Below are 72089 nucleotides of genomic sequence, written 5' to 3' on the forward strand. Positions count from 1 at the left end.
TTTGCAGAGGGGATGGGGTTTCAGGAGGCCAAAAATGCTGTATTCGGTGTATAAGATGCACCCAGATTTTCACACTCTTTTTTGAGGGAAAAAGGTGTGTCTTGTACTCTGAAAAATAAGGTAATTCCTCCTGTCCTATATTGTGCATTCCAATTACACATTTGTAAGTAATTCTATTAGGGCATAAATCCATACTTGACACTATGCAGTGTGTGCATGTTTACTTTGGAGGAGATGAATTCCTTATTAGGGACGTGGGGCCAATGATATATTGATAATTACAAGAAGTGCTATTCCAATGACTTTAAAATCATGTTTGCGGATTTAGGAGTTGATGTAACATTTTATATCTTCTGGCTCCAAGATATAATTGTATACCTTGGAGCGAGAAGATATAAAATAAGAGTTCTTGGCTTTTGTCATCTGATGGGAACATTAGGAATTTTGAGAAAATATCGATATTTACACAGAATAATTGCTTTGAAGGGTGTGGTTACTTATATCCCCCAATTGATCAAAAGGCAAATTGTTGAGATTATTTTCCAACACATTCATCCTGTTATCTACCAGTTCAGCTTACCTTTGGTTTTTTTTTCTAGGTGAAGGCATTAACTACAGTCATCCATAATTTGTACCTCCATAGTTCTCCCACCATGCCCCGGAGTTCATTTAAGCTCGACTGCTTCAGTGACTCCATCCAGCCATCTCATTCTCTGTCGTCCCCTTCTTCTTTTGCCCTCAATCATTCCCAGCATTAGGCTCTTCTCCAGTGAGTCAAAATATATAATGACAATTAAAAACGTAAAGAGATACAATTAAAATAATGGTGTTGTGAATTAAAATGAATAATCTGGTGAAAGGGGTGTGCATTGTTGCTTCTCCAAGGGCAACAAAGGTAGCAGCTTTCCTAAGGAATGGCATTCTACACAAGGACACAAAGAAGCTCTCATTTTAGTCAGATAAACTAAATTTGAATTTGCGGGAGCACATTCAGGAGGGGCTCTCTTCCAGTTCTTAAAAGCTGGGCAGTTTCCTAATGGTAGGAACAGGTCCTCAGATAGTCAGGGCAGAGGCTGTTTAGAGTTTTAAAGATTAATACTGCCAACCTCTTAAATAGTATCTGGGAAGCTATTGATGAGCAGCATAGATCTTTCAATAAAAGCCTGGCTGCTGTACTTTGTACCAACTAAAACATCTCAACATTTGTTAAGGGTAGCCTTCCATAAAGATATTGCAGTTGTTGGACTATAATAAAGATGTGTATAATGTTGCCAAATGCAACCTCAGAGATACAATACAATAGTAGAGTTGGAAGGGACCTTGGAGGTCTTCTAGTCCAACCCCCTGCCTAGGCAGGAAACCCTATACCGTTTCAGACAAATGGCTATCCAACATCTTCTTAAAGACTTCCAGTGTTGGGGCATTCAGAACTTCTGGAGGCAAGCTGTTCCACTGATTAATTGTTCTAACTGTCAGGAAATTTCTCCTCAGTTCTAAGTTGCTTCTCTCCTTGATTAGTTTCCACCCATTGCTTCTTCTTTTTTTAACAAAGTTTTATTGGTTTTTTTAAAAAAATAGCAAGGAAAAGGGTGGTGGAAAGGTTACAAATTTTGGCAGTTGCGATATGCGGTAGGTGCCCCCTCCCTCCATACTCATAGTATACATTTACACAAAATTCATTACAAAATAGCAATATATAGTCAGCATATGAGTTCAATTAATAATTTCGATCAATTTATGTCAAGCAAATTTTCTTATTCATTTTTGAGATCTGAGTTTTCTTGGTATTGCCCCATCTCCCCCCGCCAGCAGAGCTCCGGCCCCTCCCGTGTCCTGTATGTCTGTTGTAGGGTCATCTGGTTTATCTAGGAGTGCTTTATTTTTTTCCATAAAGGCCTGCGCCTCTATGGGTGTATTAATTCTAACTCTTGTGTCATCAGAATATTAACATACCTTCAGGCATCAACCATCTGAACCACACCCCCTTCTGGTATAGTTTCTTCGCTAATTGCGAATAGCTTTTTCTTTTCTCCCTCACTTTCTTGGGGATCTGTTTCAGAATGGTTATTTCCTTATCTTGATATTTCAAAACTTGCCCCCTTTGTGCACTCAGAATTTCATCTCTTGTAGCTTTTCTAAGAAATTTAATGTGAACCTCCCTGGGTACATTGTGTGTTCTGGCATATGCTGAGTTCACCCTATAAACCAAATCTAGTTCCCACCCCATCTGTTGTTTCTCTTTCTGGATATATTCGGCCAAAATGTTTGTCATGATGTCCCTTATATCTTCATCATCTGTCTCTACCACATTTTGAAATCTAAGGTAAAAGGACATTCTCTCAAATTCTATTTTCATCTGTTGGGTCTCAAGTTCTTTGTTCCCCTTCTGCACCCCTTCCATCCCCTCCCTCATCTCAGCCGTTCCCCCCTCCAAAAGATCCAGTCTCTGTGAGTTCTTGTTAATTTGGGCCTGGTTCTCTTTAATTTCTTCTTTCATCTCATTTAATTGTCTTTTTATTTCCTCTTGTCCCTGTAGAAGTTGCTGAAACATTTGTTGAAATTCAGTCTCCGTGGTTCTAGGTTGCATCAAAGCTGTTATCGTTGATTGTGTACTGGGACTGGCTGTTGTAGATGTCGGGGCAGAGGCAGCAAAGCCAGGCTTCCCAGGAGGTGGTTTTTTACGTGACATTGTTTGTGAAATAAAGAGTTCAGTCAATGCAGAGAATGATTAGTCAGAGAGGCAGAGCAGCCAGGAGAGTCCAGGAGATTAAAGGTCCAGGCAGAAGGTGGTTTTTCTAGTTGCACTGGCAGTAAGGTAAAGTTTTTCACACCAGGGAGTCCAAAGAATAACAATCCACAAGAGATTTGTCTGAGTAGCACGGAGACAAAGACCTGAAACCTGAAGTTTTAAAGGTGGAGTCAATTTTCACAGTTCATAAAGACAACGGAAGTGTGCCATCTTGCCCTGCCAGCTTCGGGTTTAGAGGCATAACAAAGTTTTCAAAGTTTCCAGATCCTCATTGGATTATAAGGTTAAATCCAAAATTCGCTTTTAGTAAGAGCGTGACATCATTAATTGGCTCTCTCCCTCCTCCTCCCCCTAGGGCTGAGAGCAAAATTGTTTCCAGCCGCCTGTCCGAGGGGGGGGAAATCCCCCTCCCTCCAGCCGCGCTTCTCCAATCCAAGCCGAAAGAAAGTTTTTAAACTGCTGGCAATTTCTCCAAGTTAGGAAAGGGAATGGAAGGGAGTTTTCGCCTCACCGCACTGCAGCCGTGTCCTTCTGCTCGTTTATTCTCCCAACAGCCTCGCAGCGAAGACGCCGGAGCGTCTCCCCATCATGCTCCCCAGTGCCTGGAGCGAGGCAGGGGCCCCCCCACCGGCCGCTGCCGATCCTGGGGATCCCCCGTGGTGCCGCCCCTCCGGCAGGAGCCTCTACAGGGCGTCCTGTGTCCCCCCAAGGAGTGGGGAGCCCACCGGGAAAGCGCGGGGCGAGTAAAGCTTGCCCGTCGCCATCAGCCGCCAGAACCGGAAGCCCCACCCACAAGTTGCTTCTCTCCTTGATTAGTTTCCACCCATTGCTTCTTGTTCTACCCTCAGGTGCCTTGGAGAATAGTTTGACTCCCTCTTCTTTGTGGCAACCCCTGAGATATTGGAACACTGCTATCATGTCTCTCCTAGTCCTTCTTTCTCTTAAGCTAAACATACCCAGTCCATGCAACCGTTCTTCATATGTTTTAGTCTCCATCCCCTAATCATCTTTGTTGCTCTTCTCTGCACTCTTCTCTGCACTCTTTCTAGAGTCTCTAGATGGTCTCAGTTGATACACAGCCTTTAGTTATGCATATACAATCTGCACCACAGTTATTAAATACAGATCCAATTACAACTGACTATCAAGAAACACATCTACACAGTGGAGTATTCTTTCAAAGGAAGTGAAACTCCACCCCAAAGTAGGGAAACACTGTTCTTTGTTTGAAAACTTGATTTTAAGTTCTTCCTGACCTGCATCATGCTTGGACTGAAATTTCAGCTTGTTCTCATTCAGTTCATTTTTGAACGTACGCAACATCCAAGGTTATCAACAGTTCTTTGGACTTAGTTACTGTATCAATGAGAAATAAAGCTCTGAATTATTTCTCCAACAATTTCCTATAAAGATTCAACAGGATGGAGAAGCATATTGAACAATGTTGACATGGTTGGAATGTCTTGTATCTATAAGTACTCAGGAGCGTAATTAGAATTATTTATCTTTTAAGGTAGTGCATGGCTTTGTAGCATGTTAAGCCTTTTTTTAAAATATCCAAGTACAACAGATACTGTATCTTTAAGATTATCTTCTGAACTGACAATATTTTTCCATAGTTATCTATTTCCTGTTAATTTTCTTACACCAGAATAAATAGCCTTGCAGAGATTGAACTGGAAATATAAACTCGTATGTAAATCTTTTTTCCCCCTGTGCCTAAGGCAAATTCTATACATTTGTTTCCCTCAACTGGTTGCCATGTAAAAGCTGCAAAGCAAATGCCAAACTTGCTTACAAAGTGAAAACTGTCAAATGTTTAGTCTTTGTGTAACGTGTGATTTTAAAATATGTATGGTGGAATGAAGAAAGCTTGGATAATCAGGAAGGATTGTAAGTTCTATCCTGATATTCAAAATAGATTATTGGACTGGTAATGCTTTACATCCAAGTGCACTTTGGGTTTGTTTAGCAGTTTCCAGTTGATTTGTGCTACATCTGTGCTAGATGGTTTGGACTGATTGCAGTAAGGTGTCTTGCTCACTAAGGGAAATATACTTCTCATCTAGTTGAAAAGACCCAGTTTGCGTACACAAGGGACTTTGCAATATCCCCCAAAGGCCTCTACCTATGCACTGAGCATGTGAAGAAATATCTTCTAGTTCTTTCATAACTACCTAAAAACATATCCTCTAGTAGATTTTGGTGTTCCATAATCTGCACAAAATAATTGCTGGGGGAGGCTTCCAAAAAAAGGTAAAATAGTTTTGCTATACTTTCATCTTAGAAGCTTCATGTAGCAGCTTCAAAGGGCTGCTTTTCTATCAAAGAGGGACACACTTTTTACTCACTGCCTGAGTTATTAGTAAAAATGTAGTCTACACAACTCTGAAATATCAGGTGCCCAACTGTCAGGTACTCCAAGACATAAAGTTAGTTAACTAATGCTGCCCATTGCTTTGGATAAGGAACTAAATTTTTATGGTAATTAAAGAGAAGCAGCCATTATAGACAGTCTGTGAATTGGCAGAATTTATACTCCTTTCTACTTCAATTAAGGCTTGAACTTCACATAGCAGATTAGTGTAACTGTTGTTTGCTTTTTTTCTAGAGAAAAATATTTTGGGATTAAGATATTTGAAGAGGAGAATTAAAGGGAAAGGGATTTAATCATTTACCTCCACTTTTACTACTTGTTTTCTCTTAGTGGTACCGCTCCAGACAAAAGATGAAGCATTCAAATGAAAAAAATATATCATACAAATAAAAAAGAAAAATATGGGAGGTTTAAGCTCCCTCTCTTCAAATTACTTTTTCCAAGAAGAAACTGCGGGTGAAGTTTTATCACATGAGTTTATTTGTAGCTTGCAATTCCGCTTTATGAAAGAAGAGTAGAGTTTAACTGTGGATATATCTAAGTGAAGACAGTTTTATAAGGAGATCCTTGGGGAGAAAGAGTTAAAGGGAAATTAACATTTTATCTTTTGCAATTGGTCATTTCCATTTTGAAGCTGAAAATGAAAGATCATCTATTGGGTGCTGAATATTCAACACTCTGTTGGAGTTCATTATAAAGCTTCATAAATGTGCATTACAGTTTATTAGCAGAAATTTTCCATGAAAAGTTGCAAGCCCAAATCATTTTGTTGCCTTGTTTATATAAGCAGAACAATAGATTAACTTATGCATATTTCTGCTCCAGTAACTCCCAGGAATATATTTACTTTCTTAAAATACCTATTTCCTATAATTTATTGAATTATTGTTCTCCTTGCTTTGATAAGCTTTCATTCATTCCAGTCAGATTGTATATAAAGTCTTCATAATAAATTAATTATTATAATAAAAACAAAATAAAGCTGTTGACAATCTTGGAAATATTCAGAATACATACACTCAAGATTAAATATACTGCTGATAAGCTTGAACAATTTATAGATTATCTATAGACCAAACAAAAAATAAAATAAAATGAAAATCACTTGGGAATAAACTGCATTGAAGTCAGAGGAAATTTCTTCTTAGTAACAATTTCATAAAGACCCCAGTCTTTAGTAGAGTGTTTGGAACATAGGTTCATGCAGCAGCACTCATGTAATTTTAATCATATTTTAATATTTAAGCTTATATTTTCATTTTATTATATTAGCTGCATGGTGTCGTGGAAACTGAGAGGGTATAAATTTTAATAAATAATCAAGCAACATGCAGAAGCTTATCCTATGTTGCATAGGAGAAGAACAATTTTCAGTTGTTCAACAAAAACAACTAGCAGTCATTTATTTTACGGTAATATATTCATAGAAATAATGAAACTTACATGAAAAAAGACATGTAAAATTGCAACATACTGAAAATGTTGCCATAAGAGGAAGTTACATGGAGATGTAGAGAATTCCTATCCTAGAGGTTTTAAAGTAATATTTTGAAAGACATATTTTGGAACATTTGTAGTGAAAAGGACAGGACGGAAGACTAGATCTACTGTCACTTTTGTTTTGTGATTTAACCTGTTTTCCCCAAAATAAGACCTCCCCAGATAATAAGCCCAATTGGGCTTTTGAGTGCATGTGCTAAAATTAGCCCTCCCCGAAAATATTGCAGCATAGCAGCAGCCATGAGGTAACCACGCTTGCCGCCTCCTGCACCTCAAGAATGAAAAGACCTCCCTAAAAATAAGGCCAAACACTTATTTCAAGGGTCAACGGGGAAACATGGTAGATCATCATTTAATTAAGAATTATTTTAAACTATTACAATAGGTATTTCTTTTGTAAGGTAAGAGAGGTATTTTTGCCTGCTAACATGACCTTATCCAGAATGATGTATGAGCACAGATGTGCAAATGGTGTCGGCAAAATGTTTTATTATAACTTTTACAGAATGTGTGTGTATGTGTGATACAGTATGTATAACATACATGATTTATATGAATGTTCAACTTGGTGAGTATTTGCTATATATGGGAGGGAGGGAGATGGAGAGGGAGAGGGAGAGAGAGGGAGAGGGAGGAAAGGAGAAGGAGAGAGATAAGACTGTAGAAATATTATTATTTAGTGCCTTTAATGTTTTCTCTATATATTCTCTTGATAGAATCAAGATCATGTGAAGTGTTAATACCACTTTATAATGCCTTTGTAAGGCCACACTTGGAATACTGCATTCAGTTTTGGTCACCATGATGTAGAAAAGATGTGGAGACTCTAGAAAGAGTGCAGAGAAGAGCAACAAAGATGATTAGGGGACTGGAGACTAAAACATATGAAGAACGGTTGCAGGAACTGGGTATGTCTAGTTTAAGAGAAAGAAGGACTAGGGGAGACATGATAGCAGTGTTCCAATATCTCAAGGGTTGCCACAGAGAAGAGGGAGTCAAACTATTTTCCAAGGCACCTGAGGGTAGAACAAGAAGCAATGGGTGGAAACTAACCAAGGAGAGAAGCAACTTAGAACTGAGGAGAAACTTCCTGACAGTTAGAACAATTAATCAGTGGAACAGCTTGCCTCCAGAAGTTGTGAATGCCCCAACACTGGAAGTCTTTAAGAAGATGTTGGACAGCCATTTGTCTGGAACGGTATAGGGTTTCCTGCCTAGGCAGGGGGTTGGACTAGAAGACCTCCAAGGTCCCTTCCAACTCTGCTATTGGATTGGATTGTATAGTGTATGACAATGGTACATTAGCCAGGAGACTGCAGCATTAATACAGAGTAGTTGTTCGGCTGTCCAAAACTGCTAGTCTGCTTAGTTCATGCCCGCCCATGAACCAAATGCACTTCAGAAGTGCATCACAGAGGATGAACTAGCTCTGCACTCTGAATGGCTGATAGCAGTCTGCAGCATAATCTGTGGCTTTCCCCCTCCATCTATGTCATCTCAACATTAGGCATTGCATTTGGGCAGGTTTGGCACCAGCTGGATTCATACGTATGCACAAAGCACCATTTTCCTCCCCCACTGAATGATACCTATTTATCTACTTGTATCTAGTACTGCGAGATTGGCAGGAGCTGAGGCAAGTGACTTGAACTCACTCTGTCACGCGGTGCTAGGACCTGAGCCACCAGACTACAGACCTTCTCCAGAGGGTTTAAGCCACTAAGGCAACATGCATCTTATGGAAATAAAATGAATATATTCTGTTCAGTTTACATTTTTTAATTTCTCTTAAATCAGCCATTTATTCAATTACTTCCTTATCAATAGAATGTAAAAATGTTAAGCCATGTCCTAAGATATATTACTATATGTATAAATATGAAAAGATTCAGAATTACTTACCTGGTGAATATGATAGAATTTGCAGAATTTGCGAATTGATTTGTTCGATTAAATAAAAGACAAGTACATTTATTAGTGACTGAAACACCAGTGAGATATTTATGGACATTTTGTTGAAAATTGGGAGGAGGGGGGGGGGGGAAAACTGGTGATTTTTGAATTTGATGATTAGAAGTAGAGGAACAAGAGTAATATTCTTCCAATTGTCAGGCATCGCAGAAAGATGGTGATTGAGGAAATGATCATTTGATTATAAATCTAAAATTCGTAGAATGTCTCAAATTGATCAAGAATGTAAAAGCATTGTTATAAATAGCTACCAGATATAAGGTCCTAAAGATGTCCCTAACAAAGCAGGTTCTTACAGCAAAAATTAAATTGAAGACCAATTATTATTAAATTACTGCAGAACCACATGCAATTCAGGAGATAAAAGGTCCCTAAATGACAATAAAACTATCAGAGACATTGATCACAAAACCCAACTTGATAGGCATCATATTTAGGCTTAAATTTCTTGTGAAACACTGAGAAAGAAATCTCCCTTATCCCATTTATGGGAGCAGGATTTTATTCAACTAACACTTATGAAGTTGTTAACACTTCGTTTCAAATGAACATGATAAATGGATCGTTTTACTCATCGGACAGACATAGATTTAGCCTTGATACAGATTTAAAAAGTCTTCCAGCCACTCCATAAATAAATATTTGTCCATTTTATAATGCTTATTGATTTATAGAATCTATACCAATAACCTTACAATTTTTCTCGAGTCTCTCAGCATGACTTTTATTTATTTATTTATTTATTTATTTATTTATTTATTTATTTATTTATTTATTTATTTATTTATTTATTTATTTTATTTTATTTTATTTTATTTTATTTATTTATAAAATTTATTAGCTGCCCATTTTACCACAGGGTAAGTGTGGTACTTACCACACTTTTACTTGGGAACTTGGATAGCATTTATACCACAGAGTTCAATTCCATTCTTAAAACACATCACCATCATTTCTATACAAATATATAAAATGTTCCTTTCAGCATTTTATCATTTCAGTTTCATCCCAAATAACCTCATCACTTTTATTTTTAATTTTATTGAGCTGTTACTAGAAATGATGTAATTTTAGGAGAAGCCCTCCTGCACTACCACCACTCACAATGCTAGACAACACAGTAGCAACAGTAGAGACCTTCAGGTTTCTAGTTTCTATAATATCTCAAGACTTAAAATGGACAACTAACATCAAATACATCATCTGAAAAGCACAACAAAGAATGTTCTTCTTGAGCCAAGTCAGAAAGCTCAGGCTGCTCAAGAAGCTGCTGATAACAGTTCTACAGAGGAATTATTGAGTCTGTCAACTGCACCTCTATAACTGTTTGGTTTGGCTCTGCAACCAAACAAGACAGACACAGATTTCAATGGATAATTAGAACTGCAGAAAAAACAATTGCTACTAATCTGCCTTCTACTGAATGGATCTGTATACTGCACAAACCAGAAAGAGGGCTGTGAAGACCCCTTGCATCCTGGACATAAACTGTTTCAACTTCTACCCTAAAAAAATGCTACACATCAGAACAAGACACGAGGACAGTTTTTCCTCCATGCCATCACTCTGCTAAACAACCAATTCCCACAACACTGTCAAACTATCTAGAAAGGCAGCATTACCATCATTATTCTCATCTTCCCTATTACCCATCTCCTTATTTTCTTACGACTATAACTTCGTTGCTTGTATCTTATGATTTATATTATTTACTTAGTATCCTAGTCTGATTTATGTTGAATACTTATTTAGTATCCATGACTATCAGTAAGTGTTGCACTTAGCATTTTATGATGAATGTATCTTTACAATAACTATGATAATGATTTAACACTATTGTTGTATGTTACACTGAGAGCTTATGCACCAGAGACAAATGCCTTGTGTGTCTCATCACACTTGGCCAATCTATTCTATTCTGTTCTGTTCTGTTTTCTATTCTATTCAATTCCATTCTGTGCACCTTTGTATCGTCCAGTAAATCTCTTCGTTTTGTTGTTTTTCCAAGTGTCCAATCAATTCTATGAAGCTTTTAGATTTATCTTCATTCCTTTTCCATGTGAAGAATGAAAAGGTACACAATAAGTATCAATTCAAAAAAAGCATAGTTTTTAAAGCAAATAAATCACATTCTTTATTCAGTATTGGGTCTACAAATGGGCCAGTTTTCTCTCCCATTCATCCATTTATAGCTGTCTCAGAAGAACTTTTATCTTCACCATGCACCCCAATTACATTCATTTTAAATATTGCAGTTTTTACCAGAACTGATATTTAATTCTACTATCCCATTCGTTTGTATAATAAACAACCATCACCAATTTATGGATTCCTAGTTTAATTTACACTTACAAGCATCAGCTGACTCCAATGAATGTCCTTCATTTCTTGGAACAGTTCCACCAGAGGTCAGATCTGCTGGTGTGCAATGCACTCAGGGGAGAAAATATACAATTTTCTGATATAAGTTTAGCTATTTCATTCATATTTAATAGCATATTTCACTCAACTCCATTCCATGCAACTTTTATTCAGCTGTTTTACATTATTTCCCTTTCTCTTAATTTTACAGACACAGACTGTATCTGTATTTCTTTTTCATTTCATTTTTAGATTCCTCCTCTTTGACATTTACTCCGCTTATATTCCAAGCTGCAATTTTTCATACGCTATAGTCATCAATCTGCTGTTCATCAATCTGCCATGATCAATGAATGCATACATGATTTCTAGAAAAATAGAGAGGGTCTAGGCTAGGTTCCCAACTTAGCTACTATATATCTGTAGTATATGCAGCATTCCTTGCTAATAGTAAGAGTAGTATTGTTCAGTATATCACAAGCACAACCAGTTTTACACCAAGCATGCTCATGTTTTCCATTCCAAGATGCAATATGTAAAAACTACCTTGCAAGCCTTCACCACCAATTAAGAGATACAGTATGTGCAATATATCAATTCACATTCAGAATGCTTCAATTCAGGTAAAAGGAAAAAAGGTCTCTCAATCAGTCATCAGTTTTCTATGCAGGCAGACTTATCCAATTCCATCATGACTGCCAAGTCCATACTCTGCTTAATCCAGTATGGGCTAATATTTAGAATTAGGGAAAGGTGCATTTGTACAGGTACACAGTATCTCAGTACCCATCAATCCCTATTAGGCAGAAATTGGATTTGACTTAATTGTACAATACAGTCTCAAACTTTGCCATTATTTTGGTCCAGAAATGATTACTCATGCCCTTAATTTTTCAAAGCAATCTGGAAGACATTTACAATCTGTGCTAAACCCAATAACAAACGCAACTAAGCTTTCAGTAATATATGGCACTTAAAGAGGGCAGCCCTGCTGGAATGTGATTGCCCTTATGTCCTGCTTGAAGCTTTTCATCAGCCTCTGATCACCCCTCATAGGAAAAAAGAGACTGAAACGGATGTAGCTTAAGAGGAAACAGAAGAGAATGTAGTTAGTGATAAGCTTGTCTTTTCTTCCTTATTCCACAGGTCATTGCCTTTCTGAGTTTCTAGGCTCAGCTACATTTTCAAGGAAGGCTGCCTGGAAGGGTTCCAGGTAGAGGTGCACCTCTTCCGGATTTTCACAGACTGTTGTTTATACCCCCGCCTCTCCAGCGAGGGAGCGAGAGTGCGGCTGTTGGGGGTGCTGAAGGGACAGCTCCCTGTGGTGCTCCTCAAGTGAACGCACATCAGGGCGCTGAAGAGGAGGACAGCTCCCCTGTTAAGACAAAGCAGGAACCTGTGGGGGGGGGTGCAGAGGGAGGACCCCCACTGAGCCCTGTGCATTGGAGAGCTGATGGCAGCGGCGATGCTTCTAACGGGAGCTCTCTGAGTCCTTCCGCTCTTCACATTGCTGCTGCTGCTGCTGCTGACAGAAAAGCAGCCACTGGCCTGGGGCGCCACGACATCTAAGGAGGACGGTGCTGAATGGACAGCACCTATTGCTTGGCTTCAAGCATCTAGGTAAGTCTGTGTAAATGTGCGAGGATGCTTGTGTGTGTGTGTGTGTGTGTGTGTGTGTGTGTGTGTATCTGTACGTTAGGGTGGGGGGATCCATAAAGGCTACTAGCAAGGGGATTCCAAGGTTACTTAATAATCCTGGCAGACAGGTAACCAGACGAATCTGAGTTCAGAAGTGGAGAAGGAAGTCACTTGGCATCAGGATCAAAGTGCTGGCCCAGAAAAGTTCTTTGCTGTCTTAAGCTACGTGAAATAAAGCCATAAGAACCTTTTCTTGGAGAAATACAGTTCCTAAGTTTGCATTTCACTAGAGACAGTGAACGGGTGGCATGTGTCTGTTTGTGCATGTGAGTGTGTAAAAACCAGGACTGCTGCTAGGGAACAGAATGCTTTGTGTATTGGTTTCTTTACTGCAGTCATTCTTTTTCTTTTCTTTAAAAAAAAGAACCCTGTCTTTTAAAGAATTGTATGTATGTGTCATACATTGATTTGTTTTGGAACAGAGAACAAAGCCTAGAGACACTGTAAGAAAGGCGGGGTGGGGAAGAGGTGAGAAGTAGTCATAGGAAAGCATCCATGTTTGGGTGTCTGGAAGTGAATGTTTGGTAGCTTCATTTTATAATGTGAACTGACTGCACAGTCACACCAGCAAGACAGAAAGAAGAAAGCAAGAGCTTGTGGCTGCATGGTGGAATTCCTTCTCCATGCACTGCTGGAGGCTGGGCAGCACTTCAGCAGCTGTTTGCAGCATTTCCTAATTATGTGTATGTCCAGGCAGCAGCTGAGAAGATTGGTGGCTTTCAATGCTAAATTAGAGCATTGTTCGTGATCTCTATTGCAGCAGATTAGAATAGTCCTCAGCTCCCCACTATTATTCAATAATATTGCTACAATCATTAGTAATAGTAAGAAGGACAACCCGCATAGAAGAGGGGCTCTGGAATGGCAGACTTTGAAATGAATTCCCCACGTCTCTACTTAAAGTAAGCTCAATAGTCAATGGAATACAGTTCCAGGCAATTGTGGAGAGAACTCAAGCCAGGAAGTCTAGGGGCTGCCAGGAACATAGGCAGGGACAGAGGGAGAGCCGGCCTTACCCATCAAACTCTGGAATCATACCCGAGGCTCCAGTGGGTGTCTCTGAAGTACAGCAGAGATATTCCTCTTTCCTTGGAGAGAATCTCTTTGCACCCCAGCTGAGCAGGAATTGAAGAGGACAAGGAGGAGAGGGGATTGCCTCCAGGCAGAGGGGAAGGAGAATAGGGGGCTGCGGGAGGGGTTTGCCTTCCCAACAATGAACTGGCAAAGAAGGTGTGGAGCCTGACATGACTGGGAAAGAGCAAGTGGAGGGATGAGGTTGCTGGTGGTAATGCATGTTCTCTTCTTGCTCTCCCCTGCAGGAATGTAATCCACAATGCTAGTGCTCAGGTTTCTCAATGTGGTCGCTCCAGCCTACTTCCTCTGTATCTCCTTAGTGACCTTCGTCCTCCAGCTCTTCCTCTTCATTCCAAGCATGTTCAAAGACCCTTCCACCACCCCACTTTTCTCCTCTGCTCTGCTGCATGGGGCTCTCTTTCTGTACCTCTCAGCTAATGCTTTGGGCAACTACATCCTGGTAATACAGAACTCCCCCGAGGAGGACCTGGGGAAGGGCCCAGATTTGGCTAGAGGAGCCAAAGGGGTGGCTGAGTGGCCAGATGGAAACAGGTCCCCTGCTTCAGCCCTGCCTGGCACTCACTTCTGTAGACTGTGTGCCCGAACCACCCAGAGGCATGACCACCACTGTTTCTTCACAGGGAACTGCATTGGGAATAGTAACATGCGGAACTTCATCATGTTCTGTCTGTATACCTCCTTGGCTTGCCTTGATTCCCTGGTGGCTGGGGTGGCTTATATTTCTGCTGCACTCTCAACTTCCTTTGCCAGCCCACTGGCTTTCCTAACTCTTCTGCCTCACTCCATTAGCCAGTTCTTCTCAGGTGAGTATCATCGCTCCTTTTTCTCCTCTTGCAACAATTCCTTGGTTAGGTGTTTGGTGGTTTTTTTTTTAACAATATATGGAAATTTGTCATGGTTCCCTTGTTTATGAAATCTAGGATTTAAAAAAGGGGGAGCACGTCTGTAGTATTCACATTGGGATGATAAGGGAATAGGACAATGTTGGGTTTTTTTCTCCCATCAATGTCTCTCGCAGTGATAACATTCAGAGTCACATAAGTCAAGCTGAATGGCAGGAGATGCCGGATGGAGAAAAGAAGACATAATTCAGATGTGGTTGCAGTCAGAAACTATAGCAAGGGTCAGCATTTTGGATGGCTAAAAAGGGAAGGACACATTCGTGAAGAATAAGACTGTTAGTAGCTTCTCCTGATGGTCGATATGGCGGATTGCTATTTGCTACCTTCAGTTTCAGAGGAGTAAACTCCTGATACCAGTTGGTTGGGAATATGAGTAGGAGGTGATATTGTACTCATGTTCTGCTGTGAGTTTCCCATAGACACTGGTTGTCCTGTATGGCAACAGAATGCTGGATGGGATGAGGTTGATCCCTCAGAGATGATCTTATGCTTTTGATAATACTATCTTGTAACAAAGTTTAGCCAACACTAAAAATTCCTAGATTTCATGAAATTCCTTGAAGTGAATGCATGAGTACTTGTTCAATTGTTCCTGTGAAAGCTTTGAAAAGTGGTGAAAGATGGCCACACAGCATTCAAACGTTGACAAGATGATTAACAATATAATAGCTTTCAAGGAGAACTTGTTCCTCAGAGTGTTATTGAGAGAATTATTCTACAAGTAGGCAACATGCAGCTGCCACTTTGTGGCAACACGTTTTTATTTTATTATTATATTTTTGTTGCAAAGGAATAAGAGGTTTTTTTAAAAAAAACTTCAGATACCAATACAAGTTGGAGAATACGTATTTGAGGAGTTGTGAAGACTAAATGCATTGTATTACCTCAAAGAGCAAAAAGTCTAGCAATATCCTGTTCATACATACCCATTACACATGACTGGAATTAAATGTATTAAAAAAATAAGAATGAAAAGCATAAACCTGTGTGACCCATTTAAAACCCATTAACTAAAGAATAATTTTTTCCCAACTTGGTAAGACTTATTTCTGAGGAGGTACATGTAGAATGACATTATTTCGTTCCTCTTCTCAAAACATTTGTTAGGATTAAATGTTTTGGAGAGTGAGACTTCTGAATAAACATGCACAGGATTGAGGTGCATAACACAATATATATCAATTGGAGTGTTCAGCTATTTTAACATGAAAGAAATGTTGATTTTGAACTTCATGGCCAGCACCAGATTTTGTTCTAAAATTCCTCCAAACATTTCTCTTAGTAGAAAATTCCAAGAATCAAAGCATAGAAAATAATTAAGAATAAGGGATACTTTGCAAATACATTATGGTTCAGTTCTGAAAATAACTGGGTAAAAAAAAATATTTGCTCTTTTGATGGACTTGTTGTCTCTATAATCTTTCTATATTTTATTAAAGCTTACGGAGGGATGGAAAAAGGAAAGGCTTACAAAGAATTGCAGGAAATAACATGATTATACATGATATCCATTGGCTGACTGACCTAGACTGTGTTCATGAACATTCTTTATTGTTTTATCATGAGTAAATGGTCCCAATCTGGTTGTTAGATATCATGATACATTTGAATCATATGATCTAGGGCTGGAAGGAACCTCAGAGGTCTTCTAGTCTAACCCATGTTCAAGGTAGGAACCTTATACTATCCCACATAACATTGATAAGCATGCCGACTCATGTCATTCTGTAAAGTCTGGAATTCATTATGATTAATTTCTCAAAGAAGATCAGAAAGCTTTTTTTAATTTAAAAAAAAGTAGGAAGATGGATCACTTTCTTAAATTAACATTTTGCCAAGTTTTCCTGCAGTTTCCCCTCTACTCACAGTTACACAGTGAAAGAAAAAAAGAAACAGAAGATTTACTATGATATGATCCATTGCATTTTCAAGGCAAATTAATAATACATTTGCTTTAAAAATTATGCAACTTGTATATTCCTGCAAATTTAGAAATTATGACTATTATGTAAATACTGTATATCTTATCATAATGGCCAGATGGTTTGCATGCATGCTCAATTTACCTCCATGGCTCATAGCTAATGGACAACTGCAAGACCTCTAGTTCTCCCTTTAAGAGTTTATAAACTGGAGCTGGTCTGGACATCTTTTCTGAATATCTTCCAAAATGGGGCGTGTGGCTACTCTGTAATTGCCTGATGCAGTGCTTGCGATTCTCCATTCTTCATCAGACCTCTCTTGAGGGTAGAACAGTATAGCACTATCGTTGCCTCTGCTTGCATTAGTCATATTATGGGCTACAGCATGCTTTCTGACACTTGCAAGATTATAGGATCTGCTTTAATTAAAATAATGATGTAGCTTCCCCGAGGATCTAATGACAGGAAGAGCCTTGACAGGGAAAGAGAACCAAATTATGCTGTCACTAGAAAGTTTCTTCTTTCTTTCACAGCGCCTTCTCTCAGATATTTGAGATGTGAATTATTCTGATGCAGAAATATATGTAATTGTGTCATCATTTATTACAGTATTTGTATAGCATTAGTTCCAATTGGGCTCTTGGTTGTTTATATACTTATAAAAATCTGGAAAGCGTGTAATTTTATCTTCAGTTGAAATAAAACACAATTGCTCCAATTCTCCACTGTAAGTGACATCACAGACTGAATGTTGATTGAAACAATTATGTTTTGAGTACCTTTCAAAAGGCAGAGAAGGTGCCATTCATATTCCATGGAACAGCGATCCCACAGAGATTGAGGACATACAGAAAAATAGTTCTAGTTCTTTTTCCTGATATCTAATATCCCTAGAAAGGAAGCAAGCCCCTACTAGATGGTTGACCCTGCATGACTCATGCAATCCTGAAGATACTAAGATACCAACCATATAGTTCTTTATAAGAGAAAACCAACATTTCAATTTACTCTTGGAAGTCTATTGGCTATTGTAGCACCCACAACGTTGGTTTCGTATCATTCTAGTGACTCTCGGTCATCAAAGAATAAGCTGTTGCACTCTTAACCGATTGCCAATTCTAGGTGGTCTTCAAGATACATTGCTGCAATCTAACCAACAGTTGATAAGGAAACGAGTAATTGCTACCCATGCCTCCTGTTTTAGGTTGGGCTACAATTGATGCAGAACATCCTAACCATGGCCTTCAGTTGCCTATTCAGAAGTAGCTAAATAGCTTAAGTAACTAAGGGACACGGTGGCTCAGTGGCTAAGACACTGAGCTTGTCGATCAGAAAGGTCAGCAGTTTGGCAGTTTGAATCTCTAGTGCCGCATAACGGAGTGAGCTCCCATTACTTGTCCCCACTTCTGCCAACCTAGCAGTTTGAAAGCACATAAAATGCAAGTAGAAAAATAGGAACCACATTGGCAGGAAGGTAACAGCATTTTGGGCACCTTCGGCATTTAGTCGTGCAGGCCACATGACCATGGAGACATCTTTGGACAAGGCTGGCTCTTCGGCTTTGAAACAGAGATGAGAATCGCCCCCTAGAGTCGGGAACGACTAGCACTTATGTGAAAGGGGAACCTTTATCTTTAGAAAGACCCAGAAACCATGAACCTGCTCTTTCAGGGAATGATAACGCAACCAGGTTATAATAGAACCAAATGAGAATGCTATGGTTTCTGGGCAAACAGCATCTCTTGTCTGTTGCTGTTGTAGAATCATTATTATTGCTATTAACACAATAATATGTTAATAATGTATTAATCTGGCCATCCACCTTACTAACTGAGATTCCACTCCACTATCCAATCTAGCATGTGACTTCATGTTGTTCACCTTCAGCCATAGATCCATATAAATTGCTGCCTTGTCAGTACATACTAGGTACTTTTCACAAGTCCTAGCTCCAAGCTTGACTTGATCAGAAAAATGTCTTGAAAAGAGCCAACACTTTTCAAGATTTTCTCCCTATATAGACAAATCCCAGGAACAGTAAGACAGATCGTTTTCATAGTAATAACAGCAACATCTCGAGAAGCTGCTACCTAGATCCAATGAAAGAAATAATAGTCCTCTTATGTTTATTCATTTATTGTATAATAACCCAGCTGAAACAATAAGTGAAAATTAAAATTAGAAAAATATCAGCAGCTTTTTCCAACTGAATGCCTACACCCCTTATGTGCTAAAATCCATGTTTGCAGATTGCAGTAGTAGGAGTTGAAGTCCAGCTCAACTGCAGAGCATAAAACCGAGGAAAGCTGAGTTAGAAATTGGGTAGCCAAGAATGGATTTCAAAGCTAGAATGGAATACAAAGGCATCGTCATGAGTTGGCATTTCTAACACCATTGTTAGCAACACTTGCTATGATCATCATGTAATCGCCCTGTATCTATCTGGAAGAAAATTATATTCAGGTATTAGAGTGTAGGGAAGCTTTGCAGACCATGCCATACCAAGCTTTTATAAACTTTACTCAGAATGAGTCATCAGTTTAAAAATTAATCTGTTTATTTGCTTACTTCAACAAGATTAAATAGCTGCATGTATTTTTCAGTAAATGGAGTAGAGAAGATTTATACTGTACTTGGAGGAGGTAGAAAGCAAATGACTCCCCCCCCCGCTGAAGATTAGAAATCATGACCCCATATGAAGATTGCAGCTTTTGGGAAGAACGTCTTCCTGCACATCCTCCAACAGAACCTGAGCATGAAAGTGGATAGCACAGGGATCCAATTAATATTTTTCTTCAAATTCCTTATGTGCTACTGCAAATTCATCTTTCAGGAGACTAATTATATACGACGGTGCTTTGCTTTTTAAAAAAGACTGGTCTGTTTTTTCTTAGCTGCCCATGATGCAATGTGACAAGGCTGTATTTTTTTTTTAAAAAATGTTAAATTAATGTCATGTTTATAGAAGTTTTTGGAAGGAGCCAGCTGCCACCGTTGCAGCTGTCACAGTTAATGAAAGCTATTTGCTACCATGAAAAGTGTGACTCTCCTGTCCCCCATGAGGACACTGGAACTAAAGGGCTTGATGAAACTTGATAAGCATCAGTAAGAGGACAGAAAGATGTGCTTTTCCACACTGGTGGAAATTGGTGAATTCATTCTTACCTAATTCCATCAATGACTGATAGAAATGCTTGCTAAATAGACACTTAATGTCCAGAGGCATTTCATCCCAGAATACTAAACCCAGAGCACAAATAACAGGTCAAGATCTTCATGTCAAGTGTCAATGTTTTTGCTGTGTGCAGGGTTTCCTCTGTGTGTAGGATGGACTATAATCCGATGCATCAAAACAAGATGAAAAACTGTAATACACCTCTATCTATACTAAGAAGTTCTCTATATGTAGTCACATCTTGTTTTTGTTCTATACTTATATTCTCTATTGTGTGTCTGGGCACCCCCCACATAGGTATCTTGTTAAGTGTCAATGTTTTTTCTGTGTGCAGGGTTTCCTCTGTGTGTAGGCTGGACTATAATCTGATGCATCAAAACAAGATGGAAAACTGAAAATGCTTTAACTTTGATCTCATCCACCATAACTCTTCTCTTTCTGTTCCTTTATCAGATCAATCTGATAAATAATAGAAATTGGTGATATCATATTGAAGGAATAGCTTTATGGGTAGATCATGGCGATTGAAATGCCACTGGTTGCCACTTGTACCCAAAATGATATTAAGTAAAAAGGTAGTCTCAAAGGTCCTTTTTTTCAAGAAGCAACTGGACTTTCTGGTTTTTCTTTGAATATGTTTTGCTTTTCATCCAAGAAGCTTCTTCGGTCCTGAAGAAAAAGCTGAAGAAGCTTCTTGGGTGAGAAGCGAAATGCCTTCAAAGAAAAACCAGAAAGTCCGGTTGCCCCTTGAAAAAAAGCACCTTTGGGACAACCATGACCTGGATGGCTGAGAATCTCCATAGGCAAGTAAAAAGGTCGTATGCACATCCATTTCTAGAGTGTCTTCTGCCTATAGAGGAAAGTGGGACTGTTTATTCTTTAACCTTTATAGATAGGAATTTAAATTAGCCTGATTCTGACCTTTCTCACTGACATTCTCTTGACAATCTCTTGCTAGGTTGAGATGATAATATTGCAAAGGACCTTTTAGAAACCCCTGAAGGAATTGCAGGTACTCTACTTGATCGTTATAAGTTTCATGAGGAATATAGGGATCTTTTAACATTGCTATTTACTATTCAGTAAAACAAAAATCTCTGTTATCTTATGGATGCTTAAAGCACATACATTTACACTAAAATATGTTCAAGGTAAAAGTCCAAGTAATGATAATTTTCCACTTATTTCAGCCTGGCAGAAGTGGAAATCAAAGCCTAACACACTTGCCTGCCAGGCCTCCCTCTTTTTATACCACCATGGTGCCATTTAATAGAGAAAGTCATCAGGGATCCTATTCCATGGTTATTTAATAATTTATTTATTAGATTCATATCCAGTTGTTCCTTCAGTAATTCAAGGCAGCTATAATTAAATTTATCTAAATTTCACCCTGGCTTACATTCTTAAATATCACATACTTATCTAATCCATATTATAAGGTATCACAAATAAGGAAAAACACCTGGAATTGCTTTTTGATTTGCTTGCTGTATATTACCAAGATTTTCAGAAAACTTATTTCTTGGAGGGGTAGATATTAATGAGAAAGAAGGGGGGTATATTGAGCTTGACTTTAGGGTTTAAAAGAAAAGACACAAAAGGGAAGTGGGACAAAGGGAAGGAGAGAATGAAAACTTCATGGGAACAGCAGAGTAATGATCTGGAAACTGTTGTGATCAATACTGATCATATTTTGTTTGAGTGGCCAAGGTGTGCTACCCTCTGGACTCAGGAAAACTATCAATAGGAGGCAGAGCTGAGTATTTATTTGACTTGGTAGGCAAAATAGGCTCCTTGATGTTGCTTTTCCCATGGCTGTTTGAGACAAGATTGCTCTCTGCCCTGCTGCCATGATATTCTTAATGGACAGCAGGTGGCATGGAATGCCACTTTCCCCAGGTTGATGGATGAGTACATGCTGCTCTTCTAACCAGGAGGATTAAGAGAAAGGAAAGGGATAAAGGGTATGTGTGTGTGATCGCTCAGCGGTTAAAGATGCTGAGTTTGTCAGCTGGAAAGTTGATAGTTCAGGTTCGAGATCCAAGCACTGTGCGATAGTGTGAGCTCCTGTTACTTGCCCCAGCTCCTGCCCACCTATCAGTTCGAAAGCATGAAAATACAAATTAATAGGTACTAATTTGGTGGGAAGGTAACAATGTTCTGTGCACCTTGGCATATAGTTATGCTGGCCACGTGACGACAGAACTGTCTTTGGACAATGCTGGCTCCCTAAGTTAAGAAACGGAGATGACCATTGCCCCCTAGAGTGGGACTGTCAGGGGAAAAACGCCCTGGGGAAATCTGAGATCAATGGACCGTGCTGATTCCCTTCCGCATATCTTTTGAGATATTAAGAAAAATAAAAGTCTTTAAGAAGTATTCTAATTAATAAACAAACTTTAATACGAAAATAATAAAAGTAAATGAAACAGAAATAACTAATGGTTACATTTTGATAATGAAAGCTTCGGTTGCCAAGTTGGCAGCCGAACAAAGAAGAAAGGAATTCTGGAATGTGTAACGCATGCGCAATAAATCACTTTCAGATAAGAACTTTTATGACCTGCGCAATAACTCTTTCTTAGTTTAACTCTTGAATGTCAGTTCATGCCTAGCAAACTTTTTAACATCGTGACAGAGGAAGACTGGACAGAGGAAACGTTTACCTTTACTTTTAAGTGACAACGTATTATCTTTAGTCAGTGTGAGCTTTGTAAATAACTCACTTCATTCCATTGATCCCTGTACATCCAGGTTTTTTAAATAAGACTTTTACTGGATTCATATAATCAAGAACAAAAATATCAAATTAGAATCCTACTTAACCAAAGATACACAGTCTTTATAAATGGTGTACTTGCCAGAATGAAAGAATATGGGGCTTTGATATTCATAAGTTAGCAAGAATACTTCATCAAGCTTCATGCCAGTGAACATATATTCAAGAGAGGGTGTACCTTGTATTTTTAAGAGCCCAAGTTTCAAATCACTTTTGTTAATTTTTAGGTCTTTATTGGCTGAGTGCATTTCTTTATTATATGAACAAGTGATAATCACAGGAGGATAGAGGTTGAGGTTTGAAGTAAATGCCCATTAAACTATGGAACTACACTGGACCACTATATCTCAATTACTATTCCCCTGTACAACCTGTCTCATAGATTATTGTGGAAATTAAACAGAAAAAATATACTTGGTTCCATGGGATCTTGGAAGAACAGTAAGATATAAACTAAATACCGTAATTAATATAGCCCCAAATAGCAAAATAAAAAAGATCCATTAAATAACAAGGACAAAGCCCCAGAGGATCCAATCATGCAGGGACTATGGCAAAGTGGCAGAGTCTAGTTTGCTGGAGGATGCTCTCTGGACCCAACTGGGGAGAAGGCAGTGTGGTAGTGTGGGCAGTGGTTGAATTGGCAGCTGTCATCTTTGCCTGGGAAGCTAGTGTCCATACCTCTTCCTTGCCTCCTCTGACAGCTCCATCCTGCTACCTCCTCCATAGTTGGACCTGTTGACCTCCCTTCAGCAGTTGACGCTCCACTGCCCTGCCAACCTCACCATGGACATCTTGGGGCCACACCAGTGGTGGGTTTCAATTTTTTTTAGAACCTCTTCTGTAGGTGTGGCCTGCTTTGTGGGAGTGGCTTGCCAGCCCTGTGATCAGGTGGGCGTGGCCAACTTGTAAAATGTGGTGAAACTCACTTAACAATGCTCTTGCTTAGCAACCAAAATGTTGGCTCAGGAACTCTGGCATTTGAAGCATGCAAGTCTTAAAGCTATCAAGTTACAAGACCCTTGCACCCCTAACCCTTTAGAGAAAAAACCCCAGGGGTGTTCAAACTTGACAGCTTTAAGACTTGTGGACTTCAACTCCCAGAATTGCTCCTCTTGCTCTTCATCTTGATGCTGTGTGGAAGGGGAGGGGGGAGGGAGCTGGAACCGGTTCTAAATGGCACTGTAGCTTTGTGGAACCTCTTCTATAGAAGAGATTAGAACTGGCAAGTACCCACCCCTGGGCCACACCCCCACCCAATTCCTGATTCCTGGGCCAGAGGTGTGAAGAAGATGGTACAGGCCAACTGGGTGGAAGGGATAGGCAACAGTAATAGAGTACCAGTCAGCTAAAAGGGCAGGTATGGAGGGACAGATAGGTGAGTGGGAGGAATTAAAGTGTACTCTGTGGTCATAAAGGCAGGCCAGTTGCCAAGTACCCAATTTTTAATCATCTGACATAGGCATTTTGCAGCAACTGTAACTTGGAGGACTGGCCATCGCTACCATTTGTTCAGTGCTGCCATAACTTCATCATTCATATGGTTGCTCAGTGAATGGCCACTAAGCAAGAACGACCTGTATGTTAATTTTTAAAAAACATATTATTCTAGTTAAATAGCCATTCTGGTTGCACAGATTTTAACCCAGTCTTTGCTTTAAATTGATATGGAAGCTTCCATGTGCAAAGAGATTTCCTGTTGTATAGTGCTTGCCCTTTTTACTGTAATAGAAGTATCAGATCTGTTGCCTACATGCCTTTCAGAAAGATGCATATGTTCCTTGATCAAAGCAAATATATTCAGGACCTGATGAGGTTTCGAAAAGAGACATTTTGATTATGTCTGTTCTGTTAGTACCCAACCACAACATGTTTCCCTATCAGCAGTGTTAGTTCAGAACAGCAAAAATCAAAGATACAAAAAAGACCATTTGAGTTATAGGCAGATTAGGTCATCTTTAATGACTTTATCACATGGCAGAAGCAAGATTTTGTGAAAAGATTTTTGGAGCATAATTTGGAGAAACTCATGGCAAGGAAGGAGGATTTAAATGACTGTAACATATAAAGTACAATCGTTACAATTTAGATAAAATTATAGTATAATGTTTGGATTTCCAGACTTGGACAGAATGGGTGAGATTCCACAACATGAGACTAAAGATATGTGTGTAAAGAACTGTATTCTTGGTCTCTCTTTTTTTTTTTAGGAATAGAATAGAATTCTTTATTGGCCAAGTGTGATTGGACACACAAGGAATTTGTCTTTGGTGTATATGCTCTCAGTGTACATAAGGAGAATAAAATACATTTATCAAGCATAAATAAAGATACAACGCTTAGGGATAGTCAAGGTTACTAATAAGCTATCAAATCGTACTAGTAAACAAATAAAACAATATAAATTGAAAGATGCAAGCAACATGGTTATAGAAATGGGAAGATATAGATACTAGGAAGGAAGAGAAGAACAGTAATACAGTCTTAGTAAATTATTTCACAGTGTTGTGGGAATTAGTTTTTAAGCAGAGTGATGGCATTCCGGGGGGGGGGGACTGTCCTTGTGTCTAGGGACCTAAGGGACCTTGGAGGTCTTCTAGTCCAACCCCCTGCCCAAACAGGAGACCCTATATACCATTTCAGATAGGTGGCTGTCCAGTCTTTTCTTAAAAACCTTCAGTGATAATAATAATAATAATAATAATAATAATAATAATAATAATAATAATAATAATAATAATAATAAATAATTTAATTTGTTAGCCGCTCCCTCTCCACAAGGGACTCGGGGCGGCGTACAACAAAAGCATATATATATATATATACATAAACACATACACATACACACATACACATATGATGAAGAACCCACAATTTCTAGGTGAAAGTTATTCCACTGGTCCTCACTGTGAGGAAGTTTCTCATTAATTCCAGGTTGCTTCTGTTGGAAGAAATGTCCTTCTGGGTTCGGCTCCAAGTGGGGAAAAAGACACTGGAGACATGGAGGCTGCTTGGAAAGATGGTTGGTGTTAGATATTAGCATATATCGAGATAAGTCTCCCCTCTGGTCCGCTGCTACAGCGGGAAACAGGTATCCCTCTGATTGGTCGAGGGGCGTACCCGATCCCTATAAAAGGGGAACCCTCCGACCACAGAGCAAGCTGGATCACTACTACTACTAATAAAGAGCTGTTAAGTCACTTCGTGTCCGCAGTCTGTCTCTCGTTGCCCAGATCTAACATTGGCGACGAAGGTGGGATTGAGAGACAGATAGGACGAAGAACGCTACCTCCAGAATCTCCGGATTTGATCCAGCCCAGGAATTCGGCAGTAATTCCGACAGCCATCTCAGATCACCGCAGCGCGGCAAATTCAAACTGAGAAGATGGCGATGCATGCTCCCCCCGCTCCTTTCGACCCAGCAAACGACGAATGGGAAGCTTTCATGATTCGTTTCGAGTGTTTCCTCGAAGCGAACGAATACACGGGGATCACCGATGCGAGGAAGAAAAACATCTTCCTCGGCTACTGCGGAAAGGAAGTCTTCAATACGGCCAGAGACCTCACCGCGCCTACTCCAATACAGGCAGTACCGTGGACGACGTTGCAACAGACTCTGCAAACTCATTACGCGCCAAAACCTTCCTGCCATGTCTGCCGCAAGGAATTCAACATGAGGACCCAGAAGGCGGGAGAATCCATCAATCAATATGTTGCAGCCCTACGAAAAGCAGCAACTCACTGCGAATACAGGGATCTGGAAGAGCACATCTTAGAGCAGCTCATCTGTGGGTTAAGAGACATTTCGTTGCAAAAGAAGCTGTTGGCAAACCCGAATTTAACCCTACAGACAGCGTTAAACGAAGCAAGAGCGTCAGAGTCAGCGGAGAAATCATCAGTGACCATACAACGAGGGGCCAACGTAAACCAGCCAGCACCAAGACAAACCAGAGTTCACTACGAGGACACAAGCCCCGACTTCGAGAATCCCGAGTTCGAGGACAGTCACCTGATGCAGAGCAGTCACTTGAGGCCTGGGGGGAGACCCGGATCCCGTTTGCCGCCCTGCGCAAGCTGCGGAGGGAATCACCCCAGGTCTACTTGTAGGTTCAGGAACGTTGTTTGTTCGCACTGCAACAAACTTGGGCACATCGCACGAGTGTGCCGGAGCGGAGTCCCTGCCTCACGGCAGCCACCCATGTACCGCCAACAGAAGCCCAACCCAGGGGCTTGGCGAAATCAAAAAGGGCGCCCAGAGAGAAATCCACAAGTGTTTACCCAGAGAGAATATTTCCAAAGAGCTGAACGAGCGTATCCCCAGAGAGATTACTCACAAGGAGTTGAGCGAGCGTATCCCCAGAGAGAATACACACAAAGAGCTGAAAGAGCGTTCTATCAAGACGCTCAACGAGAGTATTTTCAGGATGTTGACGATGAGATAGAGTTGACCCAGAGAGAGGAGTTGCGAACGTATCTCACCACAATACATCAGGTCCGCCCTAAGCGGCCAAAAAGGCTGAAAGTCACAGTCCTCTTGGAGGACTCACCCTGCGAGCTAGAAGTTGACACAGGATCGACCCTGACGATCATTTCATGGGCATCCATGAAACAGGCTATACCTAGCCTCAGAAAGAGCCAACTACGCGCTCCAGACGTCCTGCTACGTGACTACCAGGGGAACCAAGTCCCCATCGTGGGCCAAGGCACATTCCACATCCGTTTCAAGGACATCGAAGCCCAGCTGCCCGTGACCATCGCCAGCGCGCCATTGCAGAACCTTCTGGGGCTTGATTGGTTTGAAGCCCTGGGGTTAGAAGTCACCGGAATCAACGCCGTGAGAAACAGCAGCGCTGAACAGATTTTTAAGGAATTCGAGGATGTGTTCAGCCCCGGTCTTGGTAAGTATGTGGGTAAACCAATATCATTCAATTTAGACCCCAAAGTGGCGCCAATCCGACTTAAACCGAGACGAGTGCCTTTTGCACTCCGCCCAAAAATAGATAAGGAAATAGATAAGTTAGTGGAGCAAGGAATCCTTGAGCCGGTAGATCACGCGCGCTGGGAAACGCCCATCGTGACCCCAGTCAAACCAGACGGATCAGTCCGCATCTGCGCGGACTATAAATGCACAATTAATGTCGCGCTACAACAGAGCGCATATCCTGTGCCTGTAGTACAGCACTTATTGCACTCGTTGGGGCCAGGAAAGGTATTTGCAAAATTAGACATGGCACAAGCTTACCAGCAACTGCCAGTTGATAGCGCCACAGCGGAGGCCCAAACTATAGTGACGCATAGAGGAGCATTCAAATGCAACCGGCTACAATTCGGCGTAAGCATTGCCCCAGGATTGTTCCAGAGCGTCATGGAACGACTTTTGCAAGGGATACCAGGAGTCGTCCCCTATTTTGACGACATCTTGGTGTCCGCTGCAAATGAGGAGCAATTAAACAAAAGAGTCAGATCTGTTTTGGCCAGAATCAGAGAAAAGGGTCTCCGCCTTAAAAAAGAAAAATGCCAAATTAACGTGCCTAGCGTAGAATTCCTGGGTTATAGAATCGATGGTCAGGGAATACACCCCACTTCAAAGAAAATTAAGGCGATCCAGGACGCCCCCACACCACGAAATCAGACCGAGTTGCAGGCCTTCCTCGGATTACTGAACTTCTACAGCGTTTTTCTGAGGCAGAAGGCGACCGTTGCTGAGCCACTACACCGTCTACTCCAGAGGAACGCACCATGGAAATGGGGACGATCCGAAGCTGCAGCTTTCGCCGGGGTAAAGCGCCTGCTCACCACTGACTCACTGCTTGTTCAATACAGCCAGACCCTACCGCTGGTATTGACCTGCGACGCATCACCTTTCGGAGTTGGAGCAGTCCTCAGCCACAGGATGCCCGACGGAAAAGAAGCACCCATCGCGTTCTACTCCAGAACTCTTTCATCGGCCGAGAGGAATTACAGCCAAATGGACAGGGAAGCGCTGGCTGCCGTAGCAGGAGTAAAGCGTTTCCACGAATACCTCTACGGCCGCGATTTTGAACTGATCACAGATCACAAACCGCTGTTGGGACTTCTGGCGGGAAACCGCCCCACTCCGGTCTCCCTTTCTCCTCGCATGACCAGGTGGACTGTTTTCCTGGCTGCGTATTCATACAAATTGATTCATCGACCGGGCTCCACCCTTGGACACGCAGACGCACTCAGCCGTTGCCCGTTACCTGACATTCTGCCAGACCCCACTCCAGAAGTACCGGTATTGCTCATTGACTGTTTGGATTCGGGACCGGTTTCTTCCTACGATGTTGCAAGGTTCTCCTCTAAAGACAATTTAATAAAACAAGTTCAAACTTGGGTTTGGAGGGGGTGGCCGAAGGGAAATGTGGGCCCGGAATTCAAAATGTTTTGGTCAAAACGGGACGATCTCTCAGTGCTACAGGGATGTTTGTTGTGGGGGGATCGAGTTGTTATTCCGTATGCTTTACGTAAAAATGTATTAGATGCTTTACATATGGGTCATCCGGGAATTGTTAGAATGAAGGCGTTAGCAAGAAGTTACGTGTGGTGGCCAAACATGGACAAAGAAATAGAGGAGTGGGTGGCCACTTGCGACCCATGCCAGGAATCGAGACCAGCACCCCCGGAAGCGCCCGCCACAGAATGGGAGAAACCCAAAGCACCCTGGTCGCGAATACACATCGACTTCGCAGGGCCATTCCAAGGTCAGACTTTCCTTATAGTTGTGGATGCATACTCAAAGTGGCTAGATGTAGTCCTAATGACTTCAACCACGGCAGAGGCAGTCATTAAGGTTCTACGGCGACTTTTCGCCACCCATGGCCTGCCAGATCTCCTTGTATCCGATAACGGGCCCCAATTCACGGCCATGCAGTTTGAAACATTTTTAGCAGGTTTGGGAATTCGGCATGCCCTCGTCGCGCCATTCCATCCAGCATCAAACGGACAGGCGGAGAGAATGGTGCGATTCGCAAAAGAGGCCCTCGCTAGGATGGGTCCAGGTGATTGGCAAACACGCATTGACCATTACCTCCTAATTCAGCACATTACCCCAAGCGCAACAACGGGTAGGAGCCCCGCTGAACTACTCATGGGTCGCCGCCTACGGTCTCACCTGGACCGGCTTCACCCGAATTACTCTGCCACGGCTCCCCCAGACTCTACAAGCAAAATCCGGTCTTTCAGAGTAGGGGATTCAGTTTACGCCCACAACTACGCAGGGGGAACATTATGGATGCCGGCAAAGGTCATTGGCATCACGGGTCCTCGATCGTATCTGCTGGAACTAGAAGATGGGCGGAACTGGAAAAGGCACATCGATCAACTTCGGGGTCGCCTAGCACACTCCGACCTTCGAAACGAAGACGAGAGTTTCCTGTCTACAGAAAGTCAGCCACGCGAAAGCCCCATCATAGGAAACGACGACGCCAGCGAGCCAAGCGTGGGACAAGACAACACGCACGAAGCAGAGAAACCCCCAGACAACGCAGCCGAACAGACTCCTGAACGCCCGAGCAACGAAGGCACAAGACCTCCAGAACGGGAAATAGGAAAAGCACCCAATCCTGCAACTACTTCGAACCAACCCGCACCCGGTCCTGCAACCACTTCAAATCAACCCGAACTACGACGTTCCTCCCGAGCAAGACAAACACCCACATACCTAAAAGACTATGTTACCTACCGCAACGTTCCATCTAGGAGGGGAGGGGTGTTAGATATTAGCATATATCGAGATAAGTCTCCCCTCTGGTCCGCTGCTACAGCGGGAAACAGGTATCCCTCTGATTGGTCGAGGGGCGTACCCGATCCCTATAAAAGGGGAACCCTCCGACCACAGAGCAAGCTGGATCACTACTACTACTAATAAAGAGCTGTTAAGTCACTTCGTGTCCGCAGTCTGTCTCTCGTTGCCCAGATCTAACAGTTTTAATGGTGGACAGGACCACATGGCTTGAGTCCTGAACAGGACATGCTTCAAAGTTGGTGGAGAAGAGAAGGGAGGAAGAGAAGCTGAGTCCCTGGTTTTATGCCCTCTCTGGCCTTTGATCTTGAACTTGTCTTCTGATTGGTTGTCAGACTCCTATGGGGCCATGCAGGGACAACTCTCTAGGCTGCGTTTTGAATCCAGGTTTGGTTGAGTTCTCAGATGCCATGTGGGGAGTTGGGTAAAGGGCCAATATTATCATGCCTTAATCCCATCACACTGGAGCTGAAGGGGAGAACTCTTTATTATGTAAAGTGGGCTAGCTCAGGCTTTAATGGCACATTGACAAAGGGGGATGGGCAGGAAGCTACAGGGAGCTATTCTGTCTTTATAATATGTTTCTTCCTTTTCACACCCAGAGAAATATTCTGCCTTTTCAATATTTCCTAGGATATTTCATTTTTCTGGGAGAGGGCTGGGTGGATAACTTCCTACAATAGTAAAGCCTTTATTGTCATTGTACATCATGTATACAATGAAATTGGTTCGTTGAATAAAATAAATGACCATTCACAAAACAATACTCCAAATGCTGCTAAATTAACGAAGAGCTATAGTGGTACAAGAAACTTTGATCACCGCTCAGACCTAGGCGGAATGAATGAAACTTCTTAATTAAAACTTTCACTTCGAAATTTCCCTTTTATATCTCTGTGCAAGAGAATGGTCCACAGGACAGTTCTCCAGAAGACCTGAAAGCTGAAAGAAGAGCTAATTCATTATGGAAGGGAGAAAAAGAGCATACATATATTAAATGAGGCACAGCAACAAGAAACTATGGTGCATCAGCATGTGATAGAATTGGCTGTAATAGTGCCTTGGTAAGGCCTTGGTAAGGCCACACTTGGAATACTGCATTCAGTTCCAGTCGCCATGATGTAGAAAAGATGTGGAGACTCTAGAAAGAGTGCAGAGAAGAGCAACAAAGATGATTAGGGGACTGGAGACTAAAACATATGAAGAACGGTTGCAGGAACTAGGTATGTCTAGCTTAAGAGAAGGAAGGACTAGGGGAGACATGATAGCAGTGTTCCAATATCTCAGGGGTTGCCACAAAGAAGAGGGAGTCAAGCTATTCTCCAAGGCACCTGAGGGTAGAACAAGAAGCAATGGGTGGAAACTAATCAAGGAGAGAAGCAACTTAGAACTGAGGAGAAACTTCCTGACAGTTAGAACAATTAATCAGTGGAACAGCTTGCCTCCAGAAGTTGTGAATGCCCCAACACTGGAAGTCTTTAAGAAGATGTTGGATAGCCATTTGTCTGGAACGGTATAGGGTTTCCTGCCTAGGCAGGGGGTTGGACTAGAAGACCTCCAAGGTCCCTTCCAACTCTACTATTGTATTATTGTATTATAGTGGTAGTAGTAATTAGATGTGCAGCTATTACCATAGAAAGGATGCTGAAGTACAGGTTTTCATGGCGAAAGCAAGCAGAAAAGGTCTATTTCTGTTGTACCTTTGTTGCTCCTTACATATAATTCAGTGTTAATGTGCAAAATGTCTCCAGGCCCAAATGTTTGTGCTCTCCATTCTAGCTCACATGTCTCTATAGCAGAATTAATATCTCAACCTCAAACTGTCAAAGCTTAGCATATCTGGCAACCTAGCTGAATCCAAAAATGAGGAATTAAACGCAGCAGCAACATTGAAAATCTCCTGATTGCTTCAAAGGGGATAATGCTGCTTCCAACAAGTCATATGCCACACGTTTCTACTTAATTCTTTCTAGAGATTACAGGGTTTGTGTAGAAAATCTGTATATCTGGTATTCTCCCCTTTATTTACCCAATCAAATGATCCTTTGGAGAAGGAGGAAAGAAAGAAGTGCAAAAAAAGAAGGAAACCTATCACTTTAAAAAAGTCAGGATATTAAGACATGTGAATTTTATTATATATGTAAATGTAGAAATCATTACTATAAGACAAACTAAATAGGTATAAATATTAAATTATGATCAAAGAATCTTTTTTGCTGAATCTGCTGTTCAGCTGCTAACCCCGGATAAAACAGTTACAGGATTCCTGATTCTCTTTCTTGTGATTCTTTTTTTTTAAATGCCCATTTAGATCAGTCACTTGTTTTAAAAGAAGACAAAGTTAAATACAGGACTGTCCACAATGAAATATGATATATAGGTAGCCTATAGTAGCCAAGTGTGAAGAAAAAAATATTCTACATATGAAGTTTTAGGTGCTCTCAGAGCATGATTGTTTATTTGCCAACATTTCATTGCCTGATTAGGTAATATTATCAGTGCTGGTAAGTGTGAGTGTGGGTTTCTCCTTGGTATTTCCTTGATTAGAATATTGTTTTCTGCTTGATTGTTTATTAGGTGCTAATCCCTGTTTATCTGGGTTTAACCACATGTACACAGCATTCAAAAGAGGCAATAAAAAAGCTAAGTAGGAAATGAAGGGACCAAAACACATCCTATCCAACAGACAACACCCAGATGAGTAGGGATTATGTACGCACCATTCAAAAGAGACAATCAAAAAAAGCAAAGAAGGAAACAAAAAGACCAGGCAACACCAAGATTAGCAGGGATTAACACCAGGCAAACAATCAAGCAGAAAACAATATCCTAATCAAGGAAGAACCACCAAAGAGAAAACCGTACTCCCACCAACACTGGCAGGTCAAACTATTGTATATAAACAGAGAGCAAACACAACAATCACTTGCACTGATGATATTGCGTAGTCCAATATGTAAGCAAATAACCAAGCTCAGTGACTACCAAGAATTTCTTCTACTAGATTTCTACACCTTTAATAATTGTACAGAAAAGAGAAATTCAGCAGATAGAATTATGATAGATTCAAGAATCCTCTCCTTTTTTTTTACACTAGTTGTGATTGAAAATGAATTATATTTACCTGAAATGAGTGGTTATGTTGAAAATTACTCTAATTAAATTGTAATCAAGATGATGCTGGAAAATAAAATATTTATAGTTCAATCATATGCAAATATATCTTTAAGTTAGCTCCCTTGAGGTTAAAATGTGTATTTATGAGTTATGTTCTGTAGGGCTATTTCCTTGCAGGGTGCTAATATCATTACAACAACCTTGTTTTATTCTATTCAATTGTATCCAGTTGTCAGGGATTTTACCCGAAAGTTTTCTTGACAAGGTTTTTCAGAAGTGGTGTTTGCCATTACCTTCTTCGTAGGGCTAACTCAAAGTCATCCAGGTGGTTTTGTGCCTAAGGTGGGACTAGCACTCACATCTCCCAGTGTCTAGCCTGATGCCTAAACTCGCTCTCATTACAGCTTTCATTTTACACTTTTCTCCCCTCCTAGCTATCTGGGAAGAAGATGATGAATATAATACATTTTAAACTCTGCTCACTGCAACGGGATAACTAGCTATCAGTAGCTTACATCTGTTTCTGAGTCTACTACTGTCAAGCTCTGCTCTGCAAACCAGCAGTGACTGAGTGCCTCTGAAAATCCCTGCATAGTCTGTTGTGCTAAGGTTGTTCAACAGCTTGCCCGTTTCTATTAGACCATGAAGGAGAGGGCAAAATAAGTGCTGATCTTTCCTCTCAGCACTTAACATTGGGGATATGAAGAAGAGACATAATACAGCACGAAGAGAAGCAGAGTACACTGGGGCATATACAGGTAGTCCTCATCTTATGACCACAGTTGAGCCCAAAATTTCGGTTGTTAAGAGAGACATTTGTTAAGTGCTTTTGTCCCAATGTCTGACTTTTCTTGTCCCATTTACTAAGTCAATCACTGCAGTTGTTAAGTGAGTAACGTGCTTGTTAAGTGACTCTTGGCTTCTGCATTGACTTTGCTTGTCAGAAAGTCGTAAAATGTAACACACACACACACACACACCCCGGGGACACTGCAATGGTGATAAATATGAGCCAGTTGCCAAGCGCCTGAATTTTGATCACGTGGCCATGGGGATGCTGCAAAAGGTGTAACTGTGAAAAACGGTCCTCGGTCACTTTTTTCAGGGCTGTTGTAACTTTGAATGGTGACCAAATGAACTGTTGTAAGTCGAGGACTATCTGTACTTTGACAGTGTTGGTTAATTATATGTATGATACTGTATGATAGTGGTGAACTCTGGTGCTGACCCTGCAAAAACCAGCATTTTCTGGGGGATCTCGCTGTTTTCTTTTAATCTAAGGGGGAACCGGCTATAGTTCTTAACCTAATTTCACCAGCAAGCGATTTAAATGCTGAGAAGCGTGATCTGTCCCTTCTGTTGCAGGTGCATAGAGAGAGAGAAAGCAAGTGAATGGATGGCATCATTCACTTAGGGTTCTGGCACTGGTTGGTGGCCCTTAAGATTACCTCAGGGAATGTGTTGTGGCCCGCCAGCGGAGCTGGCAGGAGATTTGGACAGTGAGGAGGTTGGGGAGGAACACGGGCCAGCCCTGGAGTCTGGGGAAGGCTCTGATGAGGGCTCTCTGTCGGAGGCAGAGATGGGGCCAGAGCCATATGCCAGTTATCAGCTGCCTTCAGAGTCAGACTTCAGTGAGGCAGATGAACGGCTAGAGCCTGTTCCCAGTGTGCGCATGTGCAGAGTTGCCAGACAAAGGAAACACCTAAAGAACAAGGGTTGACTTGGGAGTAAGGCCACAGGTGGACGATGAATGTCCCCTCCCAGAGGAAATAAAAGAGGAGCAAAAGAGGAGTGGAGTTTGCAAGAAAAAATTAGTTTGCTTAATTGGTTCATGACTCTCTGAGGCTCCTTACCAAGTTTTGCAGATATTGGCCTGGCAGCTCTCCAAGCCAGATAAGGTCTGTGACTGTAAATCCTCCCTTGAAAGACTTTGCCGGATGTGAGTGAGCAGAATTCACAGTAAATTAATAAAAGGGTTTTTTGTTGGGGCAAGGAGTTTGCTTCATGCTCTTGGGAAGCCGGGATCAGAACAGAATGTCAGCCTGGACAGGAAAGTAGCAAACCTGTAGCAACTGTAATAAGTGGATCTTTCTCAATTACTCTTTACTGATGTCATCAAAGGAACTTCCAGAGAACACTTATTGTATTTGTATTATCTTTCATTCCTTTCAGTTAAATACATCCAGCATTTCAGACAATATCAATATGAGCACTCTGTCCATATAGTCAACTAACATTTTGGGATGTTCACTGTTTTAATAAAACTGGCAGCCAAATAGATTTGGCTTTCCATTCTTCCATTTATTGGTTTAGGACTGTGGGCTCCTACAAAGATGAGATTGTGTGTGTGTGTGTTTGTGTCAAACTATATTCCAAAGCATCAAAAGGCAAGACAAGAAACAATGGTTGGAAACTAACCAAGGAGAGAAGCAACCTAGAGCTAAGAAATTTCCTAACAGTGAGAGCAATTAATCAATGGAATAGCTTGCGTTCAGAAGTTGTGGGTCGTCCATTACTGGAGGCTTTTAAGAAGAGACTGGAGAACTATTTGTATGAAATGGCATAGGGTCTCCTGCTTGAGCAAGGGGGTGGACTAGAAGATCTCTAAGGTCCCTTCCAACTATTATTCTATCTTCTATGTTCTTGTAGTTCCACTCCTGTTTTTAATCTGATTCTCATTCACGTGCTTTTATTTGGTCTCTGACCACTAATAAACAAACCTAAGGCTAAGGTGTTGGGTTAAAATTGCCATCCGCCTTCACACAGAATGTCAGAGGAAAATATTTCACCCTGAACTAGATGAGGTCTCAGACTGCGGCTTTTCCAAACAGCATTAACTTTAAGGTGCGAAAAAAATAAAATAAAGTCCCGGAAACATATTCTAATTAAAAACAAGCTTTAATACAAAAATAAGAAATAAAGAAATAAAACAAATCTATCTAATTGTTACATTTTGGCAGAAACAATTTGTCTACCAGTTTCCTGGCAGACGGACAAAGATCAAAAGGGAAGAGAAGTCTCTGGAATGTGTGAAGAGCAGGCGCAGTACATCATTGTCAGATAAGACCTTATGACCTGCGCAGTAACTCTTTCAGTAACTCTTTTAGTTTCAGTTTGGCTAGCAAACATTTAACGCAGTGACACAGAATGACTAATAGCAATGCTGACTGGAAGTTATGATCCAGTGGTGGGTTCCAAATCCCATTCCAACCGGTACAGTTGGAACGGGCCCGGCGTCTTCCACATGGACGTGCGCAGTGCGCGTGCACATACGCATGGCACTCGCATGCTTTGTACCTGCCAGCGACACCTCCGTGATGCTCCAGCTGCTCAGCAGGGCATTGCGCATGCGCTGTACGCACCATGCGCATACCCGGGAGCACAGAAGGCTTTAAAGGTAAGGAGCTTGGGCGGGCGGTTGGGCCCTCCGGAGCACCGTACTGGAATGGTACCCGGTGCTCCGGGCAGGCTCCGGTACGCCCGTCCTGGGGCGTACCGCCTGCAACCCACCACTGTTGTGACCCAACGCGTTTTGTGAAGAGTAGATAAGAAAATGTTGATATACAATACAAACACATATAGTTAGGCATCACCAACTTGACAATTTCTGGCTGAATGTCTGCAGTGCCAAAGAATGCATAACATAACCTCTGTCTTTCTTTCTTTCTTTCTTTCTTTTCTCATTGGCATTTGCAGGAGCTCTTCTAAGCTCAGAAATGTTTGTCATTCTCATGCTATACCTGTGGCTGGGGATTGGACTTGCCTGCGCCGGCTTCTGTTGCCACCAAATGCTGCTGATCTTGCGAGGGCAAACACGGTACCAGATGCGGAAGGGGATGGCAGCCAAAAGCCAGCCCTGGAAGAAGAATCTGGAGGAGGTCTTTGGGAAGAGATGGCTGCTTGGATTGCTTATTCCTGTGCTCAGTGTGGGACGTGACTATCACCAGCAGAAGGAGAAGTGACAGCTCCCTTAACACTTAGCAACGTGCAGAGGTGCACGCACATATGTGTATGTACACACATTTGCTGTAGGGGAATGCAGCTCTTGGATATACTTGTCCTTTCCCCACCTTGTAGCCTTGCAATGTATCAGAAAGGAAGAAAAAAGGCCATGGGGCTAATTCTATGGTTTAAAGGAAGCAGGACTGACCACCTCTAGCACAATTGAAGCTATGGGCAGTCATCTCTGAGTTGCTAAAAATCTTAAGCAATCCCTCCCTGGAGAAGCCAGTTCTCTCCTCCACCTCACCCCGATGGCTGAGTTTCCTCCCACCTTGACTTTCGGGCTTAATTAGGGGAGGAGGAAGAGGAGCGACCTCCTCCTTCAGCTTCTCCAAAGTAGCCTGTATTGTCACGAACAGGCTGTAAGCACAAGCGTAGGTTCCTAGGAGATTTGCCCAATGTGTTAACTGAAGGTTTTGGTAGCTTAAAATGACCCCAATTAAGAAAGAAGCTGCTTTTTTTTTTTTTTTTTGCAAACAGTGGGCAACAGGGCTGGTTAAACTCTTAAAAGCAGAAGGAAACACACACACACACACACACACACACACACACACACACACAAACAAACACGATCTGGGAAAACAAGTAGAATTTGCTTATGTTCTGAAATGGAAAGCACTTACCGTATTTTGGACTATAAGATGCACCATAGTATAAGGCATACCATGATTTTGAAGAGGTAATTCTTTTAAAAAGGTTTTTGCACTCTGCGGGCCTCCCAAACCCTCTGCATGCCTTGTTTTTTGCAGGGGGAAAAAAGGGCATGCAGAGCTTTGGGAGGTTGGTAGAGTGCTCCTGGGAGCTAAGGACCCCCCCAAATGAGCAAAAATGGCCTGTTTTTACCTCATTTTTTGCCCTCCCCAGTCCCCAGGAGCACTTTGCAAGACCCCCAAACCCTCTGCACATCCATTTTTGCAAAGGGGGCAGGGTTTCAGTGGGTCAAAAATGCTGTATTCAGTGTATAAGACGCACCCAGACTTCCCCCCTCTTTTTTGGAGGAAAAAGGTGCATCTTATACTCTGAAAAATACGGTATTTCTCCCTCTAACTACCTCTGCTCCAATACGCAGGAATGGCATTTAATAGCCTTATCATATGCCCTCCCGGGAGAGGAGATACATTCCCACCCTTCCTTTCGAATCTCTACAGCAGGGGTGTCAAGCTGAAGGCCCGTGGATCAGATCTGGCATGTGGGGTGCTTAGATCTGGCCCGTGGGGCTGCACTGGAAATAGCGAAGGACCAGTCCGCGGTGCCTCTGCCAGTGAAAAGGGGCACCCAATCTCCATGGTCAATCTGGCCACACCCACTCTGTCCCCCCCAGGTCAAACACAACCCTGATGCGGCCCTCAATGAAATCGAGTTTGATACCCCTGCTCTACAGAATGAGGCTTGTTTTTTTCAACCACTCTGTCTCCCTGCTCTGCTTGAAATGAATCTAGCTCAAAGTATCACAAGCAGGTATTCTTTGGGGTGGGGTGGGGGATACAGAGGAAAAAATAGATGGGGATATGTAAAGGGAAGGAATGACTCTCTCCCGATGCTTTCAACTTGGAAAAATCGCCACTGAATTCTAGCAAGCCAAGAGATCAGCAAGAGAAAGCAGAACCCGTCATTCTGCATCTGTCATAGAAGAAGTCAAGTGAAACACTCAATTGAATTATGGAGGAGAGAGTAGCAGCCCTCAAAGTAGAACTTGGCAATCAGTCCGTATGTCATAATTAATAGGATGAAGACTTTGACCTGTGCCTGGGAAAGAAGAACATATTAGGGACAAACTCAGTCTCACTATCTCATTTCTGCTCTGCATGTCCTCTTAAGCCAGGGGTGTCCAAACTTGGCAACTTTAAGACTTGTGGACTTCAACTCCCAGAATTCCCCAGCCAGCTGGCTGGGGAATTCTGGGAGTTGAAGTCCACAAGTCTTAAAGTTGCCAAGTTTGGACACCCCTGGCTTAAGCTAAGGTTTATTTCATGGCCTGTTCATAGCCCAGTGATGGCTTTTTGGATGCACCCATTTCCACTCTTCACTAACCAGCAGAAAGGGGACAGAGGCAAATCTTTCAGCTCCGAGAAGCCAGTTCCTGGGTTTAAACAAGAAATCAAATCAACCTGCTGATTTTTAGCTCATTACACACTCCCATGTTCTCTTTGCTAGGATTCTATAATGGAAAGTGCCTGATTTGTGGTTGTTGTTTTTAAAAAGAAGAACGATCTTCCATATCGTGAAATTTGCAGAAACTTAAAATCTATCACTATTTCAAAAATCGGAACTTTTCCCCCCAAAATCTTTTTAGTGTGTGTCTGTGTGTACAGAGAGCCCTGTAACATGTGCAGAGAACATAATTCTTATGAGAAAACACACACAACACACAAATATAAATGCAGTTGCACTCTCCTATTTATTACAACAAAATACTTTGTCATTTTTAGGCTTGGGAACAAAAGTGTTACAGAAGTATTACAAAACGATGATAATTGAACAAGTCACAAAATGTACAATACAGGCAATATTGGATGTGGGTTTAAAATACAAACCTATTTAAAAACTTTGTGAAAAAGATTTTTATGATATCAGAAAGATACAACTGCATGTGGTGAGAACAGAGCATGTCACCAAGAGAGAGCACCAATGAGGAGCACCAATTTTTTTATATATCTTGGATGATGAAGATAGCTGGAGAATAATATGTAGGCACAGGTTGATTTATTTCTGAATTAAGTTTCTTTTTTTTAGCTGCCCTTCTTCTGTGGGTCCTGGAGTTCTATGCGGGGAATGCAAAATCCAAAATATGTCCCAAAGTAGTAAAATAAAAGGTTAATATGAAAGTAAAAATCCTACCCTCAATATCCAAGTCTATGTCATCTGGATTCAAAATATTCCCAGATTCAATCTATTCTTTTCCAAACAAATGACCGTTATTCAAAGTTAATATTAATCAGCACAAATAACTTCACTGTCTTCTTGAAGTATCTGGAAAAATTCTGGGGAGGCAGTAGATGCTGGAGATCTTTTTTTTTTAATGACATTTTTAATCCAAATGTATTTTTTGGTGGTACCAATACATTAAGAGGAAACAAAGAAGATAACATAGTCTGAAGAATTGCTTTGATTATAAGAAATCTTAGGAGAAAAAAAATAGCTAGTAAGCTAGTAATAGATAGATAATAGCACATTTAGGAAAAAAAGGCCTTCTAGTAAGACATGCACTTGCATGAAAATATATCTATCTAACTACCTACTTAATAATATGCTGCATTTGCACAACAATAAAGTATTTGGGTTTTTTTGTGCGTTGTATGTTGTCATCTTTCTATGTTGTATTCTATCAAAATGAAATTCAATGTAGAGAAAAGTAAAGTCTTACACTTATGCAAGAAAAACCAAAAGTACATATATAGATTGGGTGAAAACAGGCTTAATAGCAGTAACTCTGAGAGGGATCTTGGAGTCTCAGTGGACAACCAATTAAATATGAGCCAGCAGTGTGCAGCAGCTGCCAAAAAAGCCAACACAGTTCTAGGCTGCATCAACAGAGGGATAGAATCAAGATCACGTGAAGTGTTAATACCACTTTATAATGCCTTGGTAAGGCCACACTTGGAATACTGCATTCAGTTCTGGTCACCACGATGTAAAAAAGATGTGGAGACTCTAGAAAGAGTGCAGAGAAGAGCAACAAAGATGATTAGGGGACTGGAGACTAAAACATATGAAGAACGGTTGCAGGAACTGGGTATGTCTAGTTTAATAGAAAGAAGGACTAGGGGAGACATGATAGCAGTGTTCCAATGTCTCAGGGGCTGCCACAAAGAAGAGGGAGTCAAACTATTCTCCAAGGAACCTGAGGGTAGAACAAGAAGCAATGGGTAGAAACTAACCAAGGAGAGAAGCAATTTAGAACTGAGGAGAAATTTCCTGACAGTTAGAACAATTAATCAGTGGAACAGCTTGCCTCCAGAAGTTGTGAATGCCCCAACACTGGAAGTCTTTAAGAAGATGTTGGATAGCTATTTGTCTGAAATGGTATCGGGTTTCCTGCCTAGGCAGGGGGTTGGACTAGAAGACCTCCAAGGTCCCTTCCAACTCTGCTATTGTATAAATATGAGTTAACAGTTTGCGGCGGCAGCCAAGATAGCCAATGCAATCCTAAACTACATTAACAGAGGGATACAATCAAGATCAAATGAGGTACTAATGCCACTTTATAAAGCCTTGGTAAGGCCACATTTGGAATACTGAATCCAATTTTTGTCATCACACTATACAAAAGATGCTGAAACTCTAAAAACAGTACAAAGAGCAACCAAGATGATTAGGGGACCAGTGACTAAAACATAAAATGAACGGTTGCGGGAAGTGGGGCCGAAGTCGTGACAGCACGACATGTGATCTCAATGCTCTGAGATCGCAGTCGACACTTTTGCCACTGGGGGGGGGGTCCAAATGGACCTAAACTGTCCCAAAGAGACAGTGAAAAGGAAGAATACGTCTTGCTGATCTCGGGGATATCGCAAAATCCCCGAAAGAAGCAAGAGAAATTTCTTCAAGCCAGTGACAAAAAATCCAGCCAAGGCTGATGAAGTTGGGGCAGCCCCAAAATGGAAGGAATGGAAAGTGAAAGTGTTTCCAGCTGGTAAGGAATCTTTATTGTTTTAAAAGAGAGATTGCCTATAAAAACTTAAAAATTGATTTAAGTTGAAGAATAGAAGAATCAAGCGGCGAAATTAAACCTGTAACGGTTCTGGACAGTGGTTATCCCATTTCTTTATATGCTATCTTCATGGATGGAATCTTTACAAGCTTTTTAAAATGGATGGATCAAGTCTTCTTTTTCTACTTTTTTTCTCTCTCTGACTCTCTGTGATTTATAGACTAAAGCTTTCCTCTTTCATCGTTGTATTTTTTTAAATTCATTTAAAGACTGGACCTCTTTTTCTAATTTGAAATACAAAATAGATATTAAAAAAAGAAATTTCTTAAAAGCACTACGTGCTGGGAGGTTTTGTTGATTGGAGCTTTGTGTATTCAAGCAGAACTTTTCCCTTTCTTCGCCATTTGTTTTGACGGCTCGTTACAGAGTGATAGGGGTAAGCCAAATGTCCTTTTGAAGCATGTTTTCAACCAGAGAATAGGGGGAAAAACGGCTTTTGTGAATCCATGTTTTAACTTTAAAAAATCTTCCAAGTGAGAGCACTTTTGTTTAAGATGGCAGAATGTCAAGAAAATATAGAGATTGTAAGCTTGCAGACAATATTTTCGGAATTACTAAAACTAACAAATATAAATGAGAGAATTGAACAAAAACTGGAATATTTGGAACAGCTAACAGAAAAATGTGATGAAAAATTTGATGATGTTCACCAAATGCAAAATGAGGGGATTAAAATCCAAATAATTGAAGTGGAAAATGAATATAAAGCGATTAAACTTGCTGATATTTATGGCAATTGGTTTGTTTTTGAAAATGCAAAGAATGGAATATTGAAAGAGGAAATAAATGGAGAGGAAATCTACTTCAAAGGACAAGATATAGAAGAAGAAGAAAAAAGTAAAGAATTTATGGACTATGAAACTTTATCAGCAAAAATATGGATAACACTGCTGACAATTAAAGATAAGCGGAATAAAGAAACAGAAAGAGGGCATCAGGATTATATGAGAGATCTTACAAGCAAGGAGTTGCTAGGAGTAGTCCATACAAAGCTGATGAAGCTCAGAAGATTGATACCACAAATGGCAGAGGACATAGGATTGTTTTGTTATTGGAAAGATACAGGTTGATAGATGGAAGAGTATAATTTAAAATTACTAGCTAAACCTAGTGAAATTTAGTGATAATAGGTATAGTTAAATAAAAAATTGATAATGATAATACTGCAGTGACGTGCGGTGAGGTTTATGACTGGTGAGGCACTGACACAGTGCTGGGTTTCAAATATTTTTAGACTTGTGGACTTCAGCTCCCAGAATTCCACAGCCAGGCATGCTCAGTTCCAATTTAAAGGGACATCATTTGTTTTTCTCCTTTGCTCCTTCTTTCTTTTTCTTTTTCTTCTCCTTCCCCTCCTTCCTCCCTCTCTCCCTTCCTCCCCCTCTCTCAAACACACACACACACACACACACACACACACACACACACACACACACACACACAGAAGTTGGATTGGACTATCTCTCCTACCCCTTCCCTCTCTCACTCACTCTCAAACAAACCCCCCCACACAGAAAAGTTGGATTGGATATCTTTTCCAGTGGCTTGAAAGCAGCTCCTCTGCCATCCCCCCCCCATTCCCCTGCTGCCTTTCCCAAACACCTCCACCATTGCAAATGCAGCCTGCTGTCTGGGTGGGAAATGCCTGGAACACAATAAAGCCCACCCACCACCTCCTGCTGGCAGGCTGGGATGAGAGGAGAGGCAGAGAAGCCGGAGGGGAGCCGATCTGAGCCTTCCAAAAGAAAGAGGCTGGGGGGAAGTGTGTGTACTACAGCATGGCTCTTTGCCTGGCTTCCTGCCTCCTCCTGTGGTCTCCTCAGTGCTCGCTTGTGCTCTCCCTCCCCAAGTGTAGTTTGATTGCAGGCGGAGCCACGTTGCCTTTTCAAACTTGTAATTAGTGAAGCTGGGCTAGATTTTTATATAGTTTTATCCAGCTGTGTGTGTGTGAGAGAGAAATGAATGGGGGCCTGGGGAGGAAGTCACTACACTTGGGGAGGGAGAGCACCAGTGAGGAGACCACAGGAGGAGGCAGGAAGCCAGGCAAAGAGCCATGCTGTAGCACACACACCGGCCCCACAACGTGGCTCTGCCTGCAATCAAACTACTCTTGGGGAGGGAGAGCACAAGCGAGCCAGGGTCCTTCCCTCCAGCCTTTGCCCAAAGCCCTGCACAGCACCAGGAGGATGAAGTTTGAATTCCTCCCCCTCCCTCCAACCCACACATACCTTTTCCAGCTTTTTTTAACAGTTAAGCAGAGTCATCCACGGTGAGGCAGTAACTAGCTCAGCTTTTTCCTTTTACTTTTTTTTTTCATGATGAGAGTGGTGAGGCTGTGCCTCACTTGCCTCACCTGACTGCACGTCACTGTAATACTGTATACAATGTGTAGCATTATGATAAGCAATAATTGGATATGAATATTGAATGATACCCGTGAAGGGAAGACTACAAATCCTTTTGGATTCTATATAAAGGTCAATAATAATAATAACAATAAAAAAATAAGAACTAAATTAGACACAGTTAAGTTTTGATCATTAGAGGGGAATGTTATGATATAGGATATAGCCAAATAAAGAAAGGATAATAATAATAATCTATGTATATGTATGGGTATAATACAAGGGAACTGGATGTAAATTGTAAACAGTGATTTGGAAAGGAGGATTAGAAAACTTTGTTATTAAATATTATGGATGTTTAGCTAGAATAGGATATAAGGATTTAATATTAATGGAGGATTTTATAAATAAGTAAATGAAATGCCAGTATGTGGTTATGTACTAAATTTTGCTATATTTTATGATGAAGGTTGTTTAAACAATTATAGTCAAATAAAAGTAGGGGTATGATGATGGTAATATGTATAAACATTTGAGTTAAGATCTAGAGTTAATATGAATTATACTTGATGACGGTAGAAGAGATGCACAAAAACCTTTTGTAACCAACTGATACACTTTCTACAGTATGTAAAGAAGGAGGATTTTTGTGTTTGTTTTGAAAATTAAAAATACATAAAAAAGTTTTTCAAAAAAATAAAAATAAAATGAACGGTTGCAAGTACTTGGCATGGCTGCTCTAGTGAAGAGAAGGACCAGGAGAAACATGATAGCAGTGTTCCAATATTTGAGGAGCTACCACAGAGAGGAAGGGGTCAAGCTATTTTCCAAACCACCCGAAGGCCAGGCAAGGAATAATAGTTGGAAACTGTCCAAGGAGAGATTCAACCTAGAAATAAGGAGAAATTTTCTGACAGTGAGAAAAATCAACCAATGGAACAGCTTGCTTTCAGAAGTTGTGGGAGCTTCATCATTGGAAGCTTTCAAGAAGAAACTGGACTGCCATCTCTCAGAAATGGTGTAGGGGCTCCTGCTTGGGCGGGGGGGGGGGTTGTACTAGAAGACCTATAAGGTCCCTTCCAACTCTGTTAATCTGTCATCTTTAATGCTGGAAAATGGGAATGAGGACAGAGTGTTCAGCAATTTTAAATTCTACAAATAGTTGAAAGGTGGTGGCCACCTACAAGGCAGTAGACCTTCTCAATTATAGGCTTTGCATGCCTTTCTCTCCCGACATAAGACATCCCTGTTATTCCTAGCATCCATTTCATGCCCTTCTGTAATCAGCTTAATTTTTAGTGCCAACACTGTGATAGTGGGTTTTATATTTTTTCTGGTGAAATTCTATGGAAGCAAAAGGTGGAATTTGAAGAAGCAGGATAGGAAGAGTTAATGGTTCTTTTGAACTTTCGTGTTGGAGAAGACTCCTGAGAAAATCAAAACAGTCAAGAAAACAAACCCATGGACCATTGAACAAATCAATCCAGAGTTGTCTCTTGAGCATCAAATGAGTAGGCTCAAAACCTTTCCGACTTCAGACACATATTTTGAGGACCTATCTCTCTGGAGAAGTTCCTAATGCTGGGAATGCTGGAAGGAAATAAAAGAGAACAATTACGGTAACAGTGGTTGGTGGCACAGTGGTTAGAGTGCAGTACTGCAGGTTACTTCTGCTGACTGCCTGCAATTTGGCAGTTTGAGTCTCACTGGGTCAAGGTTGACTCAGCCTTCCATCCTTCTGAGATGGGTAAAATCAGGACCCAGATTGTTGGGGGCAATATGCTGACTCTGTAAACTGCTTAGAGAGGGCTGTAAAGCACTGTGAAGTGGTATATAAGTCTAAATACTATTACTATTACTAACAACCAAGGTAGACTCAGTTGTAGTGGCGAAGATTGCACCATTGGAAGACCTGAAAGATTAAGTTAGGGATAGATAGTTACAGAGAAAATACACTGTATGTGATCACCAAGAGTCAACAATGACTTGATGCCATAGAAAGAATAATCATTTATTAATTATTCCATTTATTTTTTAAAAATAAATGTTTTATTGAAGTGTTTCAGTTTCTGATCCGAATGTACAACGAAATGTACAGGTACAGTATAGGTGGTACCTTGCTCAATAGTAGTAACTGTGAAAGGGATCTTGGAGTGGACAACCATTTAAATATGAGCCAGCAGTGTGCAGCAGCTGCCAAAAAAGCCAACACAGTTCTAGGCTGCATCAACAGAGGGATAGAATCAAGATCATGTGAAGTGTTAATACCACTTTATAATGCCTTGGTAAGGCCACACTTGGAATACTGCATTCAATTTGGGTCACCACGATGTAGAAAAGATGTGGAGACTCTAGAAAGAGTGCAGAGAAGAGCAACAAGGATGATTAGGGGACTGGAGGCTAAAACATATGAAGAACGGTTGCAGGAACTGGGTATGTCTAGTTTAATAGAAAGAAGGATTAGGGGAGACATGATAGCATTGTTCCAATATTTCAGAGGTTGCCACAAAGAAGAGGGAGTCAACCTATTCTCCAAGGCACCTGAGGGTAGAACAAGAAGCAATGGGTGGAAATTAATCAAGAAGAGAAGCAACTTAGAACTGAGGAGAAATTTCCTGACAGTTAGAACAATTAATCAGTGGAACAACTTGCCTCCAGAAGATGTGAATGCCCCAACACTGGAAGTCTTTAAGAAGATGTTGGATAGCCATCTGTCTGAAACGGTATAGGGTTTCCGCCTAGGCAGGTGGTTGGACTAGTAGACCTCCAAGGTCCCTTCCAACTCTGCTATTGTATTGTATTGTATTGATCCATTCAGGTACTATGGATGGATTAAAAAATACTAAAACATTTCATTTCATTACACTTGTTATTACAAATATTTAGTGATAAGCTACTAGTAACAATGATTGCTGAAAGGTGCTTTCTTCAACCCTTTTGTTCAGCATCTGTGCTATTTTAGTTTGAGATGTAAAATGAAACTTTTCCCCAGGTCAGATCCAGTCTATGCCACAAGTTTAATTTCACAAGGCATTTGGCTTGGAATGATCAAAGATTTCTGTAGAGTTTGAATTTTTAATTGCTACTTAAAAGTGGAAAAAATGCCTTAGTATTGAAGGATCTTCTTCCATTCAAGGTTTTCAGGAGAAGTTGGATGACCATTTATGACCAGCGCTACCCTGTGACAGTATTCTTTAACTATTAAATGTTTAAATTAGATCTGTTTTATATATTTATAAAATTACCTCTCTGATTGGATTCATATTTTACATAGTAGCATCATTGGTTGAATAAATCACAGTTGCATTTGCATGGGATACAAAGAAAGCCATGAACCATTTCTTACAAAATACAGTGACTCATTCACACATCACATGTAACTTCATGCAAAGTTATACATGTTGGCATACAATATCTAAATATAGAGATTAATGGAATCTCAATTGGCAATATGATCAGAAAATGGACCTTGGAGTCATAATGAACACTTTGATAAAAATTATCCAGCGATTCCATCAATGGCAAATTTCATGGTTTGGTATTATTAGGAAGAAAACAATAAGAAGACTGCAGTAGTAAGAAAACAAATAAAGGCTTTTATGTAAAGCTATGATAAGACACACCTGGAGTGTTTTACATATAAGATTACTACTACTACCATCACCATTACTACTACCACCATACTACTACTACTATTATTACTACTACTACTATTACTACTACTACTACTACTATTAATACTACTACTAGACTTAGAATAACTTCGTCACTTTGAATGTACACTAATCAGCATACATTAAAATGAAATTTCATTGCATATATACAGTGCTACTATTACTACTATCACCACCACCACCACCGCCTCCACCAACTACTATTACTACTACTACTATTACTACTATTACTACTAGTACTACTACTACTACTACTGCTAAAGTTCTGGTCACTGTTCCTTAAGATTTTTTAGAGTTAGAAAGGCTGGAAAAAAAGCAATCTATGTGATTTAGACCTATAACAATTTCCTTTTGAGAAAAAGATGATTGCAATTGATATAATTTGCATAAATCATCAGAGAGAAGACAGAAAGGAAGAAGGATGTATGATAGAATATATGAAATGCTATATAGGAAAGATGATGATGGTATAGGCAAAGTGGAATAAGTTTCTCCTCTTTCACAAGGTTAGAAGTTGAGGTCCATCCTCTGAAATTAGATGCAAGGAGACTCAGGTCTGGCAGAAAGAAACACCGTTTCACATGATATTTAATCATGTCAAGAAATTGGCTGCTCACACTTTGGACACCTAATTTCAAGTTAACATAATCAGTTACTGAAGAATTCTCAGGGTTTGTTGACAGAAAACTGTCTCATAAAGGAGATCATTGAAAGTTATTTTGGAAAGGATTGCCTTAGATATTTCCAAACACTGCTATGTGTCAGTCAATACCGTAATGAACTTTAGTATAAAAGGTCAAATGTTTCCTGCATGATACAGTTTGCCTTTGAGCTACGAAGGCAACTGGGAGCAAGATTCCCATTGCTGTGGTCATAAAAAGGGATGTCGCATGACTGCATCACTTACTGACAATAATCCAAACAGTTCCATTCGTTGTAACCCCAAGATACAGATTGTTAAGTGGGAAGTGAAGGGCATCGCAAGGGGGTGCAGGAAGCTCTGGGAGGCCCAGCATAGACTGGTGCAAGTTGAGGGGGACACTGTAGTGCAGAGGGAATGCTGATGTGGGGTGCCTATGTATGACTGTAGGGAGGCCAGGGAAGAAAGGCATTGGTGGGGGGTATGCGTGTTATGTGAGAGTAGGGAGGCCCAGGAAAGGAGGGTGGTGGTGGATGGGTGCCTGTGTGCAAACACAAGAAGGTTGAGGAAGGAGGGTGTTGTGGCCTGCCAGCAGAGCTGGCAGTAGAGTCGGACAGTGAGGAGGTTGGGAAGGAGCATGGGCCAGTCCTGGAGGCTGGGGAAGGCTTGGACGAGGGCTCTGCTTTGGAGGCAGAGACGGGGCCGAGGCCGTCTGGCAGTAATCAGGTGTCTACGCAGCTCGGCAGCAGTGAGGCAGATGAACAGCTGGAGCCTGTTCCCAGTGTGCGCATGCACAGAGCTTTCAGAAGAAAAGAACAACTCAAAAATCAGGGTCGACTTGGGAGTAAAGTCACAGGTGGAAGGTGATTAGCCCCTCCCATAGGAAATAAAAGAGGAGCGAAATGGGAGTGGGCTTTTGCAGGAAACAATTCGTTCGTTTCCGTCATTAGAATCGTTTCAGGAATTTCACAATTCAGGAATTGTGAAAATCTGTCCATGAATCTCACAGACTCTGTGCCCAGTCTTTCCTTGCACAGAACATCATTTGGAAAATATTTACATGGCAGCTTTCCAAGATAGATAAGGTCTGTAGTCATAATTACTCCTTTGAAAGACTGTTTGCCAGGCCTTGCTGAATGTGAATGAGAGGAATTCACATTCATTTAATAAAAGGGGTTTTGTCGGGACCAGGACTCTGCCTCATGCTTTTTGGGGAAGCCTAGATCAGAACAGAGGGCACTGGGGGTGAAAAAAAACCAAGGGGAAGGAAGGTGTGGTGCATGCAACCAGGTAGGGGTTGACTTACCTGAATGATGGGTCACCTTCCCTGCTGGCTTCCACATTGACTTTGCTTGAATGAAGTCAGTGGAGAAGGTCAGCAACAGCAATCCCATGATTACAGGATGCTGCAACCAGTTGTAAGTGCAAGCCAGTTGCCAAGTGCTCAAATTCTGTTCTTGTGGCAACAAGGGACCTGCAACAGCTGGAACTTTGAGGACCGATTCTAAATCCCTTCATTCAGCATCATAATTTTGAAACAGTCCCTCAATGGATGGTCATAACCCAAGGACTATTTGTAATTCCATGCCTATATATTAGAATTCATTGTGCAAAATGGGACCAGTTTGACCACTGGAATTTTCCCCATCCTTAAAAACAGAGTTCTGTTCCAGGAAGGCAATTTCTACGCAAATATCGCAATATAACTAGCATGTGACAAATGCGCCCCCGTGTGTTGAATCAGAGCTGTATTTTTGCAGCTCTGCATTCGGAACGGATTCTACAGCAGTTCATTTCAGTCAGACCTCCATTTCAAACTATCGAGAGACACATTTATGAGAACAGGATGATAAAGTAAACAATTTTGCAGAGATATTTCCTTGTCAAAATGGATTATATAATACATTCACCTTCCTGCGCAAAATGTAATATACTGAGGATGGAAGGCTACACTCAAATGCCTTGAGCATTTCAAGATGTAATAAATGACATGGAAGTGAGGGGGGGGGAGGAGGTCAGACAGCGACTATCGCATAGTTATTATGATGCAGGGCTAGGAGCATAAAAACCCAGTTTCTAGTTCTGCCTTAGGCAGGGAAGCCAGCTAGGTGACCTTGGGCTATTTCCCTTCAGCTCAAATTATCATCAGATTCTGTCACAAGAATAAAATTCTTCATCATATCATGTACTTGAGCTTTGCAGTAAGAGAGAGTACACTGTGGAACAAGGGAATTCTGCAACTACTGGGACAACTACAAGGTACAACGTTGTGTGAGAGAGGTCACTTTGGGGGAAATCAGCATGCTCTCCTACAGTTGTTTTGGACTTCAGTTCACAGTAACTCCAGCCATCTTAGTCAACCGAATTGTGGGAAATGCCATCGAAAACATCTGCTAATAGTTCAGAGGACAAAAACCAAATTAGTCAGATGTGGTCCTCCCTGAAATTAGTGTAACATATCAATCATGTCTACTGTACCTTGCTCTGATGCAACGGGACTGCAGACCTAAATCCACCTAACCACAGTATTTTTATCCACCACTTTACAGACGAGGATAAGAAAAGCAGGTATGAAAAAGTCTGAGGTAACACAAAAACTTTATTTTACAGCCTTTTCCCTACATTGTGGTTAGCAGTGAAGTTAATGCCAGAGATATGTTTTAAAGCTCGGCTGTACCAAGGAGTCTAGGGCAGTGAGGGCAAATCTTTTGGGAACTGAGTGCCGAATAGGGAGTGTGCGTGCTCGTTGGGGCCGCAACCCAGAAGAGGAGCTGCCCAGGGCACACGCGTGTGCTGGAAAATGAACTTTTGGTTTCCGCAAGCTAGTCTTCCGGTTACTGACGTGTATGCTCATGTCGGAAAACGGAAAACCATCTCTCCCAGTTTCTGGCACTGCCATACGCATGAAAGCTAGTTGATCATCATGCACGCATGTGCGCTAGACAGCGGTGGGTTGCTGCTGGCATTATGACGGTATGGCATGCAAACATTTTTCCGTATTTGCACATAAAAAGGTCTGTGCATGCACAAAACATAAAAACATGAAAAAAATTACATTTCTGCAAAGAAAATGACATTTCTGCAAAGAAGGTTGTTCTGCGCATGCAGAGCCGAAAATCAAGATAGGAAAACCAGTTCCAGGGCGTGGCAGGCCTGGGTTGCTGCTGGTCCCAACGACCCAGGCCACTAAGTTATTACCAGTTCGGCCGAACCAGTAGCAACCCACCTCTGGCACCAGAAACCTGGAAGAGGAACAGGCGACGCCATGCATGCCACTTCAGGCACGCGTGCCATAGGTTTGTCATCATGGGTCTAGGGTGTGGCAATTTAAGGGGGCCTACCATGGGTTGGGTGTGCAGAAGAGAAAGATGCTCCACTAGAAAATGAACTATGCAAGGTAGGTTGTACCAGGGGCATCCTGGGGAAAATAAGTGCTAAAAATACAAATCTAATATTAGAGACATTTAATATATACGTATATGTACCAGCAGCGTCCAATGGTGTGATCAAAGCGCTACTTGGTTTTTGTGTTCCATATGATGGACACGTAAAAACAAGCAGACCTTCAGTCATACTTCTGAGACCACCTTCTTAGCTTGACTTTGGAGAAACCTCCATCCCTGACACCACCTCTCTCAAGTGCTATGAAAAGTTTATTTTCTTCTCTCTTGTCCTCCTGGCTGGCTTCAAGCACAAACTAGCTCTCAGGCACGCCTTGCTTGAGGCAAAGCTTGCTTCCTTAATCAGAATAAGCCCTTCTATGAAACAATCGCCATGTTCAAAGACTTCCTGGCTTATTCTCAGCCTACGTAAGCAAGAGGATTCTGGTTTCACTATTTTTTCCTCCTTCCCATTTGCTAACTGCTGCCACCCACACCCAATGTTTTCTTTGGGGAGAGTTTCTAGATTTTCTTCTTGCTTTCATCTTTTCAAGTGGATGAGATTTTATGCTTGAGCCATATGGCAGCTGCTTGCTCTTCACAGATGTTCTTTCCTTTCCCAGTTAATGCAACAGTTTAGCGGCAGGCAGAGACAGGCAAAATTACAGGTGCCTTGCAAACAGCACAGGGCAAGGAAAGGAGGAATAGGCCTAATGTTATTTACTCCTTACCCCCCCCCCAAAGGATGCACATTAAAAAAGAAAGAGCAAAAGGCGATTACAAGGAGGGTTTTGACATGCTCTAACACTTAGGTATAGATCCTGGGTCTACTTAAGAAAATGAGCAATCCCACCCTGAACTGAAAACTAAGGATGAACCGAGGCTCCTAAACTGGAAAAAATGATTAGTGTTCTGATCAAGGCTTCCTAAGAGCATGCAGCAAACTCCTTGTCCCGACAAAAACCCCTTTTATTAATTTACTGTGAATTCTGCTCACTCACATCCAGCAGAGTCTTTCAAGGGAGGATTTACAGCAGGGGTGTCCAAACTTGGCAACTTTAAGACTTGTGGACTTCAACTCCCAGAATTCCCCAGCCAGCAGAGCTGGCTGGGGAATTCTGGGAGTTAAAGTCCACAAGTCTTAAAGTTGCCAAGTTTGGACACCCCTGATTTACAGTTACAGATCTGGCTTGGAGAGCTGACAGGCCAAACGTGGCAAGGAGTCTCGGAGAGTCATGAACCAATTAAGCGAACTAATTGCCTCCTGCAAACTCCACACCCATTTTGCTCCTCTTTTATTTCCTCCTGGATGGCAATTCATCATCCCCCCCTGTGGCCTTACTCCCAAGTCAACCCCTGTTCTCTAGCTGTTCCCTCCTCCGGCAACTCTGCACATGTCCACACTGGGAACAGGCTCCAGCTGTTTGTCTGCCTCACTGATGTCTGCCTCTGAAGACAGCTGATAACTGGCATATGGTTCTAGCCCCCTCTGCCTCCCACACAGAGCCCTCATCAGAGCCTTCCCCAAACACCAGGACTGGCCCATGTTCCTCACCAACCTCCTCACTGTCTGAATCTGCTAACAACTCCACTATTCTATTCTGTTTCCAAGAATTATCCTGCTGATAGGGAGCCCAAATACCAAACATCTTGGTACATTTAAACAACCAGGTTTTTAAAAAAAATTTAGGGACAGAATGCTCTCAGAAAGGTCCATTTATTGGGTTATAGATTATGGCAGAGGAAACTATCAATTCAAGTTATAGTGAAGTGTGGTTTGAATCTGGGGAAACTCAAGTTAAAACTCCTGGTGAACAAATGAATTTATACACAAAAACAATACAACAGGTATAGGTATAGTCTTTATAGCCAAACTACAGCATTTTATTTTTGACACATTTCACTTCTGGCTGGGAAACTAACATTTCTCTCCTTCCCCTTCCCTTTCTTGGTGCCTTTGAACTTCTAATAATTCTTTGCACTTTTACAGCTATCAGTTCATGAAAGAGTGTTCTCCTCTAGTTAATGGAATAGAATCTCAGAGTTGGAAGGGACCTTGGAGGTCTTCTAGTCCAACCCCCTGTTCAGGCAGGAAACCCTATACCATTTCAGACAAATGGTTGTCCAATCTCTTCTTAAAAACTTCCAGTGTTGGAGCATTCACAATTTCTGGAAGCAAATTGTTCCACTGATTAATTGTTCTAACAGCCAGGAAATTTCTTCTATGTTGTTTCTCTCCTTGAATAGTATTGGCTTTTGCAGAGAGAAAGCTGTTATCTTCTTGAATGCGAGTCTCTTTATCCTAAAGGATAAAGGAAAAGCAGGGCAGCCTAGAGGAGAGCCTCTCTGGAGACATTCAATGTGCTGGCCCATCCTGACCTATTGCATCCTTTTGAGTTCAAATGTAGTAACCAGGCTATCTAAGCACTGGGATCTTCCTCCTGCATGATGGAAAATCCCACGAGCTCCCCCCCCCTCAATCACCACCACTGCTGCCATAGCCACATCTCAGGCTCGTTTCCCAACTTCTCACTCTGTCACCTGGACGTCCCATCGCGTCTTTGAACCCAACCACCAGAAACAATGCTTCCCCCCTCTCTCCCTCCCTCTCCCCTTTCCTCCATCTCCCCTTTCCTTCCTCCTTTCCTCTGTTGTGGCCTGCCAGAGGCCAGCGGAGCTGGCAGCAGATTCAGACAGTGAGGAGGTTGGGAAGGAATATGGGCCAGTCCTAGAGTCTGGGGAAGGCTCTGATGAGTGCTCTGCATTGGAGGCAGAGATGGGGTCAGGGACCTCTGACAGCTATCAGCTGTCTTCCTAGTCAGACATCAGTGAGGCAGACGAACAGCTGGAGCCTGTTCCCAGTTGCGCATGTGCAGAGTTTCCAGATGAAGGGAACAGCTAAGGAACAAGGGTTGACGCGGGAGTAAGGCCACAGGTGGACAGTGAATGGCCCCTCCCATAGGGAATAAAAGAGGAATGAAAGGGGGGGGTGTTTGCAGGAGACAATTAGTTCATTGCTGCATTCTTATCAAGTATTACGTGTCTGAAAGATATCAGCCTGGATACTCTCCAAGCCTGATAAAGGTCAGTAATTGTGAACTATCTTGAAAGACTGTGAGAGAGGAAAGACTTGGCTGGAGAAGAATTCACTGTAAATTAAATAAAAGCAGTTTATCGGGACGAGGACTTGGTTTCATGCTGCTGGGGAAGCCTAGGTCAGATCACCCTCCCTTCCTCCCTTCCCCTCTCTGAAAAGAGGCCACTTCTGCAACAGGAAACACGAGGCTCCTTCCTCAGTTCTTTGCCAGACTTACATAGAGGATGCAGAGTGGGGGAATTACTCAGAACTTACACTCTCTAGTTGAGTTGTGAAGGGAGAGTTGTTTCGCTCCTTAGGAGCCACGTGTAACTAACCTGATTTCTTTGTGTAGGGTACAGTCCTGTGCATCGTTAGCAAGAAAAATAGAGGAGTAAGAAAAGACGGTTGCCAAATGAGAGGGAAGCATATGCATACAAAGTCAACGCAGACGTTTGTCGGTGTAAGTAATCTTTAAATACAAAAAGTGAGAAGACAGATTTTTTTTATAGATATATGCTCTCTTGAAATGATTAGGAAGAGAAGAAATTGAGACTCCCCAGTCACTTTATTTATTTATTATTTATTTATTTGAAATGCCAATCGTTTACAAGATAATAGGTATAAGAATAAACATGAGTACGAATGAAATGGGTACGAATAAATGGGGACAGTAGGACAGGAACGGCAGGCACGATGGGGCCTGGCATGGTGGTGCATCATGCCAGTTACGGTAATTTTTTGGTCCTGGCAATTTGATTCTCTGTCTCCCACACACGTGCACAGTTGAAATATAAAGGAGAAACTGAAGGGCTTCATGAATTTTAGAGAGAATAAATATTCAGTATCGAGAAAACCTTCAGAAAGTGATTTATCAGAAAAAAACCAAGGCGATACAAAAGATTTAAACGCTTAAACAAAATTTATTACTTAGCAGCTTTTCTTGGTAGATCATATTTATTCCCCAAACAAAGCTGCAAAATAGGCCAGATAGAACGAAAGATCGGAATCCAGTAAGATCTAAGACATGCTTAAATAATTTTCATTTAAACTAGTGAGACTTTAACCTTGAAGTCATAGAAGACTGAACCCCCAGAGAAAGTGGGTCTAATTTTTGCAGCCTAAATCTCCAGATGTACTGTACATTGGGAATGGATTTAATCCACTATGAATTTGTCATGCCATATTTTTATAGCAGAGCATTGATTTCAATCTTGCCACATTCCCTTGAGGCAGAATATTTCTGATGAGCTGTAGCACATCAGAAGTAACGGGGCACACTCTTTTTCTGTTATGCCACTTTCTGCTTTCTCCATCGTTCCAGACCTACCCAACCCAATCTATTGACGTGTGAACACAAACAAGCATGTATTTTTGTTTATCCATTCACTCTAATCATTTATTCCTTCCATTCCTCTATGCTGCTTTCTTCAAATAGAAGATGAAAATGGCTTTTTCAAAACAAGCCCAATGTGCACCGATATTTTTGTGACTAATGCCATAGAATAGTGATCATTTTAAAAAAAATTATACATAATTATCTGTTGACATATTTGTGTTCTATCTTCCCTTTAATGCATCTTGAAACTGGAGAGCAAACCTCAAAGCAAAATAAGATTTCTTTAGTCCTTTAGCAACTTAGCAAAAACAAGATCAGGGTGAGAAACAGAGTTTATAAATACGACAAATAAAACTTGAATTCATTCATCTTTTTTTCTGTCTCCTTCTTAGTTGGGCTGCAAAGCTACACAGGTCGTCCTCAACTTATGTCCACAATTGAGCCCAAAATTTCTGTTGCTAAGTGAGATAGTTGCTAAGTGAATTTTCTCCCATTTTGCAACCTTTCTTGCCACAGTTAAGTGAATCACTGTAACTGTTAATTTATAACACAGTTGTTAAATGAATCTGAGTTCCCCATTGACTTTGCTCATCAAAAGGTCACAAAAAGTAATCACATGACCCCAGGACACTGCAACCGTCATACATATGAACCAGTTGCCATGCATCTGAATTTTGATCCCATGACCATGGGGATGCTGCAATGGTTGTACGTGTGAAAAACAGTCATAAGTCACTTTTTTGAGTGCCGTTGTAACTTTGAACTGTCACTAAACAAACTGTTGTAAGTTGAGGACTGTTGGATTGCAGCAACATATACGGCCCTGGAGAATGAATGAATAAATCAGAATGGTCTCATCAAAATATATGAGGCTTTGGTGTTTCCCATAGCAATTTTAATTGCAATTCTATTTCTTAGAGATCAGTATTTGTCACTATATATTTTGCATATGCTAAATAAAAAGGTTATTTAGCTTTTCTCCAGTCTGAAACTTTTAGTTTCTCCAAAGTCTTTTTAAACTGTTGCTTCCAGATCATCATAAAAATTCCTCAAAAGGCAGATGAGGTGGCCTGATATTCCCATGTTTTTATGGCTATCCATACTTTGTTGTGGTCTTTGCAAACCAAAGCTTCTGAATAATCAGTAAAGCAAAAGCAGAAACCTTTTTTTTGAACTGCCCTGCTTTTTCCAATTAGCCATTAAAGTTTTCTTTTTCTTTTTCCCTTGTTGATTGTTATTTTCAGTTTGTGATCCTGCTTATTTAGATTTAATTCCTTACCTTTTCATTCTTTTCTCTGAAATTCATTGCTTCGTTAGACAGCCTTTCCTTTGTCTCTGTTGCCTTTTGCTTTCCATTTTTGGCTATTTTAATTGTGACATCGGGTAACTTTCTTTCCTTTCTTTTTTCTTGGATTTTGTTTGCTTCTTCTCTAATGATGTCATGTATGTCACTCCAGAATTGTCCAGGCACTTTATTTATCAAATTTAATTCATTATTGTACTTCTCTACTTAATCGTATGGAATAATATATATGTGAGCTTATATCTTGTTGATCCTACTACAATTGTATTTCTTTTCTTTAGTCTGGGTTATAATTTTGCAATGAGTTTTTGATCTACACCTCAGTCCATGCCAATGACTGGATAAAACTTTTCTGTATTTGTTCGCATCAGGTTGATGCTAATATTGGTGATGTCTATATGTAGCGTCATCTTTGAGGTTGTTAGGAAGACGTATTTATTGTAAACCTTGACTTTTCTTGGCAGAACTTTTATTAGTCTATCTCCTGAATCCCTTTAAACTTTGAAACCAATTTCCCCCCTGATTCCAGATGTTACTTTCCTTCCAATGTTGGCATTCTAGTCTCTTAGAATGAGTTCTTTTTGTAAGTCATCACACAACTATTCAACTAGCTTCCTCTGCACCTGGGATTGGATCACTGTTCAAATAAGCTTTAAACATAAACTTGACCAGATGGAGCTTTAGCATGTAGTTCTTGAAATAAATGATTCATCCTCTAAACCAGAAAAACTGGGCAGGAATTTGAAGCACGAGAAGAGAGTTATTAAGTTTGTATTTAATCTGTAATAAAAAATAGAAAGGAATAGCGATTTCCTGGAGCTTGCTGTAAAAAAATAGAACAATAGAATGTTAGGCTCAGAATTGACTCTGAAGGTCATGTAGTCTAACCCTCAGCTAATAATCTGGCAATACCTGCTTGTCTGACCAACAGCTACCTAATCTCAGCTGGAATAGATATTTACACAATATAAAGATTAAATAGCTACATGGCTGTTCTCACTTGCATATTCCTACACTAATCAGGCCACTGAATGCTATGGCCAAGATGCTTTCCAATACTAGGAAGTTAACTATTTTTATTGATTCTCTGCTTCAGCCAGCAGCAGGCACCCTGTAAGTGCAAATTATTCCCCTCCATCATTCACATTCCCACACCAGTGTCCCAGATCTGCTTTGCAGAATTGGAGTACAGGTAGTCCTTGACTTACCAACAGTTCATCTGGTGACCGTTCAAAGTTACAACGGCACTGAGAAAAATGACTTATGACCAGTGGTGGGATTCTAAAATGTTAGCAACTGATTCTCTGCCTGGTTGTTGGGTGGGCGTGGCCATGGTGGGCGTGGCCTACTCAGCCTCCTGCATCTCAGTGGGGGCGTGGGCGTTTTCACCCTCCCCAGGCTCCGGAGGCCTTCTGGAAACCAGAAATGGGCCATATGGAGATTCCTGGAAGGGGAAGGGTAGGTGCGGTCAGAGGCACTTTCCAACTACTGGTTCGCCCAAACCAATGTGAACTGGCTCAATCCCACCACTGCTTATGACCATTTTTCACACAACCTTTGTAACTTCCCCATGATCATGTGATCAAAATTCAGCCACTTGGTAACTGGCTCATGACTGTTGCTGTTTCACATGATCACCTTTTGCAACCTTCTGACAAGCAAGGTTAATGTGGAATACAGATTCACTTAACAACCATGTTACAAAGTTAATCAACTGCAGCGATTCATTTAACAATGGTGGGAAGAAAGGCCATAAAATGGTGCAACATGCCCTTAACAAATGCCTCACTTAACAACAGAAATCTGGGGCTCAATTGTAGGTGTAAGTCGAGGGCTATCTGTACTCTCTATATCTGTCTTGAGAATTAATATGATGAAGAGAAGGTTCAGCTGCAAAAGTGAAGTCTTCTCATACAACACTGCATATGAGTAAAATTTTATTGTATGTTCCTTTCTCTAATGCTATTTTTATTGATGGTTTATGTTTATAGGTTTTTATTGATTGTTTGTGATTTGGGCACTGTTTTAGTTATTGCGAGCTTAAGTCACAGGGTTCAACACTGAAGGTTTGAGGATGAGTGAGTAATAAAACAAAAACAAGATCTAAAAAGAGGGCAGGGATCACTTACCAGGAGCAACTGAAATTCACAAATTAGTAATTTCCAAGTTCTGAGAATGTATTTTAGCTAATTTGCTGTGTTGTGACTTCCTCTTTCTTAAACCATTTCTGTTATCTATTATTTTCCCTGCTTCTGACACCAGGACCATAATAAATGCAGTTGATATTTCCATTGCACTCTTAATTTGGTGGCAATTTACTTTGTTTGAATATTTTAAAGTAATGGGATTATTAAGAGAAGCTCTTGTTCGATTGTAAATTTAGACCTCTCATATATGTCTTATATGTATTTCAGATCCATCCTTATTATAGTATTTGTAAAAGTAACTGTGTCAGTCATTGCTTTCTTGCCTGCTTATAGATGTCCAGAAGCATCTGTCAAGCCACTGGTGGAGTTAGATTGCTGGATAAAATGGATTTATAGTCAGGTACAGCCGAACCTGTCTTAAGCTGGAAGGACTTTAATGATACAATGGGTTCTTACTGCTATTTTATTTTATTTGGTTTATTTTTTATGTTTAATGGCCATTAGATGTCATCTACATTGCTGTGTTGGTATATATGTAAGAACTGGTTCCAGCAGAAGCCAGAGGATGCACAAAGTAGGCAAACATTTGGTGCTCCAATGTTTACTATTACTTAGTCATCGAAGTCATGTGAACAGTATGGTCCCTTTATACTATATAGGACAGAAAGAACAGCTACTGTTATGTTCGTGGACTAAGGTCAACAGCAAATTATTTGGTCTGTCTTGTGAAATGCAAATAGCTTAGCTACAAATTAGATGATTTATTTGCCCCTCTAAAAACAACTTACACACCAAATACAAGGAATAAACAGTAATAAAAACGAAACAAAACAAAAAAATCAGTGAACTCCCAACACCAATATTATGGCCAATACAGTTTGTTTGTTTGTGTGTTTATTTATTTATTTATTTATTTATTTATTTATTTATTTATTTATTTATTTATTTATTTATTTATTTATTTATTTATTTAATTATACATGGGAAGTTGTCACTTAACTAAAAGGAAAGGGTCCTACTGGCATTACTGCCGGTTCAGCACGCAAAAATATTTGCTTGTTTTGCACATGCGCAGAAGCAAAAATCAAGATGGCGCCACCGACAATACAACCGGTTTGGGTGCGTGGGCCTGCCGAGTTACTACCTACTTGGCTGAACTGGTCCGAACCGGTAGGAACCCACCTCTGGTCCAATCACTTCCTGATCTCAGGATTTAGTTCTAGCTATGGGACAAGGAAAAATGGTGCTTCCTTTTCTCTTCTTTTCCCTTTCTCTCAGTAGCTATTTAAATGCATCTGGCTATTGCAAGAATTTTACATTGCTTATTATTTAAAAACCCCAAATAAAATGTTAAACACAATAATAAAAATATATGATGAAAACAGAAGAAAAAAATCTGTTAAAAATAAGAAACAACTGTTAGAAAGGACTACTTCAAAGCTATGCATGTAAACAATGCCTGAACTATGTCAGCCTTGGCCATTTCACAAAAGGAGGTCTGGTCAGGTGGAGAGAAAGCCTGTTTATCTGTTGCCACCCGTGGTTTTCTGCAAAATATTTCTTGCCATAGCTGCAATGACAGCTTCCAACTAAACCATCCCTAACCATCCTGGTACTCTTGAAACGTGTTAAACGACAACCCCCACAGTGGTGAAATTCAATTTTTTTTACTACCGGTTATACAATACAATACAATACAATACAATACAATACAATACAATAACAGGGTTGGAAGAGACCTTAGAGGTCTTCTAGTCCAACCCCCTGCCTAGGCAGGAAACCCTATACCGTTTCAGACAAATACCTATCCAACATCTTCTTAAAGACTTCCAGTGATGGGGCATTCACAACTTCTGGAGGCAAGCTGTTCCACTGATTAATTGTCCTAACTGTCAGGAAATTTCTCCTCAGTTCTAAGTTGCTTCTCTCCTTGATTAGTTTCCACCCATTGCTTCTTGTTCTACTCTCAGGTGCCTTGGAGAATAGTTTGACTCCCTCTTCTTTGTGGCAACCCCTGAGATATTGGAACACTGCTATCATGTTTCCCCTAGTCCTTCTTTTCATTAAACTAGACATACCCAGTTCCTGCAACTGTTCTTCATATGTTTTAGTCTCCATCCCCTAATCATCTTTGTTGCTCTTCTCTATACTCTTTCTAGAGTCTCCACATCTTTTCTATATCGTGGCGACCAAAACTGAATGCAGTATTCCAAGTGTGGCCTTACCAAGGCATTATAAAGTGGTTTCAACACTTCACGTGATCTTGATTCTATCCCTCTGTTGATGCAGCCTAGTACTGTGTTGGCTTTTTTGGCAGCTGCTGCACACTGCTGGCTCATATTTAAATGGTTGTCCACTAGGACTCCAAGATCCCTTTCACAGTTACTACTATTGAGCAAGGTACCACTTATACTGTACCTGTGCATTTCGTTTTTCTTGCCTAAATGTAGAACCTTACTCTTTTCACCATTGAATTTCATTTCTAATAAAACAAAATTCAATGATGAAAAGAGTACGGTTCTACATTTGGGCATGGCAGGGGAAGGATAATGCAAAATCTCCATTCCCTCCCCACTCCAGGGGAAGGTTACTGCAAAATCCCCATTTCCTCCCAATCAGCTAGGACTCGGGAGGCAGAGAATAGATGGGGGTGGGGCCAGCCAGAGGTAGTATTTATCAGTTCTCCAAACTACTCAAAATTTCCACTACCAGTTCTCCAGAACCTGTCAAAACCTGCTGAATTTCACCTCTGAGCCCCCACCATACAGAATGGAAAGGGCTGACATAACTGGAGGGCATCAGTTACAGGAAAGACTGAGCAGAGCAGTGAAGAGGAAATAGGGATATTATGATGACATGACTAACACAAGGAAGCATTTAATATGCCTTTTCATTTTTATTAATGCTTTATACTTGATCCTTAGTGATTTCTGCCATGAGCTTAACCTTGCTTATATCCAATCAAAGATTGTTTTCCAAAAATACATCTGCCCAGTTGCTTAAATTGGCAAGAAAATCCCTTTGAAAAATCCCCTCCTGCCAAAAGTGTTTCTCTGTGTTTCCCAGGCTGAAGAATGCCCCCCCCAAAAAGGTGAATTTGGTCTCTAATCCCCAGAGTCAGGAAAACTGGACACCACCAAGCTTTTTCACTTTTTTTTTATTATTATTTTTTATTTGTTTTTTTGTTTTTTTTTTCGTTTTTATTATTTTTTCTTTTTTTTTTGTCCCATCTTCTAATTTATTCATACATATATATTGCCCCACCCTCCACCCTAACCCTCCCCCACCTCCCACACAAACCCACCCCCCTGACTTCCGCTATCTACCACTCTAACAATTCCAAACATCCCATATACTATTTACTCTGATCATCTATCGGTCTAAACATTCTTACCTAAAGGCTAGATAATAACTCCTAGTCTGGTATTTATTCTGTATATAATCAATCCATTTTGCCCATTCCTGTGTGTAATCCTCCTGTTTCTGAGCTTTTAAGAAAGCTGAAATTTTTGCCATTTCAGCGAACCCCGCCACCTTCTGAATCCATTGATCAATTGTCGGCAAAAAATCTTTTTTCCAATGTTGCGCAATCAACAACCTAGCTGCTGTAACCATATACAAGGCCAATTTTGTTTCCCCTTTGGTAAAATCCTTAACTATACCCAATAAAAACATTTGTGGAGTGAATTGTATTCTTTTCTTAAATACATTCTGCATAACCCACCATATTTTTATCCAAAAAGCTTTAACCTTGTTACAAGTCCACCATACATGAAAAAAGGTAGCATCTAGACACCCGCATCTCCAACATTTTGGTTGAACATTTGGGTACATGCATGATAATTTTTTAGGATCTAAATACCATCTGTAAAACATTTTATAGAAATTCTCCCTTAAATTCTGTGACTGTGTAAATTTAACATTCTGAACCCATATTTTTTCCCACGTTTCCAACATAACCACTTCACCAAAATTCTGAGCCCATTTAATCATACAATCCTTAACCAATTCACTTTCTGAGTCTCTTTCTAACAGTACATTATATATTCTTTTAATTTGTTTTGGACCAGTCTCTTTTATCTGCTTAATCAGTTCCACTTCTTTATCCATAAAGCCGACCCTGCGATCTTCTTCCCATCTCTTCTGAAGCTGTATGTAATGTAACCAATTTAAAGTAATTCCTTCTTCCAACAGCTGTTCCAAAGTTTTTAACTTCCATTCGCCCCCATCAGCAATAAGCACATCTTTATATAAACAACCCCCGAGTGACTTAATATTCATAATCCCCATGGTGTCTGCAAGATCCAACCAAAGCGGTATTTTATAATCCCAATTGGGCCGGTGCTTCTTCCATATTCTCATCAAGGCACTACGGAGAACATGGTTGTTGAACACTTTATCCACCCTGTCTTCATAAAAAAGATATGCATGCCATCCCAGAACAAGATCATGGCCTTCTATATTGAGCAATTCCATTTTTGTTTTCCCGAACCAATCTGCTACATGCGTTAATACCGCAGCTTCATAATACAATCGAAGGTTTGGGAGTCTGAGGCCGCCTCTTTCACGTGTATCTTGCATAATCTTCATCTTTACTCTCGGTTTTTTCTCCTTCCAAACAAATTTATTTAATGTTGTTTGCCAATTTAACAAGGTTTTATCTGACTTAAGCACCGGAATCATCTGGAATAGAAAGATAAATCTAGGTAGAATGTTCATTTTAATTGCTGAGATCCTTCCAAGCAAAGACAATTGTAACTTTTTCCACGCTTCGAGATCTTTCTGTATCTTTTGCCACAACACTTCATAGTTATTTGAGAAAAGTTTTGTGTTTGATTCTGAAATTTGTATTCCTAAATATTTAACTTTAGAAACTATTTCAAAACCTGCTAAACTTACAAGTCTCTTTCTTTGAGTCTCTGTCATGTTTTTAACCATCATTTTCGTTTTGTTTTGATTTAGTCTAAACCCAGACACCATGCCAAATTCTATTATGATATTTTTCATCTGGATTATTGATTTCAAAGGATGTGAAAGGGTAACAACCAGATCATTGGCGAATGCTCTAGTTCTGTATTCCTTTTGCCTGATAACTATGCCATCTAAGGATTTTGAGTCCCGAATTGCGTTCAACAAGACTTCCAAAGTTAAAATAAATAACAATGGGGATAATGGGCAACCTTGTCTTGTGCCTTTTTGTATCTCGAAAGTTGTTGACAAATTTCCATTAATAATAAGTTGTGCATTTTGTTGCTGATAAATTGCTCCAATCGCCTGCCGCAATCGTGGTCCCATATCCATCTTTTCCAAAGTCTTGGTTAGAAAGTTCCAATTCACTCGATCGAAGGCCTTCTCTGCATCCAAGAAAACCAGCACTGCAGAGATCTGCTTATTCTTATCAAGGTAGTCAATTAAATCTATGAGTTGCCTTACATTCTCCTTCATATGTCTGCCTTCAATAAATCCTGCTTGATCATGATGAATAATCTCTTGAATAACCGGCATCAATCTGTTGGCTAGTACCTTAGCAAATATTTTATAATCTGTGTTCAGAAGAGATATCGGCCTGTAATCCTCTGGTTTCTTAGGGCCCTCTTTATCTTTAGGTATCAATGAGATAAAAGCCGCTTTCCATGAGGGAGGTATTTTACCTCCTTGTTGTATATTATAAAATAGTTGTGTAAGATATTCAATCATTTCCAGTTGTAAAGTTTTATAATACATTGCAGTCAAACCATCAGTCCCTGGAGCCTTAGCTAATTTAAGTTGATTTATAACTAAAGTGATCTCATCAGCAGTTATAAGACGTTCCAAATTTGCCTTTTGAAGCACAGAAATTTTTGCAACCCTTTTTCCTTCCAAAAAATCATCTATTAACTTGTTCTGTATATTATCCTGTACATATAGCTTAGTATAATAGTCCACAAATGATTTTTTAATCAACTCTTGTTGATATACCATCTTCCCTCGAAACTCAATTTTATCAATAATTCTGTCATTCATATTCCTTCTCAAAGTATATGCTAACCATCTACCAGGTTTATTAGCGTTGGCAAAGGTGTTATGTTTAGCAAATTGCAAATTGGTTGCTGTTTGTTCTGCTATAAGCATCTGAAATTGATCTTTCAACAGCTTTAGCGCCATCTGGAGCGCCTGGTCATTCGGGTTTATTATAAGCAGCTGTTCTTTGCGTTTTATTTCATCTTCCAATTCCATTCTCCTTTTCTGTCTAATTTGTTTGTGTTTAAAGTTCATATGTATCAGGATCAGCTTTTTCACTTTTTATACCACCAAGTTTTTAATCACTAAATAAGTTGGTTTCAGTGGTAAAGGTAAACGTTTCCCCTGTCTGGTTGTACCTGACTCTAGGGGGCAATGCTCATCTCCATTTCTTAGCTAACGGAATCAATGTTGTCCAAAGTCATTTCCATGATCCTATGCCCTTACGTGTTGAGGATAACATAATTCTGTTACTTTCTCACTGAAGTGGTACCTATTGATCTACTTGCATTTGCATGCTTTTGAACTGCTAGGTTGGTAAGAGCTGGAACAAGTAATGGGAGCTCACCCCATCGCATGGCGCTAGAGTCAGCCTACAAAACCAGCATCTTTCACCTCTGAACCATTGTGTCCCTTGGTTTCAATGGTACTGAGTTTAATTGTTCTTGTAATTTAATTGCATTTTTTAATGTTTTACACTTGTATTTTTAATTTTAAAAGCACCTTGATGTTAACACAGCAAGATGGGATATGCATATATAAAGAACTAAATAGATTCATAAATAATGTGTAGAATTGCCAATTTAGGTTTAGAATGGATCAGAAAAAGAAATGGGTCTATCTGCATCTACTGATCCAAACAGTTTACATGGAACAGTAATGTTCATAGGCTGTAGACTTGAGCTCAGTTGTTGAAGAGCAACTTGATTGGCTCGCTGGCTGGTTGGTTATATTACCTACTACTCAGTGGTGGGTTGCTAACTGGTTTACATTGTTTCAAGGTTTTGATTACCATCTTTAAAGCGCTCCATGGCACAGGACCTAGCTACCTGCGGGATCGCATCCTGCCACACACATCCCTGCGACCAATCCGCTCTCACAGGGAGGGGCTTCTCCTGGTGCCATCCACCAGGCAATGCCAACGGGCGACGCCTAGGAGTAGGGCCTTCTCTGTGATGGGCCCAACCCTCTGGAATGACCTCCCCCCCCGACATTAGAACCACCACCGACTTCCGCTCTTTCTGACAAAAACTGAAGACTCACCTGTTCCGATTAGCTGGCCTGGCACATTCATAATTTTTATCCCCCGGCAGATATATTTTAACTGGTATTTTAGGGGAATTATTTTTAAATTTAACTTATAGGGTACTTTTAAGGGGTTTTTTAAAAACTATATTTTAGATACTTTACTTAGATGTACAGTTTTTCTTTTAACCTCCTCCATAACTATTTACTATTTAATTATTTAATTATTTATGTTCTGTATTTTTTATGTATTGACTGTACACCGCCCCAAGTCCCTTCTGGGAGAGGGGGCGGTATATAAATGCAAATAAAGTAAAGTAAAGTAAAGTAAAGTACTATCGGTTTGCTCGTGCTTGCGCTCATGTCCAGGTGAGTGGGCGGAGCCTCCCACCACCGCCACTACCGGTTCGGCTGAACCAGGCCGACTGGCAGCAACCCATCTCTGATACTAACTACTCCAATCATATTTGACTATTAATAACTTACAACCCCTATTCCATAAAGCAGGGGTGTCCAAACTTGGGAACTTTAAGACTTGTGGACTTCAACTCCCAGAATCACCCAGCCAGCATGGCTGGCTGGGGAATTCTGGGAGTTGAAGTCCACAAGTCTTAAAGTTCCCAAGTTTGGACACCCCTGCCATAAAGCAAGGTTAAAAATAAACATAAATAGTAAACTTAGAAATAGCTCACAATTCCATGCCAAAGACAATAAACTCAATTTAAACAAAACCTACATTGTAGGAAGGAAAATTTCATACATAGCTGTCTCCTGGGCATCATAAGCTTTACAAGGCTTTAGAAAGATTTTCATTGCCTTTCTACAGTCTAGTAAGTGTGGGGCCCTACAAATCTCAGAAGGAACTCTGTTACAAACAAGGGACAGTAGTTGAAAATGTCTACCTCCAAAGTCCCCAAGAGACATTGCAATTTGAAGCCAATTGGCACGGTGTGTAGCTCTCATAGTAGAGGCATTATAGGGGCAAATTGAAACTTGTCTATAACTACCCGAGTCACTCTGTTCAAATCAATTTGTAGTCTCCTAGTGAACTTCAGAGATTAACTATATAGGCTATTGCAATGCACTAGGTGACAGTACCCCCAACTCTAGGAAAAATTATAACTGATCCATAGATGGAATTGTGCAAAGACCTATTTAACTATGAGTCATGAAGACTTCAATAATGTTCTGGTTTAGAACTGGTGAACATAACTTTGTCCAAAACTAGAGATGGATTCTCCCTAGTTGGACGGCTTATTAACCACCACCACCCCAATCTTGTTGGGTTAAACCTAATTCAAAACAGCTTCCAAAAACTGGGAGATTACATTTGCCTGCTTGGCCAGGAGATTGCATTGCCTGCTTGTAGCTACTGGATACAGTAGCTACAAATGAAGCATTAAGAACAAGAAAGTAGATAATAACACTCTCCTATTGCATGTACTGCCTATGATGAGGTTTGTTTGAATAATATATTTTTCTGTCTTACTTTTCTGTAGAGTCAAACACGCCTGCAGGAACAAAAATGAACAAGAGCAAAATAAAGATTTTGATTAAAATAAGTAGTTGTGGGAAAGTTATGAGGATGAAAGCAGGAGTATTTTTAAGGGCATGTAATTGGCCAAAAGTTGACTTACCCAGCTGTTCCATTAGAATGCAACATAGTACAGTAGAGAATGATGCACTTTAAAGAAATCTTTTCTTATAAACATGATTTCAGCAGGTGAAAAGAAGTTTGAAATTCGCAATTTATTTTGGCTGATAAACACATTCCTGCTTCTCTCTATGAAAACAATGGGGTGGTCATTGCAAGAAAATAAAATTGTAGTTTGGACATTTTCCACATGATGGCAGCAAAAATCCTTGGAAAAGTAAAAATTACTATCCAAAACCACAGGTGGGGTTTTGTGGGAATAGAGCCAAGATTTTCAGGCACCAAATGTTTTTGGCTGGAATTTTGAATGTCTCAGATTTCTCCTAGTAAACCTCAGAACTCAGGGGTTGCATTCCAAGCACTTATGAAACATTCAAACTAATCCAGGCTAGAGAATAAGTTAACATTTTTTCAATGCACAGAATTATAGTTCTACGCTATAGTGTAGTATGCAATTGTGAATAGGGAGGAAGAATAGAACTAAAAGGCAACACACAGTATTGGGGGTGGGGGGAAATAATCACTGCCCACAAATGAGACAACAGCTTATCACTTAAAACCAGTTTACTAGCAGGACTTGCATAAGGTTTCTGTTTGTTTCCACTGGGGATTTGATCCATTTTGTTTGGTTTCTTTGACAAGGCCAAACAGATTAGTTTTGGAAAGAGAGACTTGAGTTGGCCTGCAGCACTTCAAATAGCCTTGTGCATGAAAGCATTTAAAGAGAAGTGTATTTAAGGAATTTAGAAGCAGCTGTGTGACTAAAATTAAAATGTATCATTGCTTCTTCTATTGTTTGGTTTGCTTCCTTTGGCAGATTCAAAGCCAGTCTTGAAAGGAGCAAAGTAATGAATTGGTAGAAATCCCAGCTTTGATTTTTAGAATCTTGATAGACTAACTGGATGTTGGGACAGGAATTAGAACAAGTACAGATTTCTGGTTACATCAAATTGCATCCATTATCCATTCTACTACATCCTTTTCTCTATTAAAGGACTGCATTGTACATATTGTAGTCCTCACCACAGACCCTTCATCTCAGCTGAATGCAATCAATGCAATGAGTTGCATTGATCAGTATAGAGAGGACCATCAAACATAGGATAGTGGATAGAACAGCAATAGGAAAACAAAATTGGAAAAGGATTGCTAGTACTGTTTGTTAAGGTGACCAACTTTTTTACAATGAAAAGGAGGACAAAACACGTTCTATTGTCCAAAATGCTAAGGTGACCAACTTTTTTACAATGAAAAGGAGGACAAATAAATTGGAAAAAATATATCGTAAATAAAAGAAATATTTAATTCATTGCAACAATAATACACTAAAATATGATATATGCATAATAAAAACATTTGCAACATTTTATATTGTAATAATGCTTACATGCCTGTTAATTATTATTTAAATGAGTACTTTTCCATTGAATTAATATTTTTTGTCAATGTATCATCTTCTAACAATATATTAGAAATATCTGAAGAAGAAATATCCTTCATATTAAATTTTACGGCAAGTGCTGCAGCTAGAGTATCAACATTCAATCTCGATTTCTCACTTGTCGAAAAATCATTGGCAATTGAAAAAAACTCTTTCAACTGCTGCATTAGTTCCAGGGCAGCACAACGTAAATTGAACAAGTATAAATAAATGTTCACATGGAATATGTTCATTTTTGAAATGGCTGAAAATATCCACCCATCTTTTATCAATTTCAACATGTTGATTTCCCCATTGTATTAATTTTTCAGAATTTAAATATACATTCAGTCTTCTAATTTCTTCAAAGAGACAATTGTCGTCTATTTTAATGTCTAGCATTTCTTTAGATAAAAATCCAACACAAGATTCAATATCTGTTCAATATACTTGTGATGAAGTAAAAAAAACACCATTAAAAACTGTTTAATAAAATACGTCACATAATGCGCAACAGATTAGTCTTCAAATATCAAAAAGGAGGATATGTAGGAGGACACTTTTCGAGGGAGGACAGAACTTACAAAAGAAGGACTGTCCTCCCTAAAGGAGGACGGTTGGTCACCTTATGTTTGTATCATTGAAAGCAGTGGTGGGATTCATTTTTTTTTTTTTTACTACCAGTTCTGTGGTAGTACCAGGCTTGGTGGTAATGGCTTGGTGGGCATGGCAGGGGAAGGATACTGCAAAATCCCCATTTCCTCCCCTCCCCACTAACCTGCTTTCCAGCTCTGTTCTGTTCAGGACAACAAAAGATCAGTTGGGAGATTAGGAAGCAGCAGGGGCGGGGCCAGCCTATTGGCCGGTTCTCCGAACTACACAAAGTTTCTGCTACCGGTTCTCAAAAACCTGTTAGAACTGGCTGAATACCTCTGATTGAAAGACTGCTTTCTCTATTATAGCACCCGCCATCTGGAACATTATTCTTGGTCCAGAAGACACTTCCCCCGCCCACTCTGGCTGTGTTTAAGAACCCCCCCAAACATGAGAGGGGGGGGGAAGTACTATATATTTGATATATATATTTTTCATGTCTTTCTTCCAGAGTTGAAGAGGGTGGGTTAAAGTGTATATGGCTGTTTCATTGAATGCTGTTATTGTGGAGTATACATTTCTAAATAAAACAAAATAAAATACAGATTTGGTTTTTGCTGAACCAGAGAACTAGATCTAATAAGACTAAATGACAGAAGAGTAGAACTGAGCTAAATATTAAAAAAATAATTTATTTAGAAGCATAATAGACTCTCTTCTAAGGGTCTTAAAGCAGATGTTGGACACTGTGTCTTTTAAAAGTACTTTAATTCTGTAATTGCTAAACTGAGCATAGGTTTACCTATATTACTTACTAGAAACATTCCAACATTCTGAAATTACTGTATGAAATAGCATAAATAATAATGGTATAACTGAAGATTAAAAGGTGAACCATTAATCTAGTTCTCAGAGGATAACTTTCTCCCAACTTTTTCCATGTATGTTATATTTCATCCATCCCCCCCCCCCCCAATTTATAGCCACTAGGAAGTCCCCAAGCTAGGAGTTATGCTGGCTAAGAAATTTGAGAATCAAAGTTCAACAGGAATAGAGAGCATCAGTCTGGGAGAAGATTCTTTCCTACTCTTACTCCTTAACTAGGATGAAGCCTGATCCTGTAATGTTTATTGAGGTTTCACTGACTTTGA

General features: G+C 40.6%; 1 protein-coding gene across 1 annotated transcript; it reads left to right on the forward strand.

Moving 5' to 3' along the window:
- The first annotated feature begins 12301 nt into the window (after nucleotides 1-12301).
- Nucleotides 12302-37838, forward strand: ZDHHC22 (zDHHC palmitoyltransferase 22). Its single transcript, XM_081939202.1, has 3 exons — nucleotides 12302-12578; nucleotides 13976-14554; nucleotides 37105-37838. The coding sequence occupies exons 2-3, from the start codon at nucleotides 13990-13992 to the stop codon at nucleotides 37368-37370; spliced, it is 831 nt and encodes a 276-aa protein (XP_081795328.1). The 5' UTR covers nucleotides 12302-12578; nucleotides 13976-13989; the 3' UTR covers nucleotides 37371-37838.
- Nucleotides 37839-72089: the final 34251 nt, after the last annotated feature.

The sequence above is a fragment of the Natrix helvetica genome, assembly GCF_964273705.1.
Source record: "Natrix helvetica genome assembly, chromosome: 1".
NCBI classification, from domain to species: domain Eukaryota; kingdom Metazoa; phylum Chordata; class Lepidosauria; order Squamata; family Natricidae; genus Natrix; species Natrix helvetica.

Excerpts from the sequence above, each read along its gene's own strand:
- ZDHHC22 (XM_081939202.1), top strand. The coding sequence starts at position 13,990 with ATGCTAGTGCTCAGGTTTCTCAATGTGGTCGCTCCAGCCTACTTCCTC. Across the intron at positions 14,555-37,104 it reads CATTAGCCAGTTCTTCTCAG|GAGCTCTTCTAAGCTCAGAA; the intron begins GTGAGTATCATC and ends TGGCATTTGCAG.